This window comes from Artemia sp. Qi Xiang Cuo, chromosome 19 (assembly GCF_049724085.1).
Source record: "Artemia sp. Qi Xiang Cuo chromosome 19, ASM4972408v1, whole genome shotgun sequence".
In the NCBI taxonomy this organism is placed as follows: domain Eukaryota; kingdom Metazoa; phylum Arthropoda; class Branchiopoda; order Anostraca; family Artemiidae; genus Artemia; species Artemia sp. Qi Xiang Cuo.
In genome coordinates, this window is record NC_142812.1 from 35,228,848 (window position 1) to 35,300,936 (window position 72,089).

At 34.9% G+C, this 72,089-nt stretch overlaps 3 protein-coding genes across 4 annotated transcripts; all 3 read left to right on the forward strand.

Moving 5' to 3' along the window:
* Positions 1-1,075: 1,075 nt before the first annotated feature.
* On the forward strand, positions 1,076-1,564 carry LOC148940777 (uncharacterized). The gene has a single exon (XM_089105072.1). The coding sequence runs from the start codon at positions 1,076-1,078 to the stop codon at positions 1,562-1,564; it is 489 nt and encodes a 162-aa protein (XP_088961198.1).
* A 4,088-nt stretch (positions 1,565-5,652) lies between these two features.
* On the forward strand, positions 5,653-37,987 carry LOC148940778 (mitochondrial import inner membrane translocase subunit Tim8 A-like). 2 transcript variants are annotated; one of them, XM_089105637.1, is made up of 3 exons: positions 5,653-5,674; positions 32,625-32,734; positions 37,802-37,987. In XM_089105637.1, exons 2-3 carry the CDS (start codon positions 32,645-32,647, stop codon positions 37,985-37,987), a joined length of 276 nt encoding a protein of 91 aa, XP_088961763.1. In that variant the 5' UTR covers positions 5,653-5,674; positions 32,625-32,644. The 2 variants fall into 2 exon arrangements, with proteins under 2 accessions (XP_088961763.1, XP_088961762.1); XM_089105636.1 differs by lacking the exon at positions 5,653-5,674 and adding an exon at positions 26,599-26,748.
* A 2-nt stretch (positions 37,988-37,989) lies between these two features.
* Positions 37,990-39,038, forward strand: Pex3 (peroxisomal biogenesis factor 3). The gene has a single exon (XM_089105635.1). The coding sequence runs from the start codon at positions 37,990-37,992 to the stop codon at positions 39,010-39,012; it is 1,023 nt and encodes a 340-aa protein (XP_088961761.1). The 3' UTR covers positions 39,013-39,038.
* Positions 39,039-72,089: the final 33,051 nt, after the last annotated feature.

Below are 72,089 nucleotides of genomic sequence, written 5' to 3' on the forward strand. Positions count from 1 at the left end.
GTTACAGCGTCAGTGAGGTTTCAGACTTTTTTATCGCGGGTGGGGTTGCTTCGGACAACGGTAGTGGGGTGGATTCGGACATTGTCCGAACCCACCGCAGACACTTTTTTGTGGTCAGTATTTCCAACTTTTCCTCTTTTTTTCACATCGTGTACCTGTTAATATGCATTTTCTTACTTGTTACTAAAAACAGTTTCTTTCAGAATGCCTCGATCATACAAAAGGAAGCGACAAGACCCTCCCGTCAACCTAGAAAACATGAAGAAAGCAGTTGGGGCTTATCTGAAAAAGGAAGGAACATTGAGACAAATTGCAGAAAACTTCGGCATAAAGAAGTCCGCGCTACTGGACTATGTCAGGCGCTCGAGGCCGCAGACAGGAGAAGCGGATAAAAGTGTCAACGAAGAGCCTGGGCCACTGCAGATAAACTTCCCGACGAGACCAAAACATAACAGCCAAGTTTTTGAAAGCGAACACGAGCGAAAACTAGCCGACTACTTTCGCACTTGTTCGAGAATAAACCATGGACTGACAAAAACTGAAGCACGAAAATTTTCTTACTCTCACGCCCGTGCGAATAACATTTCTGTACCAGAAAACTGGTGTTTCAATGAAGCAGCGTCAAAGGACTGGCTTCTTGCGTTTCTGAAGCGGAATTCAGACATATCGGTGAGGAAGCCAGAAGCCACAAGTCAGGCGAGAGCCTCCAGCTTCAACAAAACTGTCGTTCAGACGTTTTTTGACAAGCTACTTGATGTCTATGGAAGGTTTGGAGCCAAACTGACGGCTGATCGCATCTGGAACGTTGACGAGACAGGTATACTCACCGTGCTTCCACCACCGAAAGTCCTAGCACCAACTAGACAAAAAACAGGTTGGTCAGACTGTGTCTGCAGAAAGAGGTCAAAACGTGACTGCTGTATGTTTCGCCAGTGCGTCTGGAGCGACTATTCCACCGGTCTTCATTTTTCCGCGAGTGAATTTCATACCTAGAAAGACAAACGAAGGCCCCCCTGGTTGCCTTGGGCTTGCAAACCCTAGTGGTTGGGTCAACGGCGACTTGTTCTTGGAGGCTATGCGACACTTCACGAAAATAACCAAGCCAGATGAAGAGACTCCCATCCTACTGCTCATGGACAACCATGATAGCCATCTGGATGTACGTGTGATCGAACACTGTAAGCAAAATGACGTGACACTGTTGACATTCCCACCCCACTGCTCCCACAAGCTTCAGCCACTTGACGTAGGAGTGCTTTCTCCTTTCAAGGGGGCACTGAAAGAGCGCTTCAATGAATGGCTGCAGTTGCATCCCGGACAGCGCATTTCAATTTATGAAGTAGCCCCACTCAGCAGGGTTCCTTTCCTGGTGAAGTTCAGTGCATCCAACATAGTCTCTGCGTTTCGAGCAGCTGGAATCTTTCCATTCAATCGCGATGTATTCCCAGAGGGAGCTTTTGCCCCATCCTTTGTGACGGATAGGCCGCTAGACCAAACAACCAGTTCGCAGAGCCCTCGTCGTAAGCCAACTCCGAAGCTGGACCACCAATTTCTTCTTTCATAATGTCGCCCGAAGAAGTTAGACCTTTTCCCCGAGTGGGGGCTGTTACTGTTCCGGGACGTGGGAATTGCAACAGAGGGGGGGATCCTTATTCTCACTGACACCCCTGAGAAAGAAGAGATCGTAGCTAAAAAGAAAAAGAAGGCCAAGCCGACGCCATCTACAAAGAAACATAAGAACAGCGCGGTCCGCAAGCCTAACGAAGACGACGGAACCGATGAGGCGGAGACTCTTTCTGAACCTGTTGCCCCGAGCGACTCCTCAAGCGACGAGTCTCTTCACTGTGGAGACGTAGAAGAGGACCTTGAGCCTTTTGATATTGACCAAGCTCAAACGAATAGCTATGTTCTGGTAAAATTCGAATTGGGCAAATCGAAGAAGTTGGATATCTTCTACGTTGGCCAGATAAAAGGAAAAACTGGAAGCAATCTAGAAGTCTTGTCCCTTCGCAGAAATGGAGCACGGTTCATTTTTCCGGATATTGAGGACAAAGCCTTCGTCTCTTCAAACGACATTGTTCTTTCTCTTCCATCACCAACTGCCACTGGAGGGACTGAACGGACAAAGCGAGGACTCACTTTTCAATGTGATCTCAGCAGCTACAACGTGAGATAGAGCTCCTGCGAGCTTTGGTTCAAATTACTTGATTTTTTTTTCTTCAACTTTCATTTTACTTGTTTTACTTTTATACATATTCAAATTTTCAGTAAATGGCGTTTTTTTCTTTAATCTGTGAGGTTGCCGAACCCATATTACTGCTGTCCAAAGTAACCCCACACCATGTCCGAACCCACCCCACACCGTGGGGTAACTTCGGACAATTATTTTTTTTATTGTTGGATTTTTTTGTCTAAAGACGAAAGATAAAAGTCTACCAAAATTCCTGACAAATTTTGGACACAATCTCTTTCTTTTAAGATGAAAACGGAAGATGGATACTGATTGGGACAGAAGCTGCACCCAACCAACAAATTTTGTCCGAACCAACCCCACCCTCCCCTACTATTTAGCCCTACTGAGCCAGCTACTATTTAGCCAGCACTGACGACGACTTGGCAGAGGTTCTTCTTCTTCTTCTTCTTATTCTATTTCACGGCAGGCGGGCTTTTCAGTTGATACTATTTAGCCCTTTTCCTTTTGCTTCACTCTGTGGGCTACAGAGCTACTGGCTTGATTGTCTCTTATTTATTAGATATTCTCAGATATCTTTAAGTAGATCTTTCGACTCAAGAAGTTCAAATATAAGATGATAGATATCGATTTCTGTGCTCATTGTGCAGGTATAGTTGGCTAGGCTCTTGGCTGATAGTGAGATTTTGTGGTGTTTGAAGCACTTTAACAGTTTAAAATGCAAGGTATGTTGTTGCAGACGTTGGCATATTACATTCAAATAGGCAGTGGTCAATTGTTTCATTATCCATAATACAATACCTGCAAAGACGGGACAGGGGAACTGAACCACTTGAATTAGGAAACTGATACGAGAATGGAAGAAAATTTAGTCCATTTGTTCCAGAAAGAATTCTATGATAAATTTTTATAAAAATACTTATTGGGAAAGAGGGAAAAAGTAGGATTTTTCTTATTAAACATAATATCTGATAGTCTCCATCGGTAAATATCTCTAATGGGGATTAGTCTCTCACTTAGGTGGTCAATATTTATAGCATTTTTTTCTATTTAATTAACCTGATGATTACCACTTGTACCAGAGTGGCTAGGAATATACTGGAGATGAGATCTAATGCCACTTGAAGCAAGATTATCTATAATACTAAGACAATGATAAGTGTCAATATCCAGTTTTTACTGAGGAGCTGAAGACAGCAACTCAAGGCTTGATAAAGATTCAGAATAAACTATAATATTATTTGAATTAGCAATCAAAGGTTTATTTTCCATCAGGTGTTCTAATGCCATGATTATGGTATTTAACTCTGCAGACATTATAGATACATTATTATACAATCTCCCACCCATTGCAATTTTCAGGTGAGGAAGGAAAGCACCACTTGCTACCTTCTCATGTATTTTGGACCCATCAACAAAGATTTGGAAATGTTTTTTATAAGTAATTGTATTAAGTTCAGCGAATTTCTTCTGGACAAAAGCAATGAGGGTTAAATCTTTAGTCCAATTCGAGAAATCAGTATTAGTTATGGGGATTGACCAATTCCATGGAGGTGATTGGGGGAAAGTAGGCGCAATAGACTTTGCGGGTACAGGGAACTTCTTCTGAATATTGGCATACTCATCTGCAATGCCTCTATACATGGCTGGATTTCTTAACCAATTATGTAGGGTGTGTGAGCTATTTGATTCAATTTTTGTAAGATGTTTTATCAAGAGAAAGCTACGTCTGCCCCTTATTGCTGTTAATCCACTCTCCATAAGCAGAAACTTGGTGCTTGTGGGTTTCCTAAGACCAAATATGAGACGTATTATATCGTTTTGTATTATTTCAATTTTTTGCTTCTGGGTCTTTGCACTTGCATAATAGACGATGAGCCCTTACTCAATATGGGGTCTTATATGTGATTTATAAAACTGGATTAAGGTTTTCTCCTTACAGCCCCAGGGTGTAGAAAGAAGTCTTTTTAGTATACTTGTTTTTCTATAGCATTTTTTTATTGTGTTTGAAATGTGGAGGTGGAAATTAAGTTTTTGGTCAAGCATGAGACCTAGGTAATTAATTTGATTACCTTCTGGAATAGTTGTTCCATTTAGAGTTAGTCTTGCATTAACATGATTTCGCTTTCGGTGGAATTGGATTATTTTTGACTTGGTAGGTGCAATGGGTAAATCTGTATGTTGAGAGAATTTTTCAAATTGGAAAAGTAACTTTTGCAGCTTTGACTGTGCAATCTCAAAGGTGTTGCCAGATGCACCATAGTACCGGATCATCAGCATATTGTAGATTCGTGTGGGGGAGGTTCATGTCCCAGAGATATAGGGCAAAGAGGAGGCAGCTGAGGACTGCTCCCTGAGAATGGCCTTAAGATTTTATAAAATATTTTATAAAAGATACTAGCTTGGGGGGTAGTCCAAGGTTTGCAAGTTTGTTTATAAGGATTTGGTGGTTCACATTGTCATATGCCCCTTCAAAATCTAGGAAAGCTGCAATTAGGATATTATTTTTTGAGAATCATTCATTTATTACATTTGTTAGCAATATCAAAGCTTCTGTTGAGGAGTGGTGTTGCCTGAAGCTAGTTTAAATGTGGGGGATCACATTATTTTTTTCAACAAACCAGAGGAGTCGATAATAAATCATTTTCTGCATTATTTTACCCATCACAGGAGTAATCATTATAGGCCTATAAGACTCAGGGTTATTTTTGGGTTTATTTTTCTTTAGGATTGGTAGGGGGGACGAACATTTCCATATATTGGGGAACATAGAAGATGCCCAAGGGTTATTATAACAGTTTAGCAGTTCCTGTCTGTATGAATGTGTGAGATTCTTTATCCATGTAGGATATTGTCATAGCTGCCGCTAGTCTTGGTCCTAATATGATGTATTAGTGGCGTTTTTTTTGCGTGGTTGGTTCCGTGGGTTAATCGTGTTTTGCCATTTTTGCGTTTTCGAAAAAACACGTAACAGCATGTTTTAACAAAACTTAGTTTTTTTGCGAAACGCGAAACATCATGTTGCCTCTTCGACTGTCTGTTTCCTCAAAGTTGGAACTTGCTCTTTGTGCGTGTTCGATTGGTCCCTATCCAGAAAGAAAAAAGTTATCTGTAGATGACAAAAGAAAGGATAAGATGGAAGGGAAGAAAATGGACATAGATCCCGCTGAATATGCGTCTTTAAATAGAGACCAAGGTGAAACATATGTGTACAAGAAAACAGGCAAGTAAAAAGCTCAGAATTTTTCCACATGTTTCTACAGTTTTGAATATTTTGCCACTTTTCCTAAAATGCGTTTTTAGACGTTCAACTAGGAACATGGACAGAGAACACGAAAGCGACAAAAACTACGTTTTTGGGCTAAAACATGAAACTTGGAACATGAACCATGAAACACGGAACTTCGAAAAAAAACGCAACTATTGCATTATTCATTTCCTGGATTAAAAATGGGCTGGTTATATACTCGGATCCTGGGCGTGGTTGGTAATTTGGGTTCATAGGGATTGGGGACATTTTGCTGCAATTATTTGATGTTAGCTTATTAACAAAAAGAGTGGCAAATAGCTTAGCTCCTTCATTATCATTGTCATAATGGGTATTATTATGTATAAGCTCATAGAAGAGTGGGTTGGGGGAAGTCTTTTTCCCACAGATGTGGCTTATGAATTTATGTATAATTGGTTCCCGTGTTTCTCTGGACAGACTATTTCCAAAATTGTTCCAGTAATTATATTTAGCATTTATTATGGTCCTTTTTGGATTAGATTCTGCTTGTATTTTTTTTTAAATATGTAGTAGGTGATGGTTTTTTTATGAATGCTCTCCTAGCTGCCTTTTTTGTTCTCCATTTATTTTGGCACTCATTTGTCCACCATGCTTTGGGAATGTGTTAAGGGAAGGTTTTCTTAGGTGTTCTCCTGGGGATAGCATGATTAGCTGTATTTATTAGTAAAGTTTCCAAAACTTCAGCATGTGTGTCAACTGTTGTATTTGAAATGCATAAATTTTGGGTGAAAATTTGTAACTTCATCATTTAGCTTATTTTGGAACATAGGCCAATTTGCTTTGTGTTGACATATCTGGAGGTATGTGATAGAGGGTTTCAGCAGGTTCCTTTAGGGCGCAAACTATAGCAAAGTGGTCAGTACATAGACTATCAATTTTATTTATATAAATTATATTCAAAATATTTAATGACACAATTTGTAGGTCAATTGTAGAGAAGCTGCCACTTTTGGGGTTGAAATATGTATTCTGGTTTGGAGGGGTAGCAACAGCTAATTCAATATTATTTGAAGTCATACGCTCAATGAACTTACCAGCTTTATTTGCTGGTTTATTCCCCCACAAAAGGCTGTGGGTATTGAAGTCTCCACAAATAATCATATTTTTTAACATATTAGAATTATTTATATAGCTGAAGAAATCCATGGCATCTGTAGTTTGGCCATTAGGGCTATAAAAACTTATTGTGTAAGTTTTTGTATTATTCAGCCAAACACTGATACCAATTGCATCAAAAACATTTAAAAAATCTGGAAATTTGATGCAACATAATTTTATATTATTTTTAACTATAAAAGCTACTCCACCTCCTTTTCTCTCTGATGATCTATCCTTTCTTAGGATAGTATATCCCAGAGACTTAATTTGTTGATTTTGGGTTAAATGAGTTTCCTAAAGGCAAGCAATATTGATGGATTTATTATTCATAAAAGATATTAGTTCATTTAGCTTATTTTCTGTGAGTGATCTTACGTTCCACTGGAGTATTGATATGTGTTGTGTTGTTGATTTATTTTTCATATGACTGTGTATCAATGTTCAGCTTTGTTAATAGTAATAGATCTTTTTTTGCTTGAATGAGCATATCATCAGGGATGTAGATTTTTGCCAATTCTGCAATGATTTTTGTTCTCTGTAGTTGATGTATATTCATGGCCTCGACTGCATTACAGTTTAGAATGAATAAGCATATATTTGGGGATTGCAGGTTTAGTTGTGCATCCTGTTTTTCAGTTAAGGGATTAATTCCTGGTAGTGTTTCTGGTTTGTTTCTTCTTGGGAGGGGGGGCCAGGTAGACCTCCTCTCACTGGACGAGGAGGATTGTTGGCTTGATGATTCTTTCTGATAGGGATGTGAGCTAGGGGGCTTAGAGGATGGTTTTTTATAAGGGGTACTTGATGCATTGGGGGCGTTTGACTTGGGGGTTTTGGTTGGTTTCATTACGGGCTTTATGTGGTATGGTTGGGCAGCATTTGCTCCCATAGCTGCAAAGGGGTATGGAATGGCCTTCTCTGTTGCTACTTGGAGTGTTAGTGCTCTTTTCTTATATGCAGGGTATAGTGATTTATTGGTAGATTCATGTGGGCCTTTGCAATTGATACATGTAGGCTGAGTGTTGTTAACTCTTTAAGATGGGATGCTTTACAATTACTACAGGCTAGGAGAATCTCATTGCATTTGTTTGTTTAGTTTTCCAGTTTGAGACACTTCCGACACTGGATGGGGCTTGGCTTGTATTCCTTGTCTTGTTTGATTTGCCCGAATAGGAATAACTTTTCTGGGATGTAAATTTTTTCTTCAACGTAAATTCGAAAGATCTACTTGTTTTTAGGCAATTAGACTAAGGTTTACCCAGTTTGGTAACATCTTCAACTGGGATTGTGTTGCCAGCCCAATCTGAGAGCCCTTCTTTTAACCCCTGAATGAGTATTTCTGGGGGAACATTATAAACTACTATTTTTGTTGGGGATTTTTTTGGGTTCCATTTAGATGTATTAATTGGGATATTCAGAAGGGATTTTAGATTAATTATTGTGTCTGCTGATTTCTGTTCTTGGACAGCTATTAGCAGAGATCCGTCACGGTGAATATTAAGAGAGTACATTGATTTTAGTAATTTGAAAATTGCAACTCTTATTCCAGTAATCTTTTTATTTCAAAGGGGGTATTAGGAGAAATTTTAAGGTAAATTCCTAAGTTTTGGGAGGGAGGATCTTGGGTGGGGAGAGCGGAAATACTTTTGATTGGGGAAATTTTTTTCCTTTTTTAGAGCTTCTAGAAAGGACCTCTTGAAACCCATTATCATCATTTATAGTGACATTAGTCCCTACACTGATCATTGTCCTATTCTCAGAATTGGAGCTATCATGTGAACTTTGTGATAATGAGCTTGACCAGCCAAGGTGGGTATCAATTTCACTGGTATTTGGGGTGGGATCTGGGGAGACTTTTTTTTTGAAGAGTTCTATGCATTGCCTATTGGAATAAGCTTTAAACTAAGACAAGAAAGGATTTTACAATGATAACGGACCGTCTGCACTCTACTGTGGGGAAAACTTCACCATCCACAAAAGAAACACCACAGTATGGCCCTGAGGAGGATTTTGAGCACGATTGGTTCGGTACAATTACTGATAAATCGAGATAATAATTCACGAGAAATTTATTTGTAAATTTTTTAAAATTCCACTATTATTAATATGGAGAAGATTATCAGTCCCTTCACATTGATGAAATCTGTTTTTTTATTGTGTTTGAAGTGTGGAGTTGGAAATTAAGTTTTTGGTCGAGCATGAGACCTAGGTAATTAATATGATTATCTTCTAGAATAGTTGTTCCATTTAGAGTTAGTCTTGCATTAACATGATTTCGCTTTCGGTGAAATTAGATTTTTTTTTACTTGGTAGGTGCAATGGGTAAATCTGAATGCTGAGAGAATTTTTCAAATTGGAAAAGTGACTTTTGCAGCTTTGACTGTGATATCTCAAAGGTGTTGCCAGATGACCATAGCACCAGATCGTCAGCATATTGTAGATTCGTGTGGGGGAGGTTCATGTCCCAGAGATATAGGGCAAAGAGGAGGCAGCTGAGGACTGCTCCCTGAGGAAGGCCTTTGGTTATTGTCTTTTGGGGTGAAGAGGCTGAACCTACAAAAACAATGAATGGATTTATTATTCATAAAAGATATTAGTTCATTTAACTTATTTTCTGTGAGTGATCATACGTTCCACTGGAGTATTGATATGTGTGGTGTTGTTGATTTATTTTTCATATGACTGTGTATCAAGGATCAGCTTTGGTAATAGTAAAGCAAGATCTTCTTTTGCTTGAATGAGCGTAGGATTAGTGATGTAGATATTTGCCAATTATGCTATGATTATTGTTTTCTTTAGTTGTTGTATATTCATGACCTGAGCTGCATTACAGTTTAGAATGAATAAGCATATATTTGGGGATTTCATGTTTAGTTGTGCATCCTGTTTGTCAGTTAAGGGGTTAATTCCTGGTAGTGTTTCTGGTTTGTTTCTTCTTTGGAGGGGGGCCAGGCTGACCTCATCTCACTGGACAAGGAGGCTTGTTGACTTGGTGCTTCTTTCTGATAAGGATGTGGAGGTCCTCTTCTTCTTCTAATTTACAGCAGGCGGGCTTTTCAGTTGATACTATTTAGCCCTTTTGTCACACTGACCAGCCCTCAAATTCTCAAATATCTTTCCGTAGATCTTTCGACTCAAGGAGTTCAAATATAAGATGATAGATATCGATTTATGTGCTCTGTGTGCAGGAATAGTCGGCTAGGCTCTTGGCTGATGGTGAGATTTTGTGGTGTTTGAAGCACTTTAACAGTTTACAATGCAAGGTATGCTGTGCAGACGTCAGCATATTACATTCAAATAGGAAGTGGTCAATTGTTTCCTTATTCATTATACAATACCTGCAAAGAGTGGACAGGGGAACTGAGCCACTTGAATTAGGAAACTGATATGAGAATGCAAGAAAGTTTAGTCCATTTGTTCCAGAAAATTCTCTGATAAATTTTAGAAAAGTAGTTATTGGGAAAGGGGGAAAGAGTAGGATTTTTCTTATTAAACATAATATCTGATAGTCTCCATCGGTAAATATCTCTAATGGGGATTGGTCTCCCACTTGGCTGGTCAATATTTATAGCATTTTTTTACTATTTCATCAACCTAATGATTACCACTTATACCAGAGTGGCTAGGAATATACTGAAGATAAGTTCTTATGCCACTTGAACCAAGATTATCTATAATACTAAGACAATGATAAGTGTCAATATCCAGCTTATACTGAGGAGCTGAAGACAGCAACTCAAGGCTTGATAAAGAGTCAGAATAAACTATAATATTATTTGAATTAACAATCAAGGGTTTATTTTCCATAAGGTGTTCTAATGCCATCATTATGGCATTTAATTCTGCAGACATTATAGATACATTATTATACAATCTCTCGCCCATTGCAATTTTCAGGTGAGGAAGGAAGGCACCACTTGCTACCTTCTCATTCCTTTTGGACCCATCAACAAATATTTGGAAATAGTTTTTATAAGTAATTGTATTAAGTTCAGCAATTTTTTTCTGGACAAAAGCAATGGGGGTTAAATCTTTAGTCCCCTTTCAGAATTCAGTATTTATTATGGGGCTTTACCATTTCCATAGAGGGAATTAGGAGAAAGTAGGTGCAATAGACTTTGCGGGTACAGGGAACTTCTTCCGAATATTGGCATACTCATCTGCAATGACTCTATACATGGCTGGATTCCTTATCCAATTATGTAGGGTGTGTGAGCTATTTGATTCAATTTTTGTAAGATGTTTTATCAAGAGAAAGCTACGTCTCTCCCTTATTGTTGTTAATTCACTCTCCATAAGCAGAAACTTGGTGCTTGTGGGTTTCTTAAGACCAAATATGAGACATATTATATCGTTTCGTATTGTTTCAATTATTTGGATCTGGGTCTTTACACATACACCATAGACAATGAGGCTATAGTCAATATGGGGTCTTATATTTGATTTATAAAACTGGAGTAAGGTTTTCTCCTTTCGTTCCCAGTGTCTAGAAAGAAGTCTTTTTAGTATAATTGTTTTTCTATAGCATTTTTTTATGGTGTTTGAAATGTGGAGGTGGAAATTGATTTTTTGGTCAAGCATGAGACCTAGGTAACTAATATGATTATCTTCTGGAATAGTTGTTCCATTTAGAGTTAGTCTTGCATTAACATGATTTCGCTTTCGGTGAAATTGGATTATTTTTGACTTGGTAGGTGCAATGGGTAAATCTGAATGTTGGGAAAATGTTTCAAATTAGAAAAGTGACTTTTGCAGCTTTGACTATGCAATCTCAAAGGTGTTGCCAGATGACCATAGTACCAGATCATCAGCATATTGTAGATTTGTGTGAGGGAGATTCATGTCCCAGAGATACAGGGCAAAAAGGAGGCAGCTGAGGACTGCTCCCTGAAGAAGACCTTTTGTTATTGTCTTTTGGGGTGAAGAGGCTGAACCTACACAAACAATGAAACTTTGCAATTCTATGAAATATTTTATAAAAGATACTAGCTTGGGGGGTAGTCCAAGGTTTGCAAGTTTAATTAAAAGGATTTGGTGGTTCACATTGTCATATGCCCCTTCAAAATCTACGAAAGCTGCAACTAGGACATTAATTTTTGAGAATTATTCATTTATTGCATTTGTTAACGATATGAAAGCATCTGTTGAGGAATGGTGTTTCCTGAAACCAGTTTGAGTGTGAGGGATCATATTATTTTTTTCAACAAACCAGAGGAGTCGGTAATAGATAATTTTTTCCATTATTTTCCCCATCACAGGAGTAATCATTATGGGCCTATAGGACTCCGGGTAATTTTTGGGTTTATTTTTCTTTAGGCTTGATAAAAGGGACGAACATTTCCAGATATTTGGGAATATAGATGAAGCCCAAGCATGATTATAACAATTTAGAAGTTCTGTTTGTATGAAGGGGTGAGATTCTTTATCCATGTAGGGTATATATTGTCATAGCTGCCGCTAGTCTTGGTCCTAATATGATGTATTGCATTGTTCATTTCCTGGACTGAAAATGAGCTGGTTATATAATCGGATCCTGGGCGAGGTTGGTAACTTGGGTTCATAGGAATTGGGGGTATTTTGCTACAATTGTTTGATGTTAGCTTATTAACAAAAAGAGTGGCAAATAGCTTAGAAAATTTCATTATCATTGTCATAATGGGTATTATTATGTATCAGCTCATACAGGAGTGGGTTGGGGTAAGTTTTTTCCCCACAGATGTGGCTTACAACTTTATGTATAATTGGCCCATGTGTTTCTCAGTTGAGATTGTTTACAAAATTATTCCATTAGTTATATTTAGAATTTATTATAGTCCTTTTTAGATTAGATTCTGCTTGTATTTTTTTTAATATGTAGTAGGTGATGGTTTTTTAAGAATGTTCTCCTAGCTGCCTTTTTTGTTCTCCATTTATTTTGGCACTCATTTGTCCACCATGCTTTGGGAATATGTTTAGGGAAGGTTTTCCTGGTTGTTGTCCTGGGGATAGCATGATTAGCTGTATTTATTAGTAAATGCCAAGACTTCAGCATGTGTGTCAGCTGTTGCGTTTAAAATGCATGAATTTTGGGTGAAACTTGTAATTTCATCATTTAGCTTATTTTGAAACATAGGCCGATTTGCTTTAGTGTTGATATATTTGGAGGTATGTGATAGGGTTTCAGCAGGTTCGTTTAGGGAACAAACTATGGCAAAGTGGTCAGTACATAGACTATCGATTTTATTTATATAAATTTTATTCAAAATATTTAAAGACAAAATTTGTAGGTCAATTGTAGAGAAACTGCCAGTTTTCGGGTTGAAATATGTATTCAGGTTTGGAGTGGTAGCAACAGCTAATTCATTATTATTTGAAGTCATATGCTCAATGAACTTACCATCTTTATATGCTGGTTTATTCCCCCACAAAAGGCTGTGGGCATTAAAGTCTCCACAAATAATAATATTTTTCAACAAATTAGAATTATTTATATAACTGAAGAAATCCATGGCATCTGTAGTTTGGCCATTAGGGTTATAAAAGCTTATTATGTAAGTTTTGTATTATTCAGCCAAACACTGATACCAATTGCATCAACATCATTTACAAAATCTGTAAAGTTGATGCCACAGAATTTTATATTATTTTTAACTATTAAAGTTACTCCACCTGCTTTTCTCTCTGATGATCTATCCTTTCTCAGGATAGTGTAACACAGAGACTTAATTTGTTGATTTTGGATTAAATGAGTTTCCTGAAGGCAAGCAATATTGATGGAATTATTATTCATAAAAGATATTAGTTCATTTAACTTATTTTCGGTAAGTGATCTTACGTTCCACTGGAGTATTAATATGTGTTTTGTTGTTGTTTTATTTTTCATATGACTGTGTAGCAATGTTCAGCTTTGTTAATAGTAGAGCAAGATCTTGTTTTGCTTGAATGAGCATATGATTAGGGATGTAGTTTTTTGCCAATTCAGCAATGATTTTTGTTTTCTGTTGTTGTTGTATATTCATGGCCTGAACTGCATTGGAGTTTAGAATGCATAAGCATATATTTGGGGTTTGCATGTTTGGCTGTGCATCCAGTTTGTCAGTTAAGAGATTAATTCCTGGTAGTGTTTCTGGTTTGTTTCTTGTTGGGAGGGGGTGCCAGGCCGACCTCATCTCACTAGGCAAGGAGGCTTGTTGGCTTGGTGATTCTTTTTTATAGAGATCTGAGCTAGGGGGCTTAAAGGATTGTATTTTGTAAGGAGTACTTGATGCATTGGGAGTGTTTGACTTGGGAGTTTTTTTTCGATTTCAATATAGGTTTTATTTGGTGTGATTGGGCAGTATTTGCTTCAATAGCTGCAAAAGGGTATGAAATGGCTTTATCTGTTTCTATTTGAAGCGTTAGTGCTATTTTCTTATATGCAAGAGATTGTGATTTAGGGAGGAATTCATATAGGCCTTACGATTAATGTAGGCTGGCTCAGTGTAGCTGCAAGTTATCAACTCCTTAGGATGGGAGCCTTTACGGTTACTACAAGCTAGGAGAATTTCATTGCGTTTATTTGTTGTGTGTCCCAGTTTTAGACCCTTCTGACACTGGATAGGCTTTGGCTTGTATTCCTTGTGCGGTTTGATTTGCCCAAATAGGAATAACTTTTCTGGGATATTAATTTGTTCCTTCAGTGTAAATAGGAAAGATCTACTTGTTTTTAATCCGTTAGAGTTTGGTTTACCCAGTTGAGTGACATCTTCTACAGGGACTGTGTTGCCAGGCCTATCTGAGAGCCCTTCTTTTAACTCCTGAATTGGTATTTCTAGGGGAACATTATATACTACTATTTTTGTTGGGGATTGTTTTGGGTTCCATTTAGATGAGTTAATTGGGGTATTCAGAAGAGATTTTAGATTAAGTATTACATCAGCTGATTTCTGATCTTGGACAGCTATTAGCAAAGATCCATCACGGTGAATGTTAAGAGAAAACATTGATTTTAACATTTTGAAAATTGCAACCCTTATTGTAGTAATCTTTGTTATTTCAAAGGGGGTATTTGGAGAAATTTTCAGGTAAATTCCTAAGTTTTGGGAAGGATAGTCTTGGAAAGGAGGAGGGGAAATACTTTTGATTGGGGATGTTTTTTTCCGTTTTTTGGAGCTCCTAGAAAGGACCTCTTGAAAGCCATTATCATCTATAGTGACATTTGCTCCAACACTGATCATTGTCCTATTCTCAGAATTTGAGCTTTCATGTGAGCTTTGTGATACGGAGCTTGACCAGCCAGGAAGGGGCAAAAATGGATCAATTTCATTAGTATTTGGGGTGGGATCCGGGGGGACCTTTTTTTTAGGGGGAGTTCTTTGCATTGCCTTTTTGAATAAGCTTTAAGCTAAAAAGGAAAGGATAATAATATGATACCATACCGTCTGCACTCTACAGTGGGGAAAACTTCCACAAAAGAAACACCACAGTATGGCCCTGAGGAGGATTTTGAGCACGAGGGGTTCAGTACAGCTACTGATTAATCGAGACAATAATTCACAAGAAACTTATTTTAAAAATTTCTTAAAGTGTTGCTGTTGTGAACTGATTTCCAAATATATGAAATCAGTTGATTATTTGTCGATATATTTGATTTCCAAATATATCGACATGGAGGTCTTCTTCTTCTTCTTCTATTTAACAGCAGGCGGGCTTTTCAGTAAAACTATTTAGCCCTTTTCCTTTTGCTTCACTCTGTGGGCTTCAGAGCTACTGGCTTGATTGCCTCATATTTATTAGATATTTTCAGATATCTTTCAGTAGATCTTTCGACTCTAGGAGTTCAATTATGAGATGGTAGATGTCGATTTCTATGCTCTCTGTGCAGGTATAAGTTGGCTAGGCTCTTGGCTGATAGTGAGATTTTGTGGTGTTTGAAGCATTTTAACAGTTTACAAAGCAAGGTATGTTGTGCAGACGTCAGCATATTACATTCAAATAGGCAATGGTCACTCGTTTCATTATTCATATTACAATGCCTGCAAAGAGGGGACAGGGGAATCGAACCACTTGAATTAGAAAACTTATACGAGAATGCGAGAAAATTTATTCCATTGGTTCCAGAACGCATGATATGGTAAATTTTAAAAAAAAACTAATTTGGAATGGGTGAAGAACTGTTAGTGACCTAGACAATAGTAGTATATGATGATGTCCATCGATATGTTTTTCTAATCGGGAAGTGGCTCACTCTTGGCTTTCCAACATTTATAGCAGTACTAGCTATTACATCATCTTGATGATTATAGATCCTAAAAGAATTAAACGAACTTTGCTAAAAATGCGTTTTAATACCACTTGAAACTAGTTTATTCATAACAGAGATACAATGGTGGGGGCTACTGCCCGGCTTATGCTTAAAAAATGATGTCATTAACTTAAACAATGATGGGTAATCTGAATACATACTAATATTATTTGAATTTGCAATTAAAGGTTGGTTTTTCCTTAAGGTGTTCTAATGCCATGATTATCGCAATTAACTCAGCAGACATTATAGATAAATTATTATATAATCTCACGCCCATTGTAATTTCTAGGTGAGGAACGAAAGCACCACTTGCTACCTTCTCATTTATTTTTGACCCATCAACAAATATTTGGAAATGGTTTTTATAAGTAATTTTATTAAGTTCAGCAAATTTTTTCTGGACAAAAGCAAAGGGGGTTAAATCTTTATTCCACTTTGAGAAATCAGTGTTTATTATGGGAATTGACCAATTCCATGGAGGGGATTGGGGGAAAGTAGGTGCAATAGACTTTGCCGGTACGGGGAACTTCTTCTGAATATTGGCATACTCATCTGCAATGCCTCTATACATGGCAGGATTTCTTAACCAATTATGTAGGGTGTGTGAGCTATTTGATGCAATTTTTGTAAGAGGTTTTGTCAAGAGAAAGCTACGTCTCTCCCTTATTGTTGTTAATCCACTCTCCATAAGCAGAAACTTGGTGCTTGTGAGTTTCCTAAGACCAAATATGAGACGTATTATATCATTTTGTGTTGTTTCAATTTTGTTTTGCATCTGGGTCTTTGCACATGCACCATAGACGATGAGCCCATAGTCAATATGGGGTCTTATATGTGATTTATAAAACTGGAGTAAGGTTTTCTCCTTACAGCCCCAGGGTGCGGAAAGAAGTCTTTTTAGTATATTTGTTTTTCTATAGCATTTTGTCATTGTGTTTGAAATGTGGAGGTGGAAATTAAGTTTTTGGTCAAGCATAAGACCTAGGTAATTAATCTGATTATCTTCTGAAATAGTTGTTCCATTTAGAGTTAGTTTTGCATTAGTATGGTTTCTCTTTCGGTGAAATTGGATTATTTTTGACTTGGTAGGTGCAATGGGTAAATCTGAATTTTGAGAGAATTTTTCAAATTGGAAAAGTGACTCTTGCAGATTTGACTGTGCTATCTCAAAGGTGTTGCCAGATGACCATAGCACCAGATCGTCAGCATATTGTAGATTCGTGGGGGAAGGTTCATGTCCCAGAGATATAGGGCAAAGAGGAGGCAACTGAGGACTGCTCCCTGAGGTAGGCCTTTGGTTATTGTCTTTTGGGGTGAAGAGGCTGAACCAACACACACAATGAAACTTCGCACTTCTATGAAGGATTTTATAAAAGATACTAGCTTTGGGGGTAGTCCAAGGTTTGCAAGTTTGTTTAAAAGGATTTGGTGGTTCACATTGTCATATGCCCCTTCAAAATCTAGGAAAGCTGCATCTAGGACATTATTTTTTTAGAATGATTCATTTATTGCATTTGTTAGCAAAATAAAAGCATCTGCTGAGGAGTGGTGTTTCCTGAATCTAGTTTGAGTGTGATGGATCATATTATTTTTTTCAACAAACCAGAGGAGTCTGTAATAGATAATTTTCTCTATTATTTTCCCCATCACAGGAGTAATTATTCTGGGCCTATAGGACTCAGGGTTACATTTGTGTTTATTTTTTTTAGGGTTTTTAGAGGGAACAAGCAATTACGTATACTGGGGGATATAGAAGATAACCTAGCATGACTATATCAATTTATTAGTTCCTGACTGTTTGAAAGGATGAGTGTCATTACCCATGATGGGTACATGCTTTTATATCTGCCGCTACTTTTGGTCATAAAATGTAATTTCTCTTTATTCATTTGCTGGACAGAAAATGGATTATTTATATACTCGGATCCTGGGCATGGTTGGTAACTTGGGTACATAGGAATTGGGGACATTTTGCTTCGATTATTTGATGTTAGCTTATTAACAAAAAGAGCTGCAAATAGCTTAGCTTTTTTATTATCATTGTTATAAAGGATATTATTATGTATAAGCTCATACAGGAGTGTGTTGGGGGAAGTATTTTTCCCACAGATTTGGCTAAAGACTTTATGTATTATTGTCTCATGTGTTTCTCTCGAGAGATTATTTGCAAAATTATTCCAGTATTTATATTTAGCATCTATTATAGTCCTTTTTAGATTAGATTCTGCTTGTAATTTTTTTTAAACATGTAGTAGGTGATAGTTTTTGTATGGATGCTCTCCTAGCTGCCTTTTTTCTTCTCCATTTATTTTTGCACTAATTTGTCCACCATGCTTTAGGAATGTGTATAGCATGATTAGCTGTATTTATTAGTAAAGATGCCAAGACTTCAGCATGTGTGTCAACTGTTGTGTTTGAAATGCATGAATTTTGGGTGAAACTTGTAATTTCATCATTTAGCTTATTTTGGAACATAGGCCAATTTACTCTAGTATTAATATATTTGGAGGTATGTGATAGAGTTTCAGCAGGTTCATTTAGGGAGCAAACTATAGTAAAGTGGTCAGTACATAGACTATCAATTTTATTTATATAAATTTTATTCAAAATGTTTAATGACACAATTTGTAGGTCAATTGTGGAGAATATGCCACTTTTGGGGTTGAAATATGTATTCAGGTTTGGAGGGGTAGTAACAGTTAATTCAGTATTATTTGAAGTCATATGCTCAATCAATTTACCTGCTTCATTTGCTGGTTTATTCCCCCACAAAAGGCTGTGAGCATTCAAATCTCCACAAATAATGATATTTTTCAACATATTAGAATTATTTATATAATTAAAGAAATCCATGGCATATGTAGTTTGGCCATTAGGGTTATAAAAGCTTATTATGTAGGTTTTTGTATTATTCAGCCAAACACTGATACCAATTGCATCAACATCATTTGCAAAATCTGGAAAATTGATGCCACAGAATTTTATATTATTTTTAACTAATAAAGCTACTCCACCTCCTTTTCTCTCTGGTGATCTATCCTTTCTCAGGGTAGTATATCCCAGAGACTTAATTTGTTGATTTTGGGTTAAATGAGTTTCCTGGAGGCAAGCAATATTTATGGAATTATTATTCATTAAAGATATTAGTTCATTTAGCTTATTTTCTGTGAGTGATGTTACGTTCCACTGGAGTGTTGATATGTGTTGTGTTGTTGATTTATTTTTCATATGACTGTGTATCAATGTTCAACTTTGTTGAAAGTAAAGCAAGATCTTTTTTTGCTTGAATGAGCATATCATCAGGGATGTAGATTTTTGTCAATTCTGCAATGATTTTTGTTTTCTGTAGTTGATGTATGTTCATGGGCTGAACTGCATTACAGTTTAGAATGAATAAGCCTATATTTGGGAATTGCATGTTTGGTTGTGCATCCTGTTTGTCAGTTAAGGGATTAATTCCTGGTAGTGTTTCTGGTTTGTTTCTTCTTCGGAGGGGGGGGCAGGCTGACCTCATCTCACCGGACAAGGAGGCTTGTTGACTTGGTGGTTCCTTCTGATGGGGACGTGAGCTAGGGGGCTTAGAGGGTGGTGGCTTATACGGGGTACTTGATGCATGGGGGGCGTTTGACTAGGGGGTTTTGGTTGGTTTCATTACGGGCTTTATTTGGTATTGTTGGGCAGCATTTGCTTCCATTGCTGCAAAGGGGTATGGAATGGCCTTCTCTGTTGCTATTTGGAGTGTTAGTGCTCTTTTCTTATATGCAGTACATAGTGATTTTTCGTTAGATTCATGTGGGCCTTTGCAATTGATACATGTAGGCTGAATGTTGTTGCAAGTTGTCAACTCTTTAGGATGGAATGCTTTACAATTACTGCACTCTAGAAGAAGTTCATTGCATTTGTTTGTTGTGTGTCCCAGTTTGAGACACTTTTGACACTGGATAGGCTTTGGTTTGTATTCCTTGTGTGGTTTCATTTGCCCAAATAGGAATAACTTTTCTGGGATGTTAATTTTTTCCTTCAATGTAAATAAGAAGGATCTACTTGTTTTTAGGCCATTAGAGTTAGGTTTACCAAGTTGGGTAACATCTTCAACTGGGATTGTGTTTCCAGCGCTATCTGAGAGCCCTTCTTTTAACTCCTGAATGGGTATTTCTGGGGGAACATTATAAACTACTATTTTTGTTGGGGATTGTTTTGGGTTCCATTTCGATGCATTAATTGGGGTGTTCAGAAGGGATTTTAGATTAATTATTGTGTCTGCTGATTTCTGATCTTGGACAGCTATTAGCAGAGATCCATCACGGTGAGTATTAAGAGAGAACATTGACTTTATCAATTTGAAAATTGCAACTCTTATTGCAGTAATCTTTTTGTTTCAAAGGGGGTAATAGGAGAAATTTTAAGCTAAATTCCTAAGTTTTGGGAGGGAGGATCTTGGGCAGGGAGATTGGAAATGCTTTTGATTGGGGAGATTTGTTTCCTTTTTTAGAACTTCTAGAAAGGACCTCTTGAAACCCATTATCATCATTTATAGTGACATTGGAGCCTACACTGATCATCGGCCTACTCTCAGAATTGGAGTTATCATGTGAACTTTCTGATAGTGAGTTTGACCAGCCAGGATGGGTATCAGTTTCACTTGTATTTGGGGTGGGATCTAGGGGGATTTTTTTTTTTGAGGATTTCTAAGCATTGCCTATTAGAAAAAGCTTTGAACAAAAACAAAAAAGGATATTACAATGATAAAAAACCGTCTGCACTCTACTGTAGGGAAATTTTCGGGATCAAAAGAAACACCACAGTATGGCCCTGAAGAGGATTTGAATACGATTGGTTCGGCACAACTACTGATTAAATGAGATAATAATTCACAAGAAATTATATTAGATTTCTTAAATTGTTGCTGCTGTGATCAGTAGGTCCTTGTCGAAATATTTGCTTATTTCTTCTTCTTCATGGTTCGCCACTGGCTGACAAAATCCTCGTTTTTCACCCTTTTTGATTTTATTTTTCATTTTGTTAGTTTCTTTCCTCTCTGAGTTTCATTTGTTAAAATACCCGAAACCAGCAAAATTACTGAGCTTTTGTCTATATGCTAGGGCTATATAGCCTACATACACAAGAGATGGGGGAGGTCTGGAAAATAGATAGACTGTATGATGCTCTCATAATAAATTGAACACAAATTTTCAATGTTTAACGAAGTAAAAACTGTTTTTATTATGTGTTTATTTCAGAAGAGGGCATTAAGAAGACTGTGACCAAAACTGTTATGTCCTTTGCCAAATATTTGCATTTGATTCTTTCTTTCAAAAATTGTTGCTCAATTTTTAAATCTCTTGAATTGTCTATTAAAAGTGTTAATTACGATTTGGGGAACGATGTGATTGAGGATTTTCAAATGCTTTCCTGTAGTAGTTTAACAGAAAAATAAACTATAAGTCACTAGTTTATCAAATAATATCTTTTCTTTGCAAATCCAGCACAGAACTTTTACTGGATTTTTGGTTTGCTAAATTCGTCAGATTATCCAACCAATTATCTTAGTCCGAATGGAATACACAACGAAAATCCAACAACTCATCCAAGATAAAACAAGAATGCCGAGCTTTCGAGTTTCGGACGCGCTCCCTAGCTATTTTAATCTAAGAAGAAACTGAGCACAAAACGTGGTTAATCTAATAGAAAAAAGGAAAAAAATCTCCCCAATTAAAAGCATTTCCCCTCTCCTTGCCCAAGATTCTCCCTCCAAAAACTTAGGAATTTACCTTAAAATTACTCCCACTACCCCCTTTGAAATAGAAATGATCACTGCAATAAGAGTTGCAATTTTTAAATTGCTAAAATCAATGTTCTCTCTTAACATTAACCGTGATGGATCTCTGCTAATAGCTGTAGAAGATCAGAAATCAGCAGATACAATAATTAACCTTAAATCCCTTCTGAATACCCCAATTATTGCATCTAATTGGAACCCAAAACAATCACCAACAAAAATAGTAGTTTATAATGGTTCCCCAGAGATATCTACTCAGGAGTTAAAAGAAGGACGCTCAGATAGGGCTGGAAACACATTCCCAATTGAGGATGTTATCCAACTTGGTAAACCTAACTCTAATGGCATAGAAACTAGTACATCCTTCTTATTCAACCTAATGGATAAAATTGACGACCCAGAAAAATTATTCCTATTTGGGCAAATCAAACCACACAAGGAATACAAACCTAAGCCTATTCAGTGTCAGAAGTGTTTCAAACTGGGACACACGACAAACAAATGCAATGAAATTCTCCAAGAGTGTAGTAATTGTAAATCTTTCCATCCTAAAGAACTGACAACTTGCAACAACACTCAGCCTACATGCATCAATTGCAAAGGCCCAATTGAATCTACAAATAAATCATTATGCCCTGCATACAAGAAAAGAGCTCTAACACTCCAAATATCAACAGAGAAGGCCATCCCATACCCCTTTGCAGCAATGGAAGCAAATGCTGCCCAACAATACCAAATAAAGCCTGTAATGAGACCAACCAAAACCCCCAAATCAAATGCCCCCAATGCATCAAGCACCCCATATAAAACACCATCTTCTAAGCCCCCTAGCTCAAATCCATATCAGAAGGAATCACCAAGCCAACAAGCCTCCTTTTCCGGTGAGATGAGGCCAGCCTGGCCCTCCCTCCGAAGAAGAAACAAACCAGAAACACTACCAGGAATCAATCCCTTAACCAACAAACAGGATGCACTACCTAAAATGCAATCCCCAAATATATGCTTATTCATTCTAAACTGTAATGCAGTTCAGGCCATGAACATACATCAACTACAGAAAACAAAAATTATTGCAGAATTGGTAAAAATCTACATCCCAGATGATATGCTCATTCAAGCAAAAAAAGATCTTGCTTTACTTTTAACAAAGCTGAACATTGATACACAGTCATATGAAGAATAAATCAACAACACAACATTTATCAATACTCCAATGGAATGTAAGATCACTCACAGAAAATAAGCTAAATGAACTAATATCTTTTATGAATAATAATTCCATTGATATTGCTTGCCTCCAGGAAACTCATTTAACCCAAAATCAACAAATTAAGTCTCTGGGATTTACTATCCTGAGAAAGGATAGATAATCAGAGAGAAAAGGAGGTGGTGTAGCTCTATTAATTAATAATAAAATTCAATTTTGTGGCATCAACTTTCCAGATTTTGAAAATTATGTTGATGTAATTGGTATAAGTGTTTTGCTGAATATTTTAAAAACCTACATAATAAGCTTTAATAACCCTAATGGCCAAACTACAGATGCCAAGGATTTCTTTAATTATATAAATAATTCTAATATGTTAAAGAATATCATTATTTGTGGTGAATTCAATGCCCACAGCCTTTTGTGGGGGAATAAACCAGCAAATAAAGCTGGTAAATTTATTGAGCATATGACTTCAAATAAAAATGAATTAGCTGTTGCTACCCCTCCAAACCTGAATGCATATTTCAACCCCAAAAGTGGCAAATTCTCCACAATTGACCTACAAATTGTGTCTTTAAATTTTTTGAACAAAATTTACATAAATAAAATTGATACTCTATGTACAGACCACTTTGCTATAGTTTGCTTCCTAAATGAACCTGCTGAAACTGTATCTCATACCTCCAAATATATCAACACTAAAGCAAATTGGTCTATTTTCCAAAATAAGCTAAATGATGAAATTACAAGTTTCACCCAAAGTTCATGCATTTCTAACACAACAGTTGACACACAAGCTGAAGCGTTGACATCTTTACTAATAAATACAGCTAATCATGCTATCCCCAGGACAACACCTAAGAAAACAATTCCTAGACAAATTCCTAAAGCATGGTGGACAAATGAGTGCCTAAATAAATGGAGGATAAAAAAGGCAGCTAGGACAGAATTCATAAAAAAACCAACACCTACCACATATTTAAAAAAATTACAAGCAGAATCTAATCTAAAAAGGACTATAATAGATGCTAAATGTAAATACTGGAATAATTTTGCAAATAATATCTCCATAGAAACGCATGAGCCAATTATACATAAAGTCATAAGACACATATGTGGGAAAAAGACTTCTCCCAACCCACTCCTGTATGAGCTTATACATAATAATACCCATTATGACAATGATAATGAAAAGGCTAACCTATTTGCAACTCTTTTTGTTAATAAACTAACATCAAATAATCAAAGCAAACTATCCACAATTCCTATGAACCCTAGCTACCAACCACGCCCAAGATCTGAGTACATAACTAATCAATTTTCAATCCAGGAATTGAATAATGCAATACATCATATTAGGTCCAAAACTAGCAGAAGCTATGACAATATACACCCTACATGGATAAAGAATCTCACACCATCATAAAAACAAGAACTGATAAATTGTTATAATCACGCTTGGGCATCTTCTAGCTTCCCCAATATATGGATATGTTCATCCCTTCTACCACTCCTAAAGAAAAATAAACCAAAAGATAACCCTGAGTCTTATAGGCCCATAATGATTACACCTGTGATGGGGAAAATAATGGAGAAAATGATTTATCACAGACTACTCTGGTTTGTTGAAAAAAATAAAATGATCCCACACACTCAAACTGGATTCAGGAAATACCACTCCTCAACAGATGCTTTCATTTTGCTAACAAATGCAATAAATGAATCTTTCTAAAAAAAATAATATCCTAGTGGCAGCTTTCCTAGATTTTGAAGGAGTATATGACAATGTGAACCACCAAATCCTTTTAAATAAACTTGCAAACCTTGGAGTACCTCCTAAGCTAGTATCCTTTATTAAGTCCTTCATAGAAGTGCGAAGTGTCATTGTCTGTGTTGGTTCAGCCTCTTCACCCCAAAAGACAATATCCAAAGGCCTACCTCAAGGAGCAGTCCTCAGTTGCCTCCTATTTGCCCTATATCTCTGGGACATGAACCTACCCCACACGAATCTACAATATGCTGATGATCTGGTGCTATGGTCATCTGGCAACACCTTTCAGATAGCACAGTCAAATATGCAAAAGTTACTTTTCCAGTTTGAAAAATTCTCTCAACATTCAGATTTACCCATTGCACTCACCAAGTCAAAGATAATCCAATTTCACCGGAAGCGAAACTATGTTAATGGAAAACTAACTCTAAATAAAACAACTATTCCAGAAGATAATCATATTAATTACCTAGGTCTCATGCTTGACCAAAAACTTAATTTCCACCTCCACATTTCAAACACAATAAAAAAATGTTATAGAAAAGCAAATATACTAAAAAGACTTCTTTCCACACCCTGGGGTTGTAAGAAGAAAACCTTACTCCACTTTTATAAATCACATATAAGACCCCATATTGACTATGGGCTCATTGTCTATGGTGCATGTGCAAAGACCCAGATGCAAAAAATCAAAACAACACAAAATGATATAATACGTCTCATATTTGGTCTTAGGAAACCCACAAGCACCAAGTTTCTGCTTATGGAGAGTGGATTAACAACAAGACGGGAGAGACGTAGCTTTCTCTTGACAAAACATCTTAAAAAAATTGAATCAAATAGCTCACACACCATACATAATTGTTTAAGAAATCCAGCCATGTATAGAGGTATTGCAGATGAGTATGCCAATATTCAAAAGAAGTTCCCTGTACCAGCAAAGTCTATTGCACTTACTTTCCCTCAATCCCCTCCATGGAATTGGTCATTTCCCATAATAAATACTGAATTTTCAAATTGGAATAAAGAATTAACCCCCATTGCTTTTGTCCAGAAAAAATTTGCAGAACTTAATACAATTACCTATAATAATCCCTTCCACATATTTGTTGATGGGTCAAAAATGAATGAGAAGGTTGCAAGTGGTGTTTTCCTTCCTCACCTGAAAATTGCAATGGCTAAGAGATTATTTAATAATTTATCTATAATGTCTGCTGAGTTAAATGCCATAATCATGGCATTAGTACACCTTAACCAAAACCAATCTTTGATTGAAAATTCGAATAATATTATCATCTATTCCGACTCTTTATCAAGCCTTGAGTTGCTGGCCTCAGCTCCTCAATATAAGTTGGACATTGACACTTATCATTGTCACAGTATTATTGATAATCTTGCTTCAAGTGGCATAAAAACTTTCAGTACATTCCTAGCCATTCTGGCATAAGTGGTAATCATCAGGTTGATGAAATAGCAAAAAATGCTATAAATATTGACCAGCCAAGTGGGAGACCAATCCCAATTAGAGATATTTACCGATGGAGGCTATCAGATATTAATTTTAATAAGATTAATCCTATCCTTTCCCCCTTTCCCAATAAGTATCTTTCTAGAATTTATCATAGAATTCGTTCTGGAACAAATGGACTAAATTTCCTTGCATTCTCATATAAGCTTTCTAATTCAAGTGGTTCAATTCCCCTGTCCCCTCTTTGCAGGCATTGTAATATGAATAATGAAACAATTGACCATTGCCTATTTGAATGTAATATGCTGACGTCTGCACAACATACCTTGCTTTCTAAACTGTTAAAATACTTTAAACACCACAAAATCCCACTATTAGCCAAGAGCCTAGCCAACTATACCTGCACACAGAGCATAGAAATTGACATCTATCATCTTATATTTGAACTCCTAGAGTCGAAAGATCTGCTGAAAGATATCTGAATATATATAATAAATATGAGGCAATCAAGCCAGTAGCTCTGTAGCCCACAGAGTGAAGCAAAAGGAAAAGGGCTAAATAGTTTTACTGAAAAGCCCGCTTGCTGTTAAATAGAAGAAGAAGAAGAAAAATGAATGAGAATAGTTTTCATTGGCGAAATAGCAAAATTATTGCAGACTAGTTGTCAAAAAATCTAATAGGTGCGTACTGTTCTAGGTGTACCATTTTTATTACATCTAATATTCCGTAGAGAAATATTTTTCTGCTTTAATTAAGCCTAGGTTAAACTACTTGCTTCATCTGGATGGACAAGGAGATGGTAGGTTAGGCCTAGAAAGAATTACAACAACTTTTGTTGTCCATCTTTCAGGTTTGTTAGGAATTACTTTGAGGTGGGGTACTTGTTTATTTTACAGTATCAGTCTCTTATATGACCAGATCTAAGAAAGACAAAATAATTCTGGTAACAAGTCAACTTTAAAACATCCTAAATTACTTAAATAGGCTTAGGTGGTAAAACTCTAGATAACTCACTTTTTTTCTATCTTGGAAAGGGGTTAGGTTTTGAAAATGACTTTCAGAAACAGATCTATAGACTAAAGTATGTGCTGGGAAGGTACTCTGAACTAGGCATAGGCCCTATATGCAAACACCTGCTCAGACACACAGGCATACTGCCAGCAGTTTTTCAACCAATGAATCACTCTGCCTCTCTTTCTCTCTCTCTCTCTCTCTACCTGTACTCCTTCTGCTTATAGAGGACACTGATCTTTGATTATTTTAAAAATTGCTCTGCTATAAATATGAAACCTTGCAAAATTAGATCTTCTACTAAGCCTAGGCCTAAATAAAGTACAAGTAAAGTATTTTCAGCTTCACAACTTTGCTCAATTCCAATTCATGAGGTTTCAAAGATCTGCGAATAGGCCTACATTTCCTAAATTTAGAAAAAAGCATTAACATGGCTTAAAATTTTACTCAAACAATAGGAATTGCATTTTCAAACTACAACCAGAATAAAGGAAATATGCAAACTGAGACTAAGGTATAATGTTGTTTTGTCCAAATTCCAATAGACATAGACCTATTAAGTAAGCACATTTCTAAAGCTTAGTTTTTATTCTTTATTTTATTTTATCCTGATGGAGTTTTTATCAGACAATTTTATTCTCCATCTCAAGTGTTTTTATCCTTTAGTTTATTTATCCTGACAAAGTTTTATCAGACAACTTTATTTTGCTATTTATGACTTAAGAGACATCATATTTGGGCTTTGCCCACAAGAGCTATGTCTTGTTTTGTTAATTAAATGAATTTGAAAAAACTGAAAAAGTTGACTGGCAATGCTGACTAAATCCAAGGAGATAAAAAGGTATTTTGGACATTCACCAGTGAATGTTGACATTCATGAATTTTCAAACATTCACAGTAAAATATACAAAATTGTACATTGTGAGCACATAGTGCAAAAATTTATCTGGTTTAGACAATTATGAACTAAGTAGTAGCAGTAGAATTATTAGTAGTATTATTACTAGTAGCAGTTTTAGCAGTAGAAGTAGTAGGATGCAAATATTGTCTTTTGGCTAGTCCAACATCCCCCACAACAACCACTGTAAATTGGAACTTCACACACCAGGTTGTTCCTAAGAAATTGTTGATATGTCCTTTGTACAACCTGCATGCAGATGACGTGTTGTGATTCAATTCAACTGCACCCTCTATATTTCCTGAAAATTTCACCTTCATACACTTACCCATAACTTTAATAGTAGTCCCAGTAGTAGTAACAAGAGTAATAGTTTTAGGACTAGTAGTGGTATTACCAGCAATAGTACTAACACTAGTAGCAGCAGTAGTATTATAATATTGCCTTTGGTCAGTTGAACATCCCCCTCATCAAGCCCTGGAATTTTCAACTTAATACAACTAGCAATTGCTATGATATTGCTGATATGCTCTTTTGATAACCTGTATATGCATAGTGAATTTTAGTTTAGATGAGCTTTCCCCTAGAACACTTCATGAAATTTTGATCTTACTACTCTTAGCATTAGTAGAAGTTTCAATAGAAGTAGTAGTTGTAGTAGTAGCATTAGCCAAGTAGTGCCATGCACTTATTGCCTCTGGGTCAATTGACCTTCCCCTTTAAGGATTTGCTGAAAGTTTCAACTTAATTTTCTAATCCATTCCTGGGATATGCCATTTGGACAATCTGCATGCACTTAGTGTGCACTTACAGAAGAGGTGGTCATATACACTTTGGAGGAGGCTTATTTGATTGTAAATCAGAAGTTCTAGTTCCCTTTTTAAGAATAAAAAGGGATTAGAGGGAAACTACCCCCCCCCCCTTGCCCCTTTTTCCCCAAATATATCCGACCAAATTTTGAGATAACTATTATGTTCAAATTAGTATAAAGGTCAAATAACTACCTCTAGGGTTGATGAACCCCCCAGCCCCTGTTGCAAGGGCTGTTAGTTATGCAAGTTGCCCATTGTTAACTTATAAGGTCTTTTATCAGGAAAAGAGAACATGTTTGATCTTTGATCTCCAGAAAAGCTTTGAGTTTTACAGTGAACTTAAGAAATGTTGAAAGGGATGCCAAATACAATGTTCTTGCTGGTTGTGAAAAGGGAATATCAGCAATATCTAAGGAACGGCTGAGGGCATTAGTTTGAAACTTTCAAGGGATGTTGAAGAGAGGTTGTAAGGCATCCAGTCCCCCTCCTTCTTGCCCTTTTTATGTGCCCCCTTTTCTCAAAATTGGTTGAAATTTTGGAACTTTCATTTTATTAAAACTCATCAAAAGGTGTAGTAGCTATTTCCCCAGGGATGCCATACCCCCACAGTACCAGAACAAGGATTGTAAATTATGTAAAAGGAAAAAAGCTTTGATTCTGGTTATATCATGTTGAGGGGGACTTTCAGGACATGTTGGGGGAACGTTTTAAAGTGGTTAGAGGGCTGCAAGCACCTCTTATGCCTCTTTAGCTGCCCTCTCTCCAAAACGGTTGATCACAATTTTGAAATAGCCACCTTGTTCAAAATAGTCTACAGGTCAAAATAATTATGCCTATTGGAATAAAATGACCCTTGACAGATTTGGAGCAGAATGCTGAACACAATAAAAACATCTTATGTGTATGTTGGTTGTCAAAAGGGCGAATTGGCAATATCTTAGGAATGGTTAAGGGTATTAACTTAAAACCTACAGGGGATGTTGAAAAGTGATTGGAGGACTACAAGCCCTCCTTACCCTTTCTAGATGTTCCCCTCAATGTTGATCAAAATTTTGAAAAATGATTTTATTCAAAATTGGCAAAAGATCTAGTAGCTATGCCTTTGGAGATGCCCCCAAAGCCCCAGGGTAAGGATTGTAAATTATAAAATTTACCCTTTTTTAATTGCAAGACTTAGGAAAAGATGGAATGTTTGATTCTGATTGTGTTCAAAAAGGTTATGTGTATTAAGGCAAACTTTGGGGAATGTTGAGGGGTATGTTTAACCAAATCAAAAAATACTGTGTACATCCATTTTTTCAAAAAGGCATATTTGCAGTATCCCAAGAATGGCTGAAGTTATTGAGTTTAAACTTTCAAAGCATATTGGGTGGGGGTGCTGAAAAATGGTGTGAAAGCAACCAGCCCCCCTCCCATGCCCTTTTTAGCTACAATGTTTCCAAAGACATTTGATCAAAATTTTGGAATAGCCCTCTTGTTCAAAATAGTTGGAAAGTCAAATAACTATGCATCCAGGGATGAAAAAAAAAAAATCAACAGCCCCATTGGACAAGTGTTGTATATTATATAAGTTGCCCTTTGTTTATTTATATGGGATAAGTTTATCCAGAGTCTTTTAAAAGGCTAAGGGCATCATGGTAAAATCTTTAGGAAATATTGAAGGGGGTGTCAAACAAAATAAAACACACTATATGAAGGAGAGCTGTCAAAAGGGTACAATAGCAATATCTTAGGAATGGCTAAGGGTATTCAGTTGGAACTTCAAATTAATTGAGAGGGAAGCTGAATAAAGAACAGAGACATGAGATGTTCCTTTTTACAATGATTGAAAAGCTGTTTTATTCAAAATAATCATAAGGACTAATAGCTTTGCCTCTGCCAATCCCTTGCCCCCCCCCCAGGGCAAGGATTATAAATTATTTAATTTATCCATTTTCAACATACAGGATTTATCATTGGGAAAGAGGAGGGGGGTTGATTCTATGTGCATCCAAAAAGACTAAAGGTATTGTGGTGAAATTTCAGGGTATGTTGAGCTAAATCAAAATATATGCATCTGAATTATTAAAAAGGCATATCTGTAATACCTTAGGAATGGGGAAGGGTATTAACTTGAAAATTTTAGGGCTGCTACTATTACTACTGTGGGTGCAACAGTGACTACTTCCAGAGAATGTTAGGGAATGTTTAACAAAATCGGAACAAACTACGTGCATGCTGATTGTCAAAAGGACACATCAGTTATTGGGTCAGGAATGGCTGAGGGCATTAAGTTCAAACTTTCAGAGCATGTTCAACAGTGCTCAAACCTTCAGGGAACGCTTAGGCGATTTTAAACTAAATCAAAAGACATTATGTGCATCCAGGTTATCAACAGAGAATATCTTCAATATTTAAGGAGTGGCTAAGGGTCAGCATATGCAATCAAAAGATACTACATGCATCTCGGTTGTCAGAAGTTTGTATCTGAAATATCCCAGGAATAGCTAATGACATCTAGTTGAAACTTTCAGGGAATATGGAGTGGGTGTTGAAATAAATCAAAAGTTGCTAATTAGAACTATTAAATTAGAATTAAAATATTTTAATTTATACGCCAGAGACATGAAAAACTGGAGAAATATTCATAATATAAACCAAAACTGTGGCAATAAGAATTGACCAGAAATCAATTAAATAAAAAAAAACAGAAAAAGAAGTTTTTCAATAAAAATTAAAGAGCCATATTAAACTTAAAACCAACATAAATAAGTTCCTATAATAATTCAAACTCTAAACAACCAAAAATTACTGTTAAAGAATAAATAAAACTCGACACAAACAAAAATTTAAATAAACAATTATAGAAAACAGACAGATAGCAAGTACTAATATAGATGAATAAATAACTCTTAAAACAAATAAGAATTAAATTGAATGTTTGAAGTCAAACTTAAAACAAACAAAAATTGCCACAAACAGGAGTGTGGCTACTGTTTTTTTCTCCCTTCTCCAACAGTAAAAGTCTAAAGCTTGTTGTGTCATTTGCGCTTTACTGAAAACAATATATATTACCAGTATTTTCTTTTATATTTATAACATTGACAAATCAAAATAGAAATTGCAGTGAAATAAAATTTTGAATTGCCGAGTATCTAAGATTTATTATCATAAATCAAATATTGAGTTTATTTTTATTAGATCCAGTTGTCTTGATTATTATAGTGATTTTATGTTTATATTTCGTCGATGTTTTGAAAAACAAAAGCATAGTGTTGAAGGTAAATTTAGTTTTCAATAAAACACAAATGATGCAACAAGCTTTAGAGTTTTATGGTTATGAAAGAGAGAAAAGGTCAGTAGCCAAACTACTTTTTGTAATAATTTTTGTTTGTTTTAAGTTTGACTTGAACATTCAATTTAACTTTTACTTGTTTTAAGGTTTATTTATTCATCTATATTAGTACTTGCTATCAGTCTGTTTTCTATAATCATTTATTTAAATTTCTGTTTGTTTTAAGTTTCATTTATTCTTTAATAGTAATTGTTGGTTGTTTTGAGTTTGTGTTATAGCAATTTGTTTCTGCTGGTCTTAAGTTTAATATGGCTCTTTACTTTTCTTTGAAAAGTTTCTTTTTCTGTAAGTTTGTTTTTAATTAATCCTAAGAAATGGCAACAGTCTTTTTAGTCATCAAATTTATTTCATATTAAAGACAAAAACTGATGCTACCAATGCTAAAACATCTTAATTTAAGTAATAAAAGATCACAAGAAGAAACTATTGAAATGACAACCAAAGGATTCTTGTTGCTATTCTTTTTTTTACATAAAATGTTGATTACTTTACTACTTTCAGTAAACTGAGCAAGCAAGAGCATGAACCTTGATGCACTTGGCAATGGTGTTTTGAAAGATCAACAGTTGCAGGGTTTTATTGAAGCTGAAACTCAAAAGCAAAGATTTAATGTAAGTTTGAGTGTAATGTGTGGTTTTGAAATACCTTACCTTGACCCAAAATGCTGTTGGAAATACATCAAAAAGTGCAAGATCAAAAAAATATAGTTTTTTTTAAAGGGCTTGATTTGTTTCATGTGATTAGCTAGGTTACTTGTCATTGTTTTTTTTAAGCACACTAATGATGTTGCAGGTCGGAAGGTCCTGTACAATGATATATGATTGATAGGTATCTTGATTGCAAGCACCTAGTATTCTCGGGAAAAAAAACAGGATAATTAAAGATAACTCCATATAATTTTTATGGGCTTCTATTCTACCCTACGATTCACAGTATTGAGCATTACCTACTATGAATATTGTTATTTGGGGTTATTTAAATAGTTTTCATTGATGCATGAATGGACATGCGTTTTTAGTTTTTTTGAAGAGCTTTTATACTTTTGTCCGCTGCATACTGCAATATTCCATTTTGCCAACTAATTTGAGGCATAAACTTTTGAAATAAGAAGTACTGGCATAGTATAACAAAAATTGAATATCCTATTGAACATAAATTCTTAAAACTTTTGTGCTTGAAAAATTCAATAGATGGTACTGTAGAAATATGCAAGAGTGTTACATGATAGTAATTTTGTAAATCATATGAAGGAAGGGATATGTATTTTGCAATGTGAAAAAATAGCATAATGTCCAGGGGATGACTCATCTTTTAAGAAGTGTTTTTTTTTTTGTAAATTGGTGTGAAAACTAGTGTGGTAGTTCAAAACTCTACATTTTCCCATCCATTTTGCTGGTTAGAGCTTTCCCTTTAATAATGTGTATAAATGCATTGTTGCAATCTGTTTTTTTTAGTTTGAGAAGGTAAGTATCAACTTCCTTTTTTCATTCTGCAGCACTGGGAGAGATACTACTACTACTCTCAGTGTAGTATTAAGTTGCCTGAGGCCAGCACAGTTGCACTGGCTCATTCACCCCAATCTATTCAAAGCTCTCTACCCTTTCCCATGTAGTTCCAATTTCCTTTTGTACAAAGTCTTTTGACCCCATTCAGGGACGACCTGCTTTTCGATTGGCCCCATATACTCAGATAGGCGGTCAAAAAGCACAATCTTTGGTAATGTGTTATCCTTCATTTGTAAAAATGGCCAATAAATAAGGACTCGTTCATACGTTTTAAGTGCACATGAAACTGATTAGAACAATATGATCTAAAAATTTGCAATTTCATGCAACACCTCTGTCTGGTGACTTTCCAAAGTGGCTTTCTGTTGCACTTCTGTAGATTATAAGAATGAGTTTCCAGTATATCATTATTACTTCTTTGAAACCTAGTTTAATACTGACTCATAATAATCTTAAATCTTAATAATCTTGACTTTCGCAGATAGAATATAATTTCCTCTTTTGATTTCTTTTTTCTTTAAGATTTTATAGAAATTTGACCAGTTTGTATGCTGTGAAATTCAATACGTTTTCTATTCTTTCTTCTGTATTTTTTTTTATTATTATTTGCCAGGACAAGATGTCAGTTTTCAAAAAGCTTTCCAGGAAAAGCTTCAATTAAGCGCTGACTACATACAGGGTAAATACCCCACGGGTGGTATGTTCCTGCTTGGTGACGCTAACGAACTACGACCAGAGTCTTTGGAAGCAGGGTTCGGTCTAAAACAGTTAGTTAACTGCCCAACAACAAAAAGGGAAGCGGCTGTTGGCCGCATAGCTACTAACATGTCTTAGTTCTATAGGAAACCCACACCAGGCCCCCCAATAGGAGGAAGCTACCACTTCAACCTTGAGCTCCACTCTACAAGCAAAGTCCGGGTCACGCACACCATAGAAACAATTACGAGTCGGCCAATCACAAATGGCGGATTGTTTGGTTTTGAAAATTGGCTCACAACTGAAAACTGGGACGGCATAAATTGTACAGCTAATGCTGATGAAATGGCCACTGCTTTTCATGACAAACTTCTCGGCAAGTACCATTTATATTTCCCTGCAAAAGTTAACAAACGTCTTTCAGCAGACCGTCCATACCTTACAATAGAAATCCAAGCACTTAGTAGGAAAATGAAACAACTTTTCAGAAAAAAAAAGACAAAGAAGCAACTACCCTGAAGAATAAAATCAGAGGAATGAACCCATCAGGCAGCAGCAATGTGCTACCAAAAGAAAGTATCTCATTTATTGGATTCTCAGCCTGGACAGTGGTACAAAAGGATCAAGCAAATGACAGGTAAAAAGCAGACTGGACTGGATTTTGGCTATGATTAGCCAGACAAAGAAACTGCAGATCGCCTAAACACTCACCTGGCAGCGATTGTTCAGACTTCCACCATTAAACTCGAAGGATTTTCCGCATCTATCTCCAGATTTTATGGATTTCCTAATCATCACGGAATCCCAAGTTTGCCTCAAATTGAAGAAACTGAAGAGCACCAGCATTACACCACTTGATATTCCTGTTGACCTCAATGAAACTTTTCCTGAATTGTCAGTGCTCTGTTAACTTTAAAATTCAACAAGATTACAATATCTGGCCAGTACCCACAAAACTGGAAAAAGGGATTTATAATCCCTATTCTCAAAAAAGAAGCCGCCTGTGATTTTGCTGGTGTGCGGTATGATGACCTCTATTTTTAGCAAGATCTGTGAAAGTTTCATCACTGGGGGGCTGAAAGTTTTTTTTCGGTTTAAAATTGACCCTCAACAATTTGCTAATATTCCCAAAAGTTCGACAAGTTTGCTTGATAAGATTTTAAAGCATCTAGATGAGCTGGAACGCTGGGTCAACCTTATCCCGATTGGCCTAAAGAAAGCATTCGATTCGATCTGCCATAGAACCCTTACCCGCTAGCATTGAAAATTATTAATGTTGATGCATATTTGATAAGAATAGTTACAAATTTTCTTCAGGTAGAAGTAAAAAACAGTAAAAGTCAGCCTATTCTGATTCCCAGCCAATCTACTGTGGAGTTCCCCAGGGAATAATTTTAAGCCCTCTCCTTTTTGGTTATGGTAAATGAGTTTGTAAATGATGATTCGGATTGCTTGCTTCAGGTAGAAGTAAAAAAAACAGTAAAAGTCAGCATAATGTGATCCCCAGCCAATCTACTGTGGAGTTCCCCAGGGAATAATTTTAGGCCCTCTCCTTTTTGGTTATGGTAAATGAGTTTGTAAATGATGATTCGGATCGCTTTAAGTTTGCTGATGATTTATCCGTACTGGAGCTGGGTGAAAAGAATGTTTCAGGCAAGGCAGATAGAATAATGGTGGGTTTATCACCGCAAGCTGAGGAGGGCAAAATGATCGTCAATCGCGAAAAATCGCTCGTATTAACTTTTTGTTTTCTGAGGGACAACTCATCTCTTGCTTTACAGAATCTTTCATGTTACAGCATCATGGATATCAAACTCCTAGGAATATATGTCACAGATGACCTGAAGTGGGAAAAACAGACACAGGAGATGATCAAACAGGCAAAGCTGGGTATCCTTTCTTTAAAGTTCCTTGCTTGTCGTGGTGACCCAAAGCCCCACTTATTGCTTATTTTCCCTACATTTATCAGACCGCTGGTAGAATGTGTTGTCCCGTTTGGCATTACGACCTGACTTCGGATCAGAAGGACCGCCTGGAAAGTATCCAATACCGAGCTCAGCTGGTAGTTTCTAAATCTCCCAAAGTCACCTATTGCTCCCTTTTAAAACAAATTTCCCTTACAACTCTTTCGGCAAGTGGTGTTGAATTGTATTTCAAATTTGATGTCGGTATTTTGGTAAATTTGCGGCTTCATGAAATCCTCATCCCCTGTGCATCTACCTTCGCGCCAACGGACCCCGCGACAAGTAGCTGAACCAGTACCTAAAATTCAGCCGGTACCAGCGCGACAAACGAGTTACGCAAATAGTTTTGTTCCATCATTTGTCAAGATTTTTAATACTGCACTCACTCGTCAGTAATTGTACATAATTATTTGGTTTAGCTCATTATTCGTTTTATTCGTTGTTAACTTTAAAGGTTTTTAAGGTTTTTTTCTTTAATTTAAACTTGGGAGTTATTTTATTTATTTTTTACAGATAGTTGGATATTTCCATGTCTTAGGTTTTAGCTTGACTCTGTTTTTGATAGTCAACATTTAAATGTGTTTGACGATGGCTATGGCTGTGATTTTATATTTTTAATGCCTTATCTTTTATTATGACAAGAACTGCCACGGATCGGCATGACCTTGTAGGCGTTTGACAATAAAATCATTCGAGTTGAGTTAATATCTTGAAGGGAATGCAATCTAAAAAAAAAAATCTCAATCTTCCCTGTGCGATCAAAGTGTGTAAAACTAAAACGTTAACACCAGACATTTGAGATGGAAAAATGGCGCCTTATTCCAATCTCCTTGGGAGGTTTTATGTTTAATTTCTAAAGTCATCAATACGAACATTTTATTTATTGTTAATTTGTTTTTATTCCCCAGCTCTTAGCTCCGTCTTTTCTATGATACTTGAGTCTTTTGTGGCTCTGTCTGGCCAATTTTTTCTTCACGGGTTGTCTTGTTGGTATGGTTAAGAAGAACAGTGTCGAGTACTTCATTTTTCTGTTTCTCTACCAACTCTCGAATCTGCATATGTTGATTCATTTCCGATCAGCGTTTTAAATCCTGTTCAGCTTGTGCAAAAGAAAATCGATACGAGTTTGCGCCTGTAAACTTTTTTTTTGGGGGGGGGGAGTCACACAAAACGTTAGAATGTGACGTCATAAAAAAAAAGTGAATTCACTTTTTGGGGCATTACTACTTCTAGTAAAGAAAAAAGACTGGACTCGGTAAAGTAATGGTTAAAAACGAATCCCATTCCCAAATATTATATTTTGATGTCGCCCTTTACTTTAGTTTTATTTACTGTTTGCCTTTCAAAACATATGAACTGGAAATTTTATTATTTAAAATAACCGCAGATTATTTTCAGAATAACTGCTTTCATTCTGGAAGCGATTTTTTTGTTAAAAAAAGTGTTTTTTTTTTTAAAAAATGGCGTTACATAATGGTGCATAATGATGTTAATTCTTACTTTCTTTTTTCAGGCAAATGTGCATCAGTTAACTGATCAATGTTGGGATGCCTGTATGGATAAACCGAGTACGAAATTAGATTCTCGAACCCAGAACTGTATAACTTACTGTGTTGATAGATTTTTAGATGCAACTAACTTTATTGTAAACCGAATGGAAAAATCTGCTGGTATTTCTGGATTGGCAGAACTAGAGTAGATATGTCAGGAATTTGGGGTTTTGTTAAGAGACATAAACGTAAATTTATAATTACTAGTGCTGTACTTGGAGGTGGGACTTTAGTTGCAAGATATGCAGTGAACAAGTTTGAAGAATGGGAGAAACGTCATTTAAAGCAACTTTTAGCCAAAGAAAAGAAGCAACAGTATTTTACAAACATTTATCAATCTTGTTTGACAACGTGTAGGAACCTTACGCCGAAAATAAAACGTGCTATAGATAAACTACTTGACGTAGACGGCATTACTTTAACTTTAAAGAATAATCCACCTAATAAGGTTGAACTTTGGGAATATTTAACGCTACTGACTTTCACAAAAAATATTACATTTCTAGTTTCAAGTGTCCTTCTAGCTGTATTGATCCATGTACAACTAGGGATCATTGGTGGTTATTTGTATCGGGCACAAGTGGAGGATGACAGTGCTAGTATCATTGATTCATCTGTTCAAGAACAGTATCTTCTTGCGTGTGATCATTTTATAAACCAAGGATTAGAAGAGCTAGTGGCTTATATTCAACCAATTGTAAAATCTGTTATTCAGAGTATTCCTTTGACAAAATCAGTATCTACCTTTGATTTACAAGTATTTCTTAATGACATTGAACGAGTTATTGTCAGCGATTTTAAACAGGCCCCGAAGATTTATATTCGAACTATGATTGCTTCCGAAGTCAACAGTATGAATAACAATGGCTCTTTTGATGGAAGCTGGAATGACGCCATTTTGAACCGAATGAATACAGAAACTTCTGAGCTACTTGAGACTAATGAGGCTTCGACTATTATCTCGGAAATACTGCATATGAGTTGGGATTTTCTACTGGATGCTTGTGAGGAAAACTTTAGTGTAGTTGATAATAAACTTCCTTTGGTTAAAGTTGTGCCGATTCTAAATGGGTTTTTTGTTGGAAATGTTTCTTGCAATTGGATGGATAAGGTGTGTAAACAAATGCACCTATCTACATTTATGGGCAATGTTTATGAATCATTTTGTGCATAATTTTCTTCAGTAAATCCTAAATTGTGCCTCTCCGTAGTATTTTGTTTCCATGTAGCAGCAAAAATTGTCTAAGCTATGTAGGATTTTTTTCCATTTTACAAGGTCTCGAGTAAAAAAAAAAAAATTGTATGAACCTTTACTCAGTCGTGTCAAACCAAAACATATTCCGTGCAAAACTACAAGATTTCTTACGATTTCAGTTTGAAGTTACTAGGCTACTTACTTAAAATTGAAGTTACTAGGTCACTGACTTATGTCCCATCCATCACTGGACGTATTATGACCACAATTTTTGAAGACATTGACCAGGAGTCTATGCGATGACCTGCTTAGTGCTATTTTGGATAGCTGTAAAATGTATTAGCGTTCGAAGTTTTCAATCTAACACTTCTATGGTCTTTCTCTTGACTCTTGTCCATCTATCATTCCTTTGAGTTTGATTTTGAGGAACAATTGAGTGATTCTTTTGACAAGCTCCATCCTTTGCAGTTGTTGCCGTTTAATTTTTTTTGGCAGGATTGTGTTATACACACATGTACATGTGTGTACATGAGATTTCAATCGTCTCTGCTCCTCTTCGCTTGTCTCGCGATCCCTGTAATTGATAGTTGAAAGGCAGCAGAGGTACCTTATCTCGAACACGAGATGGTAGCCATCAGTTGTGTCATCAATCGAAAAAGCTAGGTTGAATTCATAGCTATATGTCTGAATCAAAACTTGTTTTTTGGAGGGAAAGTGTTTTGATTTTGGAGGATCAACCTCTCCTGCTCCCTATCTGTATTCAATGCATCCCCAAATGGTTTGGGAATCACTGGTTTGAATAATGAAGAAGCAATATAAATACTTTAAGCCTTTTTAAACTAAGCAGAATCTTTAAAATTCAGCCAAGGAGGCACTAAGTATTAAACTTATTTCATTAAATTGAATGTTACAGATATTGTAGCTTAACTCACATCTTGATGTACTACTGTTGTTTTCATTATCAATTATCAATTTGTTTTATTCTGAAGAATCCTGTTCTAGTTTTATGTATTGTTGTGCGATCGAGAAACAGCAGAAAATACAAAAAAAGAGGAAGTGACAGCAGCAAGATTAAAATACAAAAAAAACTCGAAATATTCAAGTAAGAACACCAATAGAACAATTTAGGTTAACGCTGATTGGGATAGAATTACGAAGGAAAACGTTTTTATTTGAACCTTTCAGCTAAGAATCATGGGCAGCGCAATAGCGGTGCCTCAGTAAAGAACGATGTTGGCACAATGTATTTTTTTTTTCCATATCCGGGCACTTCGTATCGAAGGAGTTGTCGCAGAAACTTCGGAAAGGGCTCATTTGATTGGAAATTTGAGTGGCTAGTGCCCTTTTTAATAGTCAAAAGTGATTGGAAGGCAACTAGCCCCCCCCCCACGCGCATCATTCCCCCAAACTCATCCAATTAAAAATTTTGAGATAGTCATTTTGTTCAGCATAGTTGATTTCCAGATAGAAATTATGTTTATGAGGAGGACACTCCCCGACGGCCTTCAGGGCAAGGGTTGTAAGTTATGCCCTGAGGGCATATAAGATTTTTATAAAAGGCGTTGTTGTAGAAACTTCAAAAAAGGCTCATTCGATTGGAAATTCAAAGGGCTAGTGCCTTTTTTAATAGTCGAAAGTGATTGGAAGGCAACTAACCCCCCTTCCACGTCCACCATTTCCCCAAACACATCCAATAAAAATTTTGAGATCTCCAATTTGTTAAGCGTAGTTGATTTCCACATAGAAATTATGTTTTTGAGGAGGACACTCCCCCACAAACTTCAGGGTAAGGGTTGTAAGTTATGCCCTGGGGGCATATAAGGTTGTTATAGATGGTGTTGTAGAAACTTCAAAAAAGGCTCATTCGACTGGAAATTCAAAGGGCTAGTGCCCTTTTTAATGGTTGAAAGTGATTGGAGGGCAACTAACCCCCCTCTCACGCCCACCTTTTCCCCAAACACCTCCAAACAAAATTATCATATATCTATTTTGTTCAACGTAGTTTAAAGTTCTGGAAATTAGGTCTTTCAGGATGACAACCCCCCAACAGCCTTCTGGGCAAGGGTTGTAAGTTATGCCCTGGGGGCATATAAGGTTTTATAGAACGTGTTGTAGAAATTTCAAAAAGGGCTCATTCGATTGGAAATTGAAATGGCTAGTGCCCTTTTTAATAGTCGAAAGTAATCGGAAGGCAACTAACACCCCTTTCACGCCCACCATTTCCCCAAACATCCAATCAAAATTTTGAGATAGGCATTTTGTTCACGCAGTTTAAACTTCAGGAAATCATACATTTGAGCAGGACACTCCTCCCACAGTCTTCAGGGCAAGGGTTATAAGTTATAACCTGGGGGCATATAAGGTTTTTATTGAAATCTTTGTCGTAGAAACTTCGAAAAGGGCTCATTCGATTGGAAGTTCAAAGGGCTAGTGCCCTTTTTAATAGTCGAAAGTAATTTGAGGACAACTCACCCCCTCTCACCCAAACCTATTTCCCAAAAACATACACTCAACTGTTTTAGATCGCCATTCTTTTTTACGCAGTTGAAAGTTCAGGAAATTATAAATTTGAGCAGGAAACTTTCGCCACAGTCTTCAGGGCAAGGGTTATAAGTTATGACCCAGGAGCATGTAAGTTTCTATTGAGATCTTTGTCGTAGAAACTTGAAAAAGAGCTCTTTTGATTGGAGATTCAAAGGGCTAGTGCCCTTTTTAATAGTCGAAAGTGATTTGAGGGCAACTAACCCCCCTTTCACGCCCACCTTTTCCCCAAACACATCCAATCAAAAATTTTTGATAGCCATTTTATTCAACGTAGTTGAAAGTTTCGGAAATTAGGTCTTTAAGGATGACAACCCCACAACCCTCAGGGCAAGGGTTGTAAGTTATGCCCTGGGGGCATGTAAGGTTATTATAGAAAGCGATGCTGTAAAAACATCAAAACGGGCTCATTCAATTGGAAATTGAAGGGGCTAGTGCCCTTTTAATAGTCGAAAGTGATTAAAGGGCAACTAACCCCCCTCTCACGCCCACCATTTCTCCAAACATCCAATCAAAATTTTGAGATATACAATTTGTTCAACATACTTGAAAGTTCTGAAAATTAGATCTTATAGGATGATAACCCCCTGAGACCTTCAGCTAAAGGGCTGTAAGTTATGACCATGGGACATATAGGGTATACATATAAAGTTATGGCAAATATTTCGGAAAGGACTTATTTGATTGGAAATTGAAATTGCCCTTTTTTATAGTCGAAAGTGAGTGGAGAGTAATTGATACCCCTCCCACGCCCACCATTTCCCCAAACACATTCAATCAAAGCTTAGAGATAGCCATTTTGTTCAACGTAGTTTAAAGTTCTGAAAATTATGTATTTAAGGATGATAAATCCCCCAGAGCCCCGAGGGCTAAGGTTGTAAGCTATGCCCTGGGGGCATATAAGGTTTTTATAGTTAGAGTTGTCGTAAAAACTTCAAAAGGGGCTCATTCAATTAGGAATTGAGAGGGCTAGTGCCCTTTTTAATAGTCTAAAGTGATTAGAGGGTAACTAGCCACCCTCCCACACGCACCATTCTCCTAAACACATCCAATGAAAATTTTCAGATGGCCATTGTGTTCAACGTAGTAGAAATTTCTTGAAATTAGGTCTTTGAGTGTGACAACCCCCCCCCCCCCAGCCCTCAGGGCAACGGTTTTAAGTTATGCCCCGGGGGTATATAAGGTTTTTATTGAAAGCGTTGTCGTAGAAACTTCAAAAGGGCTTATTTGATTGGACATTGAAAGGGCTAGTGCCTTTTTTAATTGTTGAAAGTGATGGGAGAGCGACTAACCATTTTCCCGAACACTTCGAATCAAAATTTTGAGATAGCCATTTTGTTTAACGTAGTTGAAAGTTCTGGAAATTATGTCTTAGAGGATGACAACCACTCTCACAGCCCTTAGGGTAAGGGTTGTAATTTATGCCCTGGGGGATACTAGGTGTTTATAGAAAGCGTTGTCGTAGAAACTCAAAAAGGTCTAATTCGATTGGACATTGAAAGGCCTAGTGCCCTTTTTAATAGTCGAAAGTAATCGGAAGGCTTGAAATTTTTATAGTAAAGATCGATGTGGGTATAATGTATGATTTTTTTTTTTTGTCGTTGTTGTTGTTTAGACCAGGGCACTTCGTATCGAAGGAGTTGTCGTAGGAACTTCGAAAAGGGCTCATTTGATTGAAAATAGAAAGGGCTGATTTCCTTTTTAATAATCGAAAGGGATTGGAGGGCAACTAATAACCCTACCACGCCCACCCTCCCATTTGCCTTTATGTTTAAAGACTAAATGTTGCTTTAAGATTAAATCAAAACGCACTGTGTTAATGCTAATTCCCAATAAGGTATCTCAGCAGTACCCCAGGAGCGATTGAGGGCATTATGTTCAAACTGTCGGGGCTACTTCTGCTCTTAAATTTTAACCAAGTCAAAATAGCGTAAGTGTATCCAACCTATCAAAGAAAGTAAGCAGATTTTTTTAAGAATGGCATCAAGTTTTCCATTTTAGGTCGACTAGAGGAGGTATGAAACGAAACTAAACACTACTATTTGTGTCCAGATTTTTAAAAGGGTGTATGTTGTTAAAAATTGCTGAAAATTTTTTTCCGGCATACAAATAGCAGACCAAACTATAAAGTCTTAAAAAAACGAAAAGGTTGAGAGTATTTTTTTCTTCTTGCCTGAAAAGACTATGTCAATATAAAATGAACAGAAATTAATTAAAAAAAATTTTTTCCACAAAATAAGTTTTTCAAAGAAAAGTAAAGAACTCCATTAAACAAAAAATGAGCAAAAATAAAATCAAATAATCTACCAAGCGTGAAACTACCGCAAATCAACAATGATAAATAAATGAAACCCAAAACGGACAGATATTACACTAAATAACCGAGTCAAACTCACAACGAGCAGAAACTAACACAAGTTTGGCTCAAAACCCCAATGTGCCTTCCCAAGGCCAGAATATAATTTGCGATGTACTGAAAAAAATACAAATGAATGTGCATTGTCAGTTTAATATACATATACTGATATTTAGTAATCAAAATGTTAATATTATTTGATTTATTAAAGTTATAAAAGTAAGAACATTTATATTTTTTTTAGCGCACAATTAATTAATTAATTTCATACTAAGAGCGCACAATGTAATTGTCAATGGGCTGATGATTATTCTACTTTAATGTTCTTAGAGAAACCCTAGATTAAAAAGAAACCGTCTCATACATAGTTGCTCTGATACTAGGCTTTGTCAAAAAGGGGACATTTAGTCGCTTCGCACTCTCCAACAATCGATCCAATAAGGAAAAATACATTTATTTTTTTTGCCTCTTTTCGAATATAAGCAGTTCTACACCTCAAAGGAGCGTCTTAACTTATAAGGGTTAAACTTATTTGATTTAATTAAGTATTAATTTAGTTAACACGGACAATGAAATACCAGAACTGTTATGCATAGTATAACTTTGTCTCTTTGAAGTAATCAGTTGAAAGAAACAACGACTTCTATACAGTATAAGTCAGGTTTCTGAAGCAGGTAACAAGGTTGAAATCCCCTTAAAAATACAAATGTAAAAAATGTGAGCTATTCTTGACATTCTAGTGCATACCGCTTTAGGATAGGATTTTAAGTATGCAGACTGATCAATTTTTTATCTTGCTTATTTTCATATGGGAGTATGCAGGCACATCTGCCAGAGGCTCTTTTGAGCCTAACCTCTCGCAAAATGTCCAAAATCTTCTAATTAACTATATTCCATGTTAAATTAGTCTCTTGTCTGGGTTTTTAAAGAGATCGCTCCATCAGAAACAAATTTCCGTTCATGTTTCTCGTGCTATGTAAATGTTCCCATAAAAAAAAATAACTGCACTGTCTGAAGAAGCAGGAGATAAGTAGATTAAGTTCTGTATTGTTCTGCTTTCTTTAGTTTGTAGTTAAAAATTTGAAGCTGTCAAAACTATTTTTTTAAAAGAGTTGTAGGCTCAATTAATAAATCTATCTTAAATCCTAACAGAAATTTGACAACCCTTAAAATGACACTGACTCTGCTCTTTACGCTACGAAAGTGCACATATGCATAAAATTTTGATGGTCTGAACAGGGTTATCATCACTAAAAAAGAAGAAGCAATTAATTATACACAAAGTAAGAACGTTAGCTGATCTTTAATCAGAGAAATGTGAGACTTACCCAATTCCTGATAAGTAAATTTGCATAATAAGTGGAAACCTAATTCTAAGAATAAAACCTGACGACACAACCATTTCTGAAATCGGCAAATTTGCCTCGATTTCGATTCTAGAAACATTCCTGATTTTCCCTGTTCCGAAAAATCGTCCCACCACTAGTTTCTACTACTGGAGCTGGCCAAAACGCAGAGAAATATTTTACGTAAAAATGATTTCTCCGACAAAAAACGCTACATACCTCGATTTTGTAGTCGACGAGCCACATAACATTTAGTGTGCTGGCACTAATCCACGGAAAAGCCTTGGCGAATAATACAGCTAAAATAGTAGCACATACGGAGGACGTGTAATTTTTCATTAACATTTTCTCATTTATGAGAAATTTTTTTTTTTAATAATTGTTTTTTAATTACGTGGGAACATGGCAAGTACTAAAAGCGGGATGAATGTCATTTACCCCCTCCGGGGCAGTGAAAATGCATAAAAGGGCTAAAACTTGATTGCATAAAATTGCTAAATGTATAAAGGGCAAAAGATGAAATTTTTCTAAAAAAAAAGTATGCTTTTGGTCTCCGCCACCTTGAATGAACTACTCAAGGTTCTCCAATCATAGAAAAAAAAATGTGACGTTATTGAGTAGTCCAGGGATTTCTTTAAAGCTACTATTATTTTACCACTAGAACAAAACTAATGAAAATAAAAAGAGCAATACAATTTTGCACTAAAGTCAATGCAACACAGTGCATTACTTGGACGATTGTCTTTCGTTAAATTTTTGGCTATCTGGTTACACCAAAAGTTTCTCAAGCTTTGGAATACTTGTTCCCATGATGTAAAATACAAATGACACAATAAAGATGCTCGCCAAAAAACGTACAAATTTCATGAGAACATCTCAATCGACAATAAGTTCGGACAGTCTAGTAAAAAACGAAATAGAATCCCAAACAGACTTGGAAAAAAACACGTATGCCTTTTACCGAAAGACAATGGACAAAGTTATTGAGAAACTCAAACCAGTGGCACAAAAAATGGGACTAGAAATGAGCGATCTACAAGAACTGCTTGTTCTCTGGGATTTCACACTAGATGAGAAAATGAGGAATAAAAGAAATGAAGGCGAGAAAGAAAAGGATGATAACAAAATGAAAAAAAAGCGCGTTACAAAGAAGAAGACTCGTAAAGGAAGGTCAAGTGACTGCATTTTAAATGAAAATGATGATTATTCTGATGACCAGGACACTCAGAATTTTCGGTTTGACGATTCTGAAACCGAGGATTCTATCTTATGCCATGCAAAATCCAAAAATATGATAAACCATAGGAAAGGCAAATGGACTTTTTCTCTGTATAACATCGTATTGCGTTTGGATGGCCACGATTTTGTATTTAAAACAGCTGGGGGAACTGCTGAGTTTTGATTTTTTTTTTTTTTTAGATCGCTTTAACTCAACCTTGTGTTGAAATCGTAAGTCCGTCATTTATTCCTTGATTTGACGTAGTTGATGCAGTACATAACATAATCTTTTCAGTATGAATTAAATACACAGAAAACTATTTGGATAGACAGTTTATTGCAAGAAAAGAGTTTGAGCTCAGAACCATGGTTCCAGAACATAGTGAATCATAGGCAGCGCTACCTAAGTAAAGAACGATTTCAGCACAGTGTATTATGTATTTTATTCCATCTTCTGACCAAAGCCCTTCGTATAGAAGGAGTTTTCGTAGAAGCTTCGAAAGGAGCTCATTGGATTGTAAACTGGAAGTTCTAGCGTCCTTTTTAAGATTCAAAAGTGAATGAAGGGCAACAAGCCCCCCCCCCCAAACAAGCCCATTCTTTCCCCAAAAATCCAACAAAAATTTTGGGACAACCATATTGTTCAACATAGTTGAAAGGTTCAGTAATTTGTCCTTGGGGATGACACCCCCCCCACAACCCTCAGGGCAAGGGCTATAACCAATACTAAGTGCCCATTATTAACGTATAAAGTTTTTATTGAAGGTGTGGTCGTATAGACCTTGGAGGGAATTATTCGATTGGAAATCAGAAGTTCTAGTTTTATTTTAAGGGTCAAAAGTTATAAGGGCAACTAGCACCCCCTCCCCCCTGAAGCCCTCTTTTCCCCAAACGCATCTGATTGAAATTGTGAGATAACCATTTTGTTAAAAATTACCCGAAGAACATAACAATGCCCCCAAGTTTGACAAAACCCCTGGCACGCCCCGGGGACATATAAGGTTTTTATGGAATGGCTGGTCGTTTGAACTTTGGATGGGGTTCATTTGATTGGAAAAATTGGAAGTTCTAGTGTCCTTTTTAAGAGTCAAAAATGATTGTAGAAGGCAACCAGCCCCCCCCCCCTCTCCCGTGATCAGCATTTCCTAAAACTCATCCAATCAAAATTTTGGGACAGTATTGTTGAAAGGTCCAGTAATTATGCCTTTGGGGATATCAAGTTTTTTTCTGTGTTTCCGAATTCACTTGAGCCTGCGGTACAGTTTTTTTTACGAACGTTCTGTTGTGTTCTGTATGTTATTCTTGTTGCTGATTTTTAGCGTGCTTCTGGTCTTTCACTTGTTTCCATATGTGCAATGGTGCATAGTCTTTGATCACAATTTTTTTTCGGTCTGTCTTTATGTTGCACTTTTTCTTAACGAAAAAAGGGCCAAAGCTCCCAACACCTCCCTTCTAAGATAAATGCCTGCCATTACGCCATTGGTCAAAACATAAAAACATAAAATATATACCACTAAGGTCAAAATCACCAAATTTGTATTTATCTTCTTTTGTACATCTCCGCTGCAGCTACCGGTTGGCGTATTCACGACTATACCATCCGCTCCATTGCCATTCAGTATCTCTGTCAACCAGCACGCTACTGTCTGCCCAGCCCTATGCATCAAGTATGGGATTTTGAAGAAGGAAGAATCCACAAGGTTTTGTGGAACATAATCGTGCTTAGCATGATTAAATCAGAACTTTGCTCACTCTCACGAATCAAACAGTTCGTGGTAACGAAAAGTATAGTAAGAGGGACTCGTCTTAATAGTAACCGAAACTCTAAAAAACGGAATTTTAATATCAATAGATATATCAAAAGAATTGGAGTTTTATGCTGATTTTAAATATATAAGTTGCATCAAGTTTACTCATATCAATCAAAAGTTACGAGCCTGAGAAAAATTTGCCTTATTTTCAAAAAAAGAAAAAACACCCCCTAAAAGTCATAGAATCTTTATGAAAATTACACCATCCGATTCAGCGTATCAGAGAAGCTTACTGTAGGGGTTTCAAGCTCCTGTCTGCAAAAATGTGGAATTTTTGCTTTTTTTTCCCAGGGGTGATCGTATGGACCCAGAGGTCCAAGAATTTTGGGAGAGGGCTTATTTGAACAGAAATTTACATTTAAGAGTAGCATAGAATCAAGTTCTGGCACATTCTATTATGCTAGCCAAGCCATCAAGAAAGATTGGTTGAAATAGTCTCTTAACCTTCAGCGATGAAAACAAATTAACATCTTAATTCAAATATGAATTGCCCCTTGACATAATTTGAAGTCATCTGTGGCCCAAAATACAAAGACTTGCGTAAACGATGGGTTAAAGGAAAATCAGATAAAAATATAGCGAACCATTTATCATTCGATTCTGCCCTTTCATTCTCTTGTTTTATTCCCAATGGATCTTTGACCTCTTCTTCCCTTCTAAGCTTTTCGTCTTCCTGTAGTTTTGTAATTCTCCCAAAATTTTGTTTCCCGCCACTGCCAACTGAATCTGCAAATTTTGTCTCTTTTTAAAATTTATTTTTCCATTTCCATTTTTCTGAAATTTTCCACTCGTGAAATAAATCATCATCAACTTTAACTTGGACTCTTGCGTCCTTAATCTTGACTCTGTAACATTTAATTTGTTGTACTAAACTTTTAGTATGCGTGATTTATTGAAATATTATATTTTATTTTTTGTTAAATTGATTTGTTTGTGGGTTCGCTGGTTTATATTAACAAAAAGCATTGATATCAGCGGGCCATATAAAGTCGAAACAAAAACCATAGGCAGCGCAATAGTGCAGTCTAAGTAAAGATACCGGATAAGTCAAATTGTTACCACAGATTATGTAACATTATATTGTGACATATTCACCTCATTTAAATAGCGAACGCAATTCAAATTTGAAACTATTCGAAAAATGAAGTTATAATTATTATCTTATCCGTTGAGCATTGTTCGACAAAGAATATCCAGGAAATTTGGAGAATTATTGGCATCATTGCCGTAGAAAACTTGAATTAGTTAGAAATTGCCAGATATGCCGATTAGAAGCGATAATTCACACCTAGAGCATGGTAAAACTGATAACAATAGAAAAAGAGAATGGGTTGGTTCCAGTTATGCGTGCACACAAAATTTCTAAATTGTGAGAAAAGTATACACATTTTTATTAAATCCACCTATTTTATTCTCAGCAGATATTTCGTACAGCATGCTGATGCACAAATAAATGTTCTACAAGTATAGTAGCGCTGGCGTTGTGTGAAATGCGACTAATTTCAGTCATAATTCTTAGCACATTTAAGTCAATTCTTTTTTTGGAGTTGGTTAAAACATTTGGAAAAGCGAAAATAGCAAGAAATCAGCATGGTATTATACATAGAGGCAGTTCTACATACATTGAATAGTATGTGAATCTGAAACGTAAGAAATAGGATGCTCTCGTGCCTTGTTAGGCGTTTGCAAATAGCAGAATTTGGAGCTTACAAAATTAGAATTTGGAGCGTATATTGGCTATTATTAATAGCGCTTATTAGGCATTTCAATGACAAATAAGATAATCGGAGTTTCAATTAAGTACTGGAAATAACAATTAAAAAATGAAAAGATTGCTGGAGTGGATTCCCTTCTACCAAATTCAATTACCAAACTACAACCGATTTTACTTATCTAGTTATAGTGCGAATATCGTTATAAAAAACACCTAGTCTTATTCTCTTTTTCGATGATTTATTTTTCATTCAGGAAATTCTATTCAATGTATATCTACCTTCTTATGATTCAATTCCTGTCCTATTTGCAAATTTAGAAGGTGTATTCATTTCTACTTTTAAAAGTTTTAAAACAAGATAATCTAATCTTTTTTTAGGGGAAGTAGCAATTAATTTTTGTTTCTTCTTCTTCTTCTATTTCACAGCAGGCGGGCTTTTCATTTGATACTATTTAGCCCTTTTCTTTTTGCTTCACTCTGTGGGCTACAGAGCTACTGGCTTGGTTGTCTCTTATTTATTCGATATTCTGAGATATCTTTCAGTAGTTCTTTCTACTCAAGGAGTTCAAATATAAGATGACAGATATTGATTTCTCTGGTCTGTGTGTAGGTATAGTTGGATAGGCTCTTGGCTGATAGTGAGATTTTGTAGTGTTTGAAGCACTTTGACAGTTTACAAAGCAAGGTATGCTGTGCAGACGTCAGCATATTACATTCGAATAGGCAGTGGTCAATTGTTTCATTATACATATTACAATACCTGCAAAGAGGGGACAGGTGAGCAGAACCACTTGAATTAGGAAACTGATAAGAGAATGCAAGAAAATTTAGTCCATTTGTTCCAGAACGAATTCTATGATAAATTTTAGAAAAATACTTATTGGAAAAGGGGTAAAGAATAGGATTATTCTTATTAAACATAATATCTGATAGTCTCCATCGGTAAATATCTCTAATGGGGATTGGTCTCCCACTTCGATGGTCAATATTTATAGCATTTTTTGCTATTTCATCAACCTGATGATTACCACTTATACCAGTGTGGCTAGGAATATACTGAAGATAAGTTCTTATGCCACTTGAAGCAAGATTATCTATAATACTAAGACAATGATAAGTGTCAATATCCAACTTATACTGAGGAGCTGAAGACAGCAGCTCAAGGCTTGATAAAGAGTCAGAATAAACTATAATATTATTTGAGTTAGCAATCGAAGGTTTATTTTCCATAAGGTTTTTTAATGCCATGATTATGGCATTTAACTCAGCAGACATTATAGATGCATTATTATACAATCTCTCACCCATTGCAATTTTCAGGTGAGGAAGGAAAGCACCACTTGCTACCTTCTCTTTTATTTTGGACACATCAACAAATCTTTGGAAATGGTTTTAATAAGTAGTTGTATTAAGTTCAGCAAATGTTTTCTGGACGAAAGCAATGGGGGTTAAATCTTTAGTCCACTTTGAGAAATCCGTATTTATTATAGAAATTGACCAATTCCATGGAGGGGATTGGGGGAAAGTAGTCGCAGTAGACTTTTCGGTTACAGGGATCTTCTTCTGAATATTGGCATACTCATCTGCAATGCCTCTATACATGACTGGATTTCTTAACCAATTATGTAGGGTGTGTGAGAATTTGATTCAATTTTTGTAAGATGTTTTATCAAGAGAAAGCTGCGTCTCTCCCTTATTGTTGTTAATCCACTCTCCATAAGAAGAAACTTAGTGCTTGTGGGTTTCCTAAGACAAATATGAGACGTATTATATCTTTTTAATTTTTTGCATCTGGGTCTTTGCACATGCACCATATACGATGAGCCCATATTGAATATGGGGTCTTATATGCGATTTATAAAACTGGAGTAAGGTTTTCTCCTTACAACCCCAGGGTGTGGAAAGAAGTCTTTTTAGTATACTTGTTTTTCTATAACATTTTTTTATTGTGTTTGAAATGTGGAGGGGAAGTTAAGTTTTTGGTCAAGCATGAGACCTAGGTAATTAATATGATTATCTTCTGGAATAGTTGTTCCATTAATATTAACATCGTGTTCCATTAACACGATTTCGGTTTCGGTGAAATTGGATTATTTTTGACTTAGTAGGTGCAATGGGTAGATCTGAGTGTTGAGAGAATTTTTCAAATTGCAAAAGTGGCTTTTGCAGCTTTGACTGTGCTACCTCAAAGTTATTGCCCGATGACCATAGCACCAGATCATCAGCATATTGTAGATTCGTGTGGGGGAGGTTCACGTCCCAGAAATATAGGACAAAGAGGAGGCAGCTGAGGACTGATACCCTGAGGAAGGTCTTTGGTTATTGTCTTTTGGGGTGAAGAGGCTGAACCTATACAAACAATGAAACTTCGCAATTCTATACAAGACTTTATAAAAGATATTAACTTGGGGGGTAGTCCAGGGTTTGTAAGTTTATTTAAAAGGATTTGGTGGTTCACGTAGTCATATGCCCCTTCAAAATCTAGGAAAGCTGCAACTAGGACATTATTTTTTTTAGAATGATTCATTTATTGGATTTGTTAACAATATGAAAGCATCTGTTGAGGAATGGTGTTTCCTGAAACCAGTTTGAGTGTGAGGGATCATATTATTTTTTCCAACAAACCATAAGAGTCGATAATAGATCATTTTCTCCATTATTTTCCCCATCACAGGAGTAATCATTATGGGCCTATAAGACTCAGGGTTATTCTTGGGTTTATTTTTCTTTAGGATTGGTAGGAGGGACGAACATTTGCAGATATTGGGGAACATAGATGAAGCCCATGCATGATTATAACAATTTAGAAGTTGCTGTTTGTATGAAGGGGTGAGATTCTTTATCCATGTAGGGTGTATATTGTCATAGCTGCCGCTAGTCTTGGTCATAATATGATGTATTGCATTATTCATTTCCTGGATTGAAAATGGGCTGGATATATACTCGGATCCTGCGCGAGGCTGGTAACTTGGGTTCATAGGAATTGGGGACATTTTGTTACAATTTATTTGATGTTAGCTTATTAACAAAAAGAGTGGCAAATAGCTTAGCTATTTCATTATCATTGTCATAATGGGTATTATTATATATAAGCTCATACAGGAGTGGGTTGGGGGAAGTCTTTTTCCCACAGATGTGGCTTATGACTTTACGTATAATTAGCTCATGTGCTTCTCTGGAGAGATTATTTGCAAAATTATTCCAGTAGTTATATTTAGCATTTATTATCGTCCTTTTTAGATTAGATTCTGCTTTAAATTTTTTTAAATATGTAGTAGGTGATGGTTTTTTTTAAGAATGTTCTCTTAGCTGCCTTTTTTGTTCTCCATTTATTTTGGCACTCATTTGTCCACCATGCTTTGGGAATGTGTTTAGGCAAGGTTTTTCTGGGTTTCGTCGTGGGGATAGCATGATTAGCTGTATTTATTAGTAAAGATGCCAAAACTTCAGCATGTGTGTCAGCTGTTGTATTTGAAATGCATGAATTTTGGGTGAAACTTGTAATTTCATCATTTAGCTTATTTTGGAACATAGGCCAATTTGCTTTAGTGTTGATATATTTGGAGGTATATGATAGGTTTTCAGCAGGTTCGTTTAGGAATCAAACTATGGCAAAGTGGTCAGTACATAGACTATCAATTTTATTTATATAAATTTTATTCAAAATATTTAAAGACACAATTTGTAGGTCAATTGTGGAGAAACTGCCACTTTTGGGGTTGAAATATGTATTCTGGTTTGGAGGGGTAGCAACACCTAATTCAGTATTATTTGAAGTCATATGCTCAATGAATTTACCAGCTTTGTTTGCTGGTTTATTCCGCCACAAAAGGCTGTGGGCATTAAAGTCTCCACAAGTAATGATATTTTTTCAACATATTAGAATTATTTATATAGCTGAAGAAATCCATGGCAGCTGTAGTTTGGCCATTAGGGTTATAAAAGCTTAATATGTAAGTTTTTCTATATTCAGTCAAACACTGATACCAATTGCATCAACATCATTTACAAAATCTGAAAAGTTGATTCCACAGAATTTTATATTATTTTTAACTATTAAAGCTACTCCACCTCCTTTTCTCTCTGATGATCTATCCTTTCTCAGGATAGTGTATCCCAGAGAGTTAATTTGTTGATTTTGGGTTAAATGAGTTTCCTGGAGGCAAGCAATATTGATGGATTTATTATTCATACAAGATATTAGTTCATTTAACTTATTTTCTGTGAGTGATCTTATGTTCCACTGGAGTATTGATATGTGTTGTGTTGTTGATTTAGTTTTCATATGAATTTGTATCAATGTTCAGCTTTGTTAATAGTAAAGCAAGATCTTTTTTTGCTTGAATGAGCATATGATCAGGGATGTAGATTTTTGCCAATTCTGCAATGATTTTTGTTTTCTGTAGTTGATGTATATTCATGGCTTGAACGGCATTATAGTTTAGAATGAATTAGCATATATTTGGGGATTGCATGTTTAGTTGTGCATCCTGTTTGTCTGTTAAGGGATTAATTCCTGGTAGTGTTTCTGGTTTGTTTCTTCTTGGGAGAGGGTGCCAGGCCGACCTCATCTCACTAGACAAGGAGGCTTGTTGACTTGGTGATTCATTCTGATAGAGATATGAGCTAAGGGGCTTAGAGAATGGTATTTTGTAAGGGGTATTTGATGCATTGGGAGTGTTTGACTTGGGAGTTTTATTTTATTTCATTATGGGTTTTATTTGGTGTGGTTGGGCAGCATTTGCTTCCATAGCTGCAAAAGGGCCTTCTCTGTTGCTACTTGGAGTGGTAGTGCTCTTTTATTAAATGCAGGAAATTGTGATTTATTGGTAGATTCATGTGGGCCTTTACAATTGATATATGTAGGCTGATTGTTGTTGCAAGTTGTCAACTCTTTACGATGGGAGCCTTAAAAGTCGCTAAAAGTTAGGAGAATTTAAATGTATTTATTTATCGCATGTTCCTGTTTCAGAAACTTTTGACACTAGATAGACTTCGGCTTCGATTCCCTATGCGTGTCGATTTGCATAAATGGGAATAACTTTTCTTTGATATTCATTTTTTCCTTCAGTGTAAATAAGAAATATCTACTTGTTTTTATCCATTAGAGTTGGGTTTACCCAGTTGAGTGACATCTTCTACAGGGATTGTGTTACCAGCCCTATCTGAGAGCCCTTCTTTTAACTCCTGAATTGGTATTTCTAGGGGAACGTTATATACTACTATTTTTGTATGGGATTGTTTTGGGTTCCATTTAGATAATTAATTGGGGTGTTCAGAAGAGATTTTAGATTTAATATTATATCTGTTGATTTCTGATCTTGGACAGCTATTAGCAAGGATCCATCACGGTGAATGTTAAGAAAAAACATTGATTTTAACATTTTGAAAATTGCAACCCTTATTGTAGTAATTTTTGTTATTTCAAAGGGGGCATTAGGAGAAATTTTGAGGTAAATTCCTAAGTTTTGGGAAGAAGAATCTTGGACTGGGGGAGGGGAAATACATTTGATTGGGGACGTTTTTTCCTTTTTTGGAGCTCCTAGAAAGGACCTCTTGAAACCCATTATCATCAATTGTGACATTAGCTCCGACACTGATCATTGTCCTATTCTCAGAATTTGAGCTTTCATGTGAGCTTTGTGATAGAGAGCTTGACCAGCCAAGATGGGGCAAAAATGGATCAATTTCATTAGTATTTGGGGTGGGATCCGGAGGGACTTTTTTTTAGGGGGAGTTCTTTGCATTGCCTATTGGAATAAGCTTTAAGCTAAACAAGAAAAAATAGTACTATGATACCAGACCGTCTGCACTCTACTATGGGGAAAACTTCACCATCCACAAAAGAAACACCACAATATGGCCCTGAGGAGGATTTTGAGTACCATTTGCTCGGTAAAACTACCGATAATTCGAGACAATAATTCACAAGAAATTTATTTATAAATTTCTCAAAGTGTTGCTGTTGAGTTTAATACATACCTGTTTACATGCTTTGTCAATAAATCCTTCTTCTTCTTCTGTTCTTCTTCTTGAATTGATAGATTTTAGGAATAAAAACACCTTAAATATCAGGGGAAAAAATTGACTTAGCAAATGTGGCAAAACAGGAAGCATAGAACATTTTTCAATTTTGCTGTTAACTAGGCTCACATGTTTACTCGATGATAACATGTACAATATCACATGTTACTTCAAGGACCATATATTTGGAAAAATATTGAAGTGGAACCTAAATTAAAGTGTAATGGACCCCTATTTTTCTCGTTTTTCTTCTGTTAAAAAAGAGCATAAATTAATTAAAAAAATTATCTTCTCAAAGTGAATAGAAAATCAGAGACAAGAACAAGATTAATTCAACAATGCAAAAACACCACGTACGTAAATTCCTGCGCAGAGGTAAGTGCCTAGCTCTGTCCCTCTGGCTATGAATGGCAGAATGAAATTGAAGTTACCCAAGTGCCTTTGAGAATGTATGAGTCATCCCCGTCAATGCTTTTTGGCTTGAATTAATAAGCAAATTCTTTCAGGACGTCTCGTACTTACAGATCGGCCCAAAATGAAGTTTCGTAATTGAAGATAAATGAAGTTAAATTTACAAAGAAGGCATTTTTCAGATAAAAGGGCCAGACGTCCCAACAATGTAGTAGGGCGAACCAATAATATAAGATATTTTATAAGAATAATATTAGATATTTTGGTAATACTATTGATGAATGCCTTGGTTTTAAAAATCATATATATTTTATTTGTACTAAGATTGCAAGAAATTTTGGAATATTTAGAAAGTTAAAGAATATGTTCCCGAATGATGTGGTAAGATTAATATATTTCTCTTCGGTCTACCTGAATTGGTCTATTATGTGAGTGTATGGTCTAGCACGTTCTCAGTTCACTTGAAGCAATTACGTGCAATGCAAAACATGACACTCTAAGTGTTGAATGGAGATAGTAAAGGCAAATCAGTTAAATCTCAATGTGTACAGTTGAATATTATCACTCTGTCAGGTCTAGGGAAATTATCATGCTTTATTCATGTATAGGCCTAAGTATTGTTCCAAATTAATTCCCAAGTGTTTCCTAAGGTTATTTCTTTCTGGTGATGAAGTACACAATTATCCTACACGATATGCTAATAATATAAGGACACCTCAAGTTTTTAGAACTAGATCTTTATTTTCAATTAAATAAAAAAAACAAGTTTTTTAAACTGAAAGTAAGGAGCGACATTAAAACTTAAAACGAACAGAAATTATTCTGTATATGGAAGGGGGTGTACTCTCCTCAACGCCTCGCTCCTTACGCTAAAGTTTTTTATTTTTTTAAAAAACAGACTTGTGAAAAAGAGACTAACTGGAGCGTAAAGAGCGAGGTGTTGATGAGGGGACAGTCCCGTTCATATACGGAATAATTTCTGTTCGTTTTAAGTTTTAATGTCGCTCCTTACTTTCAGTTTAAAAAACTTGTTTTTTTTATTTAATTTCTGATCGTTTTTTAGTTAATGCAGCTTTAATTTTGGCTCACCGTCATTGAATAAATAAACAACATTTGCATAAAAATTTTACTCTTCTTTTGCTAAATGGCTGTCTCTAAATTTGGTTCTGACGTAATTTACAAACTAACTTACGTAACGAACTTCTATATTCGTATATTTTTCTTCTGGCAAAAAATACGTTGCAGATATAGTTGCAGATTTTTGCAGATATGAGCTTGAAACTTGTGATACGCTGAATCTGACGGTGGGATTTTCATTAAAATTCTTTCACTTGTAGGGGATGTTTCCTCCCTCTTTAAAAAATCAGGTAAATTTTCTCAGGCTCGTAGCCTTTGATGAGTAATACTAAACTTAATAAAATTTATATATTTAGACTCAGCATTATAAGCCCATTCTTTTGATACATTTATTGACATCAAAATTCCGTTTTTAAAAGTTTCGACTACTATTGAGCCGTATCGCTTGTTTTTTTTTTTACGTATATGTTATTACGTATATGAGAAGGGTTCTCCCCTTAGTCAATACCACGCTCCTTACGTTAAAATTTAAAAACAAAATTTAATTCACATACCCCTGAATCACAAAGGCCGTTTAATTAGAATAGATAGCTCTTTTGAAAGCATTAAAAAAACTGTAGCGTAAAGAGCAAGGTATTGACTTGGGGGAGAACCCCCTCATATACGTAATAATTTTTGTTCGTTTTAAGTTCTAATGTTGCTTCTTACTTTCAGTTGAAAAGACTTGTTTTTTTTTAATTTAATTTCTGATCGTTTTTTAAATAATGCTTTGAAATCTGGCACACCCTTCATAGAAATGTCCCTTACCCCAAAGAAACATCCTCCACGAAAAGATTCTCCGGAGGAATTTCGTTAAAGTTAATTAAAAAAATTTGCAATTAAAACAAAATTTTATTGTTTAAAAAAAATGGAGTCGTTAAAAAGTGAAACTTTAGCGTCAAGAACGAGGCGTTGAGGAGGGGACGGCCCCTTTCATATACGGACTTATTTGTGTTTGTTTTAAGTTTTAACGTCGTTCCTTACTTTCAGTTAAAAAAATTTTTTTATTATTTCATTTGTGAACGTTTTTTAATTAATGCAGTCTTTGATTTTGGCTCACCGTCCTTGAATAATTAAAACAAAATTAGCACATTAATTTTACTTTTATTTGGTTAAATAGCTTTCTCAAAACTTGTTAAAATTTATTTACGAACGTTTGTATTAGTAATAAATATACGTAACTTACGAATTAACTTACATAACGATCTTCTATATTCATAGATTTTTAATACGTATATTAGGGGGTTTGCCCCCTAGTCAATACCTTGCTCTTTAAGCTAAAGTTTGAATTTTGTTTCAATTCTTTAAAAATGACCCATTAATCACAAAGGCAGTTAATTAGAATAAATAGCTCTTACGAAAATACTAAAAAATCTTTGGCTTAAAGAGCGAGGCATTGACTAGAAGGTGAACCCAATCATATAGCTAATATTTTTTTGTTGGTTTTAAGTTTTGATGTTGCTCCTTATTTTCAGTAAAAAAACTTGTTTTTTTATATTTAATTTTTGATTTTTTTTTAAAATAATGATAGGAAATCCGGCACCCCCTTATTAGCAATGTCCTCTTACCCATTACAACTTCTGGCATGGACTGACCTTCCCAGAGACCCTATGACCCACCCCCATCCGCCACTACCAGAAAAAATTCCCCCTGAAAACTTCTGTATAGTTCCCAATAACCAATACTATATGTTAACATTGGGTAAATTTCATAACTTTCAGCCCTCCCCCTGCGGGCTTTGAAGGATTAAATCACCCTAAAAGACATAGTTGTAATATTTTCGACCATGCTGAACAAAATGGCTATCTCAAGGTTTTGATCGGGTGACTTTGGGAAAAAAATGAGCGTGGGAGGGGGCCTAGTTGCCCTCCATTTTTTTTGGTCACTTAAAAAGGGCACTAGAACTTTTAATTTCCGTTCCAATTAGCCCTCTCACGATATTCTAGGACCACTGGGTCTATACGATCACCCCAGAAAAAAAAAAAAAATTATTGTTTTAAAACATAAAGTTGTGAGACAGAGTCAAACTTTAGCGTAAAGAGTGAGGCGTTGAGGAGGGGACAGCCCCTTTCATATACGGAATAATTTCAGTTCGTTTTAAGTTTTAATGTCGCTCCTTACTTTCAGTTTAAAAAACTTGTTTTTTTTATTTAATTTCTGATCGTTTTTTAGTTAATGCAGCTTTTATTTTGGCTCACCGTCATTGAATAAGTAAACAACATTCGCATAAAAATTTTACTCTTCTTTTGCTAAATGGCTGTCTCTAAATTTGGTTCTGACGTAATTTACAAACTAACTTACGTAACGAACTTCTATATTCGTATATTTTTCTTCTGGCAAAAAATACGTTGCAGATATAGTTGCAGATTTTTGCAGATATGAGCTTGAAACTTGTGATACGCTGAATCTGACGGTGGGATTTTCATTAAAATTCTTTCACTTGTAGGGGATGTTTCCCCCCTCTTTAAAAAATCAGGTAAATTTTCTCAGGCTTGTAGCCTTTGATGAGTAATACTAAACTTAATAAAATGTATATATTTAGAATCAGCATTATAAGCCCATTCTTTTGATATATTTATTGACATCAAAATTCCGTTTTTTAAAGTTTCGACTACTATTGAGCCGTATCGCTTATTTTTTTCTTACGTATATGTTATTACGTATATTAGGGGGTTCTCCCCTTAGTCAATACCTCGCTCCTTACGTTAAAAGTTAAAAACAAAATTTAATTCACAAACCTCTGAATCACAAAGGCCATTTATATAGAATAAATAGCTCTTTTGAAAGCACTAAAATAACGGTAGCGTAAAGAGCGAGGTATTGACTTGGGGGAGAACCCCCTCATGTACACTATATTTTATGTTTATTTTAATTTCTAATGTTGCTTCTTACTTTCAGTTGAAAAAACTTGTTTTTTTTAATTTAATTTCTGATCGTTTTTTAAATAATGCTTTGAAATCTGGCACACCCTTCATAGAAATGTCCCTTACCCCAAAGAAACATCCTCCACGAAAAGATTCTCCGGAGGAATTTTGTTAAAGTTAATTTAAAAAAATTACAATTTAAACAAAATTTTATTGTTTAAAAAAATTGAGTCGCGAGAATGTCAAACTGTAGCGTAAAGAGCAAGGGGTTGAGGAGGAGACAGCCTCTTTCATATACTGAATAATTTGTATTCGTTTTAAGTTTTAACGTCGTTCCTTACTTTCAGTTAAAAAACTTTTTTTATTTAATGTTTGAACGTTTTTGAATTAATGCAGGTTTTGATTTTGGCTCACCGTGCATGACCCATTAATCACAAAGGCCGTTAATTAGAATAAATAGCTCTTATGAAAGTACTAAAAAATCTTTGGCTTAAAGAGCGAGGCATTGACTAGAAGGTGAACCCAATCATATAGCTAATATTTTTTTGTTCGTTTTAAGTTTTGATGGTGCGCCTTACTTTCATTTGAAAAACTTGTTTTTTTTATTTAACTACTGATTTTTTTTAAATAATAATGGGAAATCTGGCGGCCCCTTAACAGCCCTGTCTCCTTCTCCCGTACGAGGTCCTTCATGAAAATTTCCTCTCCTATAACCCCCGACCCACCCCCACCCCCCACTACCAGAAAAAATTCCCCCTGAAAACGTCTGTATACTTCCCAATAACCAATACTATTTGTTAACATTGGGTAAAGTTCATAACTTTCAGCCCTCCCCCTGGGGGCTTCGAAGGATTAAGTCATCCTAAAAGACATAGTTGTAATATTTTCGACCATGCTGAACAAAATGGCTATCTCAAAATTTTGATCGGGTGACTTGGGGAAAAAAATGAGCGAGGGAGGGGGCCTAGTTGCCCTCCATTTTTTTTGGTCAATTAAAAAGGGCACTATAACTTTTAATTTCCGTTCCAATTAGCCCTCTCACGATATTCTAGGACCACTGGGTCTATACGATCACCCCAGAAAAAAAAAAAAAAAAAAATTATTGTTTTAAAACATAAAGTTGTGAGACAGAGTCAAACTTTAGCGTAAAGAGCGAGGCGTTGTGGAGGGGGCCGCCCCGTTCTTATACGGAATAATTTCTGTTCGTTTTAATTTTAAATGTCGCTCCTTACTTTCAGTTTAAAAAACATGTCTTTTTTATTTAATTTCTGATCGTTTTTTAGTTAATGCAGCTTTTATTTTGGCTCACCGTCATTGAATAAATAAACAACATTCGCATAAAAATTTTACTCTTCTTTTGCTAAATGGCTGTCTCTAAATTTGGTTCTGACGTAATTTACAAACTAACTTACGTAACGAACTTCTATATTCGTATATTTTTCTTCTGGCAAAAAATACGTTGCAGATATAGTTGCAGATTTTTGCAGATATGAGCTTGAAACTTGTGATACGCTGAATCTGACGGTGGGATTTTCATTAAAATTCTTTCACTTGTAGGGGATGTTTCCTCCCTCTTCAAAAAATCGGGTAAATTTTCTCAGGCTTGTAGCCTTTGATGAGTAATACTAAACTTAATAAAATGTATATATTTAGAGTCAGCATTATAAGCCCATTCTTTTGACACATTTATTGACATCAAAATTCCGTTTTTAAAAGTTTCGACCACTATTGAGCTGTATCGCTTGTTTTTTTTTTTACGTATATGTTATTACGTATATGAGGGGGTTCTCCCCTTAGTCAAAACCTCGCTCCTTACGTTAAAATTTAAAAACAAAATTTAATTCACATACCCCTGAATCACAAAGGCCGTTTAATTAGAATAAATAGCTCTTTTGAAAGTACTAATACAACTTTAGCGAAAAGAGCGAGGTATTGACTTGGGGAAGAACCCCCTCATGTACGTAATAATTTCTGTTCGCTTTAAGTTCTAATGTTGCTTCTTACTTTCAGTTGAAAAAACTTGTTTTTTTTAATTTAATTTCTGATCGTTTTTTAAATAATGCTTTGAAATCTGGCACACCCTTCATAGAAATGTCCCTTACCCCAAAGAAACATCCTCCACGAAAAGATTCTCCGGAGGAATTTCGTTAAAGTTAATTAAAAAAATTTGCAATTAAAACAAAATATTATTGTTTAAAAAAAATTGAGTTGTGAGAAAGTCAAACTTTAGCGTAAAGAGCGAGGCGCTGAGGAGGGGACAGCCCCTTTCATATACGGAATAATTTCTGTTCGTTTTAAGTTTTAACATCGTTCCTTACTTTCAGTTAAAAAACTTGTTTTTTTTTATTTAATTTGTGAACGTTTTTTAATTAATGCAGGTTTTTATTTTGGCTCACCGTGCATGAATAATTAAAACTAAATTTGCATATTAATTTTACTTTTATTTGGTTAAATGGCTTTCTCGAAACTTGTTGAATTTTATTTACGAACGTTTTTATTAGTAATAAATATACGTAACTTACGAATTAACTTACGTAACGAACTTCTATATTCATATATTTTTAATACGTATATTAGTGGGTTTGCCCCCTAGTCAATAGCTTGCTATTTAAGCTAAAGTTTGAATTTTGTTCCAATTCTTTAAAAATGACCCATTAATCACAAAGGCCGTTAATTAGAATAAATAGCTCTTATGAAAGTACTAAAAAATCTTTGGCTTAAAGAGCGAGGCATTGACTAGAAGGTGAACCCAATCATATAGCTAATATTTTTTTGTTGGTTTTAAGTTTTGATGTTGCTCCTTACTTTCAATTGAAAAACTTGTTTTTTTATATTTAATTTCTGATTTTTTTTAAAAATAATGATGGGAAATCTGGCGCCCCCTTCATAGCAATGTCCTTTCCCCCATGAAAACTTCCTTCATGAAAAGATCCTCCCATATAACCCCCGACCCACCCCCACCCCCCACTACCAGAAAAAATTCCTCCTGAAAACTTCTGTATACTTCCCAATAACCAATACTATATATGTTAACATTGGGTAAATTTTATAACTTTCAGCCCTCCCCCTGGGGGCTTCGAGGGATTAAGTCATCCTAAAAGACATAGTTATAATATTTTCGACCATGCTGAACAAAATGGCTATCTCAAAATTTTGATCGGGTGACTTTGGGAAAAAAATGAGCGTGGGAGGGGGCCTAGTTGCCCTCCATTTTTTTTGGTCACTTAAAAAGGGCACTAGAACTTTTAATTTCCGTTCGAATGATCCCTCTCACGATATTCTAGGACCACTGGGTCGATACGATCACCCCTGAAAAAAAAAAAAAAAAAAAAAAAAAAAAAAAAAAAAAGAAAACACGCATCCGTGATCTTTCTTCGGGCAAAAAATGCAAAATTCCACACTTTTTTAGATAGGAGCTCGAAACCTCTACAATAGGGTTATCTAATACGCTGAATCTGACGGCGTGATTTTCATTAAGATTCAATGACTTTTAGGGGGTGTTTCTCCCTTTTTTCGAAAATCAGCCAAATTTTCTCAGGCGCGTAACTTTTGATAGGTAAGATTAAACTTGATGAAACTTATATATTTGAAATCAGAATTAAAATTTGATTCTTTTGATGTATCTATTGGTATCCAAATTCCGAGTTTCGGTAGATAATATTTTTTAGAATTTCGGTTACCATTGACCCGGGTCGCTCCTTGCTTACAGTTCGTTACCACGAACTGTTTGATGCGTCATATTGGGTCAAATATTGGGAATATTTTTCCCGAACCTTTGAAAAAGTTGACGAATGTGTTTGATTTCCGTAGAGATCTTATAACAATTCCTCTCCGGTTGTCTGATTTTTGAAGAATAGTAAAATTGAATTTCATTCACTCCTAAGTTCCCCCCAAAATTAAAAAAATGAAAAAAAAAGTTTAAATTTTTATTCCATGGAAACGGGTTTTAGGGTTTGTTGGTAGGTAGAATGGGTTTTTGATTATTATGAATATGATTGAAGATTATGAATATGATTTTTGAAAAAGGGGAAGTACCTAACGATTTTAGGAAAACCTTAATTAAGCCACTTTATAAGAAAGGTGATAAAAGTGAGTGTGGTAATTATCGAGGCATTAGTCTGGTCTCTGTAAGTAGCAAATTGCTTAGTAATATGATACTTTTTAGACTGAGAAATGCAGTAGACAAAATTTTAAGAGAAGAGCAGTGCGGTTTGAAATAAGGTAGAGGATGTGTTGACCAAATTTTCACTCTTAGGTTAATAATTGAGACGTGCCTAAGTTTTCAAACACCTTTGGTCCTCAGTTTTATAGATTATGAGCAAGCGTTCGATTCTGTTGATAGAGGAGCTTTAGTAAAGGTTTTATCTTTGTGTGGTATACCAGACGAATACATTAAAGTGATTAGTGCTATGTACGGGAATACCACTGCTGCGGTTAAGGTAGGACATAAGGTTAGCAGTTGGTTGTGTATTAAATCAGTAGTTAAGCAAGGTTGAGTTCTATCACCCTTTATATGGATTAATTTGATGGACTTTATCTTAAGGAACACAGGAAAGGCAATGCGAGACTACGGAATCAAATGGGGAGGAAAAAATCTTCTGAGCTTTGATTATGCTGGTGATTTAAGAATTCTAGATGGAAATGTAAGCAAAATGAAGGCGGCTTTAGAGGTTTTCCGAGTTCAGGGTGCTAGTATTGGTTTGAAAATTAATGTTAGAAAGACCAAGTCATTAAGGCTAGGAATATGTTAAGATGAAAAGTTGAAGTTGGGTAATTAAAAGATTGATCAGGGGGGAAGCTTCACTTACCTTGTGATTATTATTCGTAAAGATGGTGGGAGCAGTGACGATGTTAAACGTAGAAGACACAAGGCACGGAGTGTTTTTTCACAGATAAAAAAAGTCTGGAAGAATAGGAAGATAAGTCTGCAAACCAAGATTAGAATCTTAGAAGCTACAGTGATGACAGTGGTCAAATATGGCTCTGAAGCATGGACGCTTCAAAAAGCAGATGAACATTTGCTAGATGTTTTACAGAGATAGTGCTTAATGAGGGGTTTGTGGATCCTTCTGACTTACCGTATTTCAGACAATAGATAGGCTATACGAAAAATGTGGTTCAATAGTGATTTCTATGTCTATCATGAAAGACTGTTGGAGTTTGTTATGGCATATTTTGCGGATGAAGGATGACAGATTGCCGAAGATTGTTCTCTCAATCCCCGTAAAGCTCTTTTAAAATATAAAAAAAGTGCTTATTTAAAAAGAAAATTTAATTTTTAATTAAAATCAATTAAATAAAAATAAAAAGGAATGAGTCAACTTATTATCTCAACCCCCGTAAAGCATTATAAAAATAAAAAAACAAAAAGTATTTAAAACTAACATTTAGTATTTAATTACCCTAAAGTAAAGAAAAAATCGAAATTACTTATGCAACAGTGTATCTAAAACCTATGAAAGCAAATTTAAATATAAATATAAAATAATATATAAAAAAAACCATTACGATTTTAATGAGAATCCATTAAAGAAAAATAAAACGTAATTAGGCACCTGAGTCTCTCGACCCCCTTAAAGTTCTTTTAAAATATAAAAACACTACTTATTTAACACTCAAATTTCGTTTTTAATGACCCTCAAGTAAAGAAAAATCACACGGAATTAGGCAGCTGAGTCTCTCAATCCCCGTATTCGGCCAGCCATCTAGGGCTAAACGGAAAGCAGGTCGTCCCCGTCTGGGGTGGGAGGACGTCATAAAGAAAGATTTAAAGGAAATGGGAACTTCGTGGGCGGGTGTAAAAAGGGAGGCTGTGAATCGAGTGGGGGGGAGGATGAGCGTGAGTAGCTGTGTATGCCTCAGGTAGCTTGGTGATGAGATGTGTTTTTAGTAGTAGTTAGTAGTAGCGTAGAAGAACTTGTATAACCTTGAAATGTTTTTCTTATTATAACAATTGGCATAGAAAAATACGTACTTTGTGTTAAAGCCGCTTATATCACCTAACAGAAACAATGCTTACCGTTAACTGACTGGAGCAACAAGTCTGGAAAAAAAACTTTTTAAAAATAAATAACCTAAATGTTTTATTAATTTTATTTGAGTTAAAATATATGTCGTTATACACGAAATACAAAATGACCACTTATACTTTTATTCAAGTTTAAATTACTATCATAATTCAGGTTTTTATTTATTCACATTGCAGTCCAGAGTACATTTACATTTTGTATAGTATCTAAAGTCTAAAATTTAAATCGAATGTCGATATCCTTAATAAGATCAGACTAGCTTCAAGAGTGTTGTCAGACATAGTCTATGGAGTGTCGTAGTCCAAAGAAAAGGATCGACAATAATAAATTAGTTTAAAAGAAAAGGACACATAAATTCTATCTATTTACTTTGTATGTTATGTTATTGTGGAGATGTGAGTTTGTTCTTTGCTTGGATCTTTCGGACCAAAATTATGTGGGTGTATGAGATACTGTTTATCTACTTTAAGTAAGGAGTTTATAAAATAAACTCTTAATGTTACTCAGGAAAATTTCCTTAACTCTCTCCGTTAGCGGTTTTATATACTTTGAAAATAATTAGAGAAAAAACTATATAATTCACAGAAGTGTCTTTAAGAACCGCCAGTCCCAAAGTTTACAACTGAGCCCAATTTTTTGGGGGGACATCGTAACACCAACTATATCAAGATGTGACGTTAGAGACCCTCTACAGACGCGGCTAGTCATTGATCCTGAGTCAACTAGTAAAGGGTGTCAGATTATCAATGTTCAATCACACAACTCAACTATTTAAAAAGTAATTTCGATCAACCAAGGTTTGTGAAATGATCTTTGATTTCGTACATTTGTGATTTGGATAGAGACCGTTGGTGTCAGTACCAGAAAGTAAGAGTGTTAGGATATGTATGTAACCCTTTACTCTGAAGGCGTTTCTACTTTAATAAATTATTTATTCACTGCTCACATTATTTAAAGAAACAAACAATATATTTACACTAAAGGTATCTTTACACTCAATGCAAGGGGATTATCTTTTTGAGTGTAGAAATCAAAAAAAAATGACATTTCCTGTATCTCCCCATATTAAGGTGTCTAGGACTAATTTCGTAAAATTATATATTATATTATCAAAGAGAGATGTTGTCTAAAGTAAAATTGTAGTTGAAATATTTAACATATTTAAATACCATATGTTGTTTTTTTTCAGAGTAATTTAGAAGTTAAAATTTTAAAGTCTTTTTTCTGTAAATAGTGGTATATTTTATTTTGTTGTTAAATCTTACATGAAAACTGTTTTTTTGTTTTGAGCGTTTAAAATTATTTATTATCTTCGTACTAAGATTGTTTGTTTTTTATTATAATATTAAAGTGCCTCTAATAAATATTTATATTCATTTTCCTTTGTCAATTTACTCATTAAATACTAATTATTTTTTTAACATTTTGCAATATATATATATATATATATATATATATATATATATATATATATATATATATATATATATATATATATATATATATATATATATATATATATATATATATATATATATATATATATATATATATATATATATATATATATATATATATATATATATATATATATATATATATATATATATATATATATATATATATATATATATATATATATATATATAATTATCCGATCACTTCCCTCGAAGAAGTTGTCAGCTGTAGGCTCGGTGTCAGTTTATTCGTTATAAACTAATGCTTTTTTCCAGGATTGTCTGATAAAATGGATATAGTTAATAAAAACATGCTATTCCCAAATTGTACCAAGATTTGAAGTTAGAAAAACTGTGTAATATCTCTCATTAGACTTTTAAATACTTGTTAGACTATATGTATACTATTATTATTATTATTATTTTTTTCTGTCATTACACCCAATCAAGTAATTTGCACTTAATTTTGATCCAATCTGTTATTTTGATTAAAATTTCATGATATTAAGTTTTGGCTAAAGAGTCCCAAGTCGAAATTTGTCCAAAGTCTCCCTTTCTGGATAAATTAATAAACTGGTACCAAAAATATTTTCCTTACTTTGAAAATTTTCTAATGTTGAAAATCTTTATAATGCTCGTTTTTTTTGTTTTTTTCCTTTTTGAAAACTTTTTGACATTTTCTACAAACTGTTTATGTTAATTGTTATATAATCTTGTATCATTTGTTGACTAATGACTAATGATTAAATTCATTGAATAACATATTTAATGTCTATAAATTTAATTTTATACGTAAATTCATGATGATGGTTAATAAATCAAAGTAGACAAATAAAACTTTAATTTCAGTTGAGCACAAATTAGGCGCAGAGCTTTTCTCTGTAGGGTCGAGTACACAAGAAATGTATATTTACCGAGAGGAGAAGTTTAAATATCATACTATGGGTGCGATTGAGCGTGCTCCAACTGAACACTCCCTAGACGATTTACGTGAGAGAGTAATTGTACGCTTGACATTTTTACTTTTTCTATTTTTGTGCATAAGAATATTAACAAATCGACAAAATAAGCGTTACAGTGAGGACGAACTGGCATTCCGTTCATTACATCTTTAACAAACCTTAATATGGCCTTTGCACATTTACGTTAACCGAAATTGTATCCAACTTAAAAAGGGTAAAAAAAAAAAAATAGAAAACGTTTATTAAAAAATTCAAGATTAAAAAAAAAAATGTTTAAGAGGGAGGGGTGTTCTCGTAGATCACACACCGGTTTTTTGCCTGGGTAGAAATTTTATTAATTTTTCTTTATTTGGTCGTATGGTTATGAGAAGTAAATCAAATAACTGGAGTGTGAAGCGAGTGTTTTATTAATATTGAATGCATAGATTCAAAGAACATTCATTGACACTAAAATCATGCATGATGATGCAGGGAGCCACTTAAAATGGAAAGATTAATCACAAATCTATTTATTTTGAATTCTATCTAAAGTATGTGAAATAAGGGTCAGCTCGGGAAATAGCGAAATGATAATAGTTAGTTTGTAGCAGTCAGAACTTTGAAAAAAGGTTGAATATATTAAAACTGATTTTGTGCCTTTTGCCTTCTTAAAATAAGTCAATTAAAATAAAGATTTTTATAAAAAACATTTTTACGCTTAATTTTTCTGGAATAATGACTGGGTATAAAAGTCTTTAGCTTGCTTAATTAGAATGACAATTAAAAAAATGGCTTCAGTGTGAGCTTCTGCTGTTGTACACAAAGATAAAACCATAGAATATCAAAAGAAACAAAAGTGGTCTGGAGGTGCCTCATACCTTATTTTTCTGGGTTGCGGTGGGTTTGTTGGAATATTTTGGACTGAATCAAGTCGTCATATCCACGTTAGTGAGGTTATGTGTCTCTAGATTAAATTGTGCTATATGTTGTCATTGATATAACATTGATAGGAGCTCATATGAGTGAGATCGTAGCTTAAAAATGTTGACTCTTGGTGATTGGAACGTAGTGACAAGTGTAACTGTATTGATATGTATAAACTGTACTCGTCGCATTTCATATAAAAAAAATGTTTACATATTATAATAATTTGAATAAAGATATTAATCTTTCATCTATTTTTTTTTTTTCAGTTGATTTTTAAATTTATTTATTCTTTAATTGGAGGTTATTAGAAAAAAAATATTTTCGCGATAACTGTTAAACAAAAAAAAATAAGGTATGGATTTGGAAAAAGTCAGGTTTTTAATATATATAAATAATTGTTAACTAATAATCGTCTACTATCTTGGTTGTCAACGTCGCGGTTGTCCAATCTATGATGCATCATAAAATTTAAAGGGACAAATTATCATTAACTATACAAATTTACAACATAACGTAGACTAATTTAACGTAAACTATTATATATTACTTTTTTTGAAAAATTTTTTGTAAATTTTATTATTACGTATGTAAAATTTCATTTAGTTCAAAAGTTTATTTTTAAAAAATATAGAGTTTCGTTCGATAGATTAGATCGAAAACACTATCTTACAACGTCACCTAAAAAAAATTAAAAATTAATTATGAACTTAGCTTCCAAATTTATGGTTGCGATTAAATTAATAAAATCTAAATTGATTTTAATTAATTCGAATCCAAAAAAATTAAATAAATAAGAGAAGGTCATAAATTTAAGTATAGAAAAGAAGGTTGTTATTTTTTAATTTTACTAATTTATATGTTATATATAATAATAATCTAATTCTCTCTCTGCTTTTTTTGGCACTTTTGGTCTATTAAATTAACTGAATATTATAATAAAACTAATAATAATAACTTTTTTTAATAAAACTAAGATTCTAAAAAGACATTACTTAATAATAACCAAAAAAAGACGAGAATACACTTAACTGAAATATTACAAGAAAAATGAAACAATATTAAAGATACTATAACAAAATGACAGAAAAATCACTCTATAGCTATGTGGTAAAATAATAAATACGATTATTATAATCTAATATTTTTATATTTATATTCTTATAATACATCAGATTAATACCGATAACCAGAGTTAGTACTACTCTTTTTAATCTTTCTTGTTTACAGTCTGGTCATTCGGTATTACAAGTTAAAAGACCTCTAGTGGTTCTAGGATTTAATTAAATGTTAACTATTGCCCTGATTTACTAAAATGTTAAACTTTTTTTAAGTGATACGTTATTTCTTTTTTAAATAGGCTTGACTTGATAAAATATTAAGTTTGATTTCTTTATTTACTATATTAGTTCGAATTGTCAATTACTAAGAAGTATTTTTCAATTAGCTATCGGACAGTTATCTTATTTTAAGTACACTTATTCTCTTTATATTATTGATTTCTCTCTCTTTCTTTATGCTAATTATATAAATTAAATTAAAGCATAATTCTTAATAGATAAATTTTTTGATACTCTGTTTGTTAAATGATATTAAACGTCATATCACGCTCGTCTTCAATTTATGGAAAACAAACTGTTATGTAAAAAAAATACTTATTTAGTTAACTAGAGATTAAATCAAGATAAAAATATCAAAAATAAATTAATATAAATATTCTAATAATTTAATTAATTGGAAAATATAAATTTTAGTCTTGATTTATACTCTTTATCTTAATTTTATAAAACTGATAGTCTATTATTACCTATAACAAAAATTAAAAAAAGTTTTTAATAAATAAAAAATTAATCACGCGTAACATGTTAATACTTACATACCTTTTAAAGTATATAATATTTAAAAAGGCAAATTATCATTTAAGATTCATTTTATTTTGAGGTCATACCGTTTTAATTGGCTAAAAAACATTATGATTACAAAAGTATATATTTAAATATTTTTCTTATATTCTAAATGATATATTAAAAAATATATTAACCTTGACAATAAATACCGGAATCCAAAGCAGTATTGATTCATCTGGTAACCTTGTTTTTTCGTTTGATGTACTTATCAATCTTACTTCAAATCCTATATAACGTGTATAGATATCATATTTTACTAAATAAACATGTATTGAGTAATATTTTTGAATTAAATTAAATTCTGTAATTAGGAAGTATAATTATTTTTAATTTAGTACAAATTATATATATAATAAAAGAATGCTAAATCTTTAAAATATTTTTGTATTAATTCATT

Excerpts from the sequence above, each read along its gene's own strand:
- LOC148940778 (XM_089105637.1), top strand. The coding sequence starts at position 32,645 with ATGAACCTTGATGCACTTGGCAATGGTGTTTTGAAAGATCAACAGTTG. Across the intron at positions 32,735-37,801 it reads CTCAAAAGCAAAGATTTAAT|GCAAATGTGCATCAGTTAAC; the intron begins GTAAGTTTGAGT and ends TTCTTTTTTCAG.
- LOC148940777 (XM_089105072.1), top strand. The coding sequence starts at position 1,076 with ATGCGACACTTCACGAAAATAACCAAGCCAGATGAAGAGACTCCCATC.
- Pex3 (XM_089105635.1), top strand. The coding sequence starts at position 37,990 with ATGTCAGGAATTTGGGGTTTTGTTAAGAGACATAAACGTAAATTTATA.